The 72,089-nt window shown below is 43.5% G+C and overlaps 2 long non-coding RNA genes across 3 annotated transcripts; both read left to right on the forward strand.

Annotated features, from left to right (window-relative positions):
- Positions 1 to 22,895: 22,895 nt before the first annotated feature.
- Positions 22,896 to 39,683, forward strand: LOC148056952 (uncharacterized). Of its 2 annotated transcripts, XR_015702202.1 has the most exons (4): positions 22,896 to 23,018; positions 30,953 to 31,082; positions 37,375 to 37,470; positions 39,391 to 39,683. It is a non-coding gene; the product is annotated as an uncharacterized LOC148056952 (long non-coding RNA). The 2 variants fall into 2 exon arrangements; XR_015702201.1 differs by lacking the exons at positions 37,375 to 37,470; positions 39,391 to 39,683 and adding an exon at positions 35,864 to 37,063.
- Positions 39,684 to 43,023: 3,340 nt separating this feature from the next.
- On the forward strand, positions 43,024 to 53,457 carry LOC148056953 (uncharacterized). The gene is made up of 3 exons (XR_015702220.1): positions 43,024 to 43,320; positions 44,690 to 44,792; positions 52,496 to 53,457. It is a non-coding gene; the product is annotated as an uncharacterized LOC148056953 (long non-coding RNA).
- Positions 53,458 to 72,089: the final 18,632 nt, after the last annotated feature.

Consider the following 72,089-nt stretch of genomic DNA (forward strand, 5'->3'; position numbering starts at 1 on the left):
GGGAAGCAGCAGTGAGGGCGTCCCAGGAGGATATTCAAAGGCAAAAGGAACAGCAGCAGAACTGGCTGTTACCAAATGAAGCTGCTTTAAAGGCATGACAACAACCTCTTCTTGCAAAGGAAAGACAGGCATTCCCGAGGCTGCTTCTCGGCTCTCTGAGGATGTGGAGAAATAAAAAGAATCCTCCAGAAAACCAGAAATAAGGACAGATGACTAAGGATGAATATAAAGGAATAAACTCCCTCCTATAAGGATAAAATCGGAAAGCAGAAGGCATAAAATCGGCAAAGAACATAAAAGGCAAAAAGGCAGGAGCCTATAAATGCATCAGAAACAAGAGGAAGACAAAGGCATGTATAGCCCCAGTACTGAGCAGTGAAGGGAAACTAATGAAGGCTAAATTATTCAATGCCTTATTGTTTCAGCCTTCAGAAAAAGGTTAATTGTGACCAGACACTTACTGCAATTAATTTTAACAAGGAGATAACAGGGAAAGAAAAGATTAAAGTATACTTAGATAAATTAGATGTTTTCAAGCTATGGGGGCCTGATGAAATCCACCCTAGAATACTTGCTGAATTGCCCCAGAAAACCCCTGAATCACCAGTGATTATCCGTGGGGAGGTGGGGAGGTGAGGAATACACGGAGAGTGCTGGAGGATGGCAAACACAGCACCTCTCCCTCGAACACACTCAGAAAATTATACAGCTGGAAGCCTAAATTAAGTACCTGAGAAAGTATTAGGGCAAATGATTAAATAATCAGTTTGTGGGCACATAGAGGATATTGAGATGATAAAAAAGAGCCAACAGGGATTTTTTCAGGAAGAAATCACGACAAAGCACTGTGATTTGCTCTGACAGGATAACTGGCTCAGAGGTAGGGGAGGTGGCTGAAGACGCAGCTCCAAGTCAGCGACTTGGGAATTAAGGAGCTATGGCCTGGATGATCCTGTAGTAACACCTTTCCAAACTCCTCCTAAAGCCTTTCTGCCAAACTGAGGAGTGCTTTACTCGCTATTTTTTCACCTGGTTGTTGAGAAATGCTTTAAGTACACAACAGCTGACAGTGGTGTCCCTTCTTGAAACATTGACAGATCTCAGATAAATAACAAAAGAAAAGCAAACCTGAATATGGAGGACAGCTCACCACATGCTAGGCATCCCATCTGAAGAGTGTTGATGTATCTGATGGCTTGAGTTTTCAAATAATAAAAAACTTAAAAGCAAGTTTTAGTTAAGAACTTTTTCCTAGTCTTTCTTTGCCCTAGCTCAAGAGGAATTTACACACACACACACCCCAAGATCTCCAACAAATTTTCACATCAGTTTCTAGTAATTAATGGGGTGCTTTGCTTGAGCGTGCAATAAGCCTGAAATAGCAGCTCTGAGAGCCGAGGATTTTGATACCTCTGAGAAGCTCTAGTTTGGTTCTTGGACCCTGCTAACAGCACCCCAGTGGGATAAAAGGCTGAATCACCTGTAACAAATATATCCCTGCTTGGCCAAAGTAAATGTTAGCTCTTCTGTCACTGATCTTTAAGTGGGGGCATGGAGATGTGACATGTCAAGGGTCCTTCCTGGGCTGTATAGGGGTGTGTGTTGGTGCGCACCTGCTCTGCCATGGGTGTGTTGGGCTTAGGGATCTTCCCCTGCTGCAGATAGAAGATCTGGATCCCAGGTGGGGGTGGGACAAGGACCACAGGAACCTTGAATAATTTTGGCTGGGAGGGACCCCTGGAGGTCCCTAGTCCAACCTCTTCCTCAAATCAGCATGAGCTTCAGAGTTAGGTCAGGTTGCTCCGGGCCTTGTCTAGTTGCATAGTGAATATTTCTAGAGATGGAGGATCTACGGCTTGTCCAGGATCTTGTTCCAGTGCATTTGACAAAGCTGTAATCCCACAAGTCAGAGGATTTTCTTCTGATCTCAGCCTCTATACATTTGTAGAGCAATAGATAATCACTACATGTTTTAGTACCTTTGTATACATATAGTATACCACTGAAGATATACTTCTATTTGTACCATATATGAAAGAAATATTTTAAAATTAAAAATAGAATGCTATAAATATTTTCAATTTAAATTTTACATTTAGAATTCATGAAATCAGTTTGCAAAACCCTGTACTTCAGGTAATGGGAGCATCCTAGCTTGGGTCTATTTTGATTTATGGGATTCCTTCTAAAAACATCCTTCCATGCAAAGGCATTGTGGCACTAGAGCCAAGAAAATCTTTTGTGGTGTTGTATTTATTTGGAGCAGTTCTCAGAGAGTTTTATAAGCTCTGAATCAATGTATGCTGGAAACAGGTGAATATTCCTGTGCTTTAGTTATGTACTTTCCCATAGAACCCAAATATCAAAACCTTGAGTCCTATCTTGAATGCCTGTAACCAACAACTATACTGGGGAAGAAGATGCTTATAATGTAATTTTTTTCCCTTTTGCAGAATGCCTTTAATAGAAAAGCAAGCAAGACATCTGAATGAATTTTATATGCTCCCTGAACTGCTCAAGCCTTTGAAATAACTCAGCTTGAAGTTTTAGTCGATATGAATGAAGACATTTAAAAAATCTGTGTGCTCTTCTGTCAATAAAAGATGGCAAAAGGCTAAAGAGATGAAAATAGACTGTAGAGTCAGAGATGCAACCAGTACTGAGCAACCTCCACAGGGAACAAACCATTAGTAACTGTAATTGACAAATTTGATATGAATTTACAGCAGTGTTGATAACTAACGAAACACCTTTCTTGCATTCCTTTGAAAAAAATTAGTGGTTTAACCTCTCCAAAACCTAGTCTAATTTAATTTTTGAAATAAGCATGTGTAAAAGTTACATAATTTGAGCATTTGCCAAGTATCATTAATAGGAGTGACTTCTGTTGGCAAGTGGCTTCACTCCCTTATATGATAATTGTATGCATGTATCAACATAAGATTAAATTCTTCCTTTTAATTTAAAATTTAAGTAAAATTTTAGTTAAATTAACAAGCCTTCCATACATCAGAGCAGCTTGTACCTAGGAACTATGTTGTTCTGGGACACAAGACTGGAGGTGACCCCGGACCATGCAGCAGAAAGCAGGGTCAGCGTTGCATGGGCTTGGCTCAGACACCTCTGCTGTGCCTTCACAGCGCGGGACCACTGACCTGTTCACTTCTAGCCCAGGCACCACTTCATCACAGTCCACCATGTGATGTGGAAACGGCCCATGCCTGATGCCACTAGTAGAAATCACTGATAAAACAGCCCATTAATGCATAATTCAGTGCCTGACAAATCTTAAATTCCCTCCTCACTTTGCAAATTCTGGGTTCTCTGGAGAGCACAGAAAGGTGAGGAATTAGGCTCTGCTGTTAAATAGCAGCGAGCAGTCAGGCTTATGTGAACAACCAGGAACCACATACAGCCTTCGTGACTGGGGGAATGGAGAAATACCTCCATGGGCAGGAATTTTAGGACAGTCAGAAAGCTCCAAACCTGGAAGAGTTTTGGATGTGTTCACCAACTTTTTCTGCTGTGGGGTTGTGGTGCTTTCTAAATATCAGCCTGTGCAGCATGGCATCCCTGGTGCCAAGCAGTAAATAAGATGCCTTTTGAAAAGAAAGTCAGATCAGATGATATTGTGCTAGTCAAGTTTGATACCCCTCATGCTTTACCTAAGCATAGAGGATGCTCCAGAGGTTAGCACAATGACTTGTGCCAACATATGCATCTTGACTTGATTGGATTTGATCATTATAAGTTGTATGAGGCTGGAACACCGGAGGTCTTTGTATACAGATGTAGTAGGGAATTTTTGATGGGGAACTTCTGAGCAACCTGTGAGCATAGTCCTTAGCCCTGTCATTGTAAGTGGTACTGCAGGAGAATTTAAATCGCCCTTGGTACTTATAATTTGCACCAACATAGCAAAATAGTGGGCTTAGCTTTTGAAAACCTGTACGCTACTTAACAATTGGAGTAGGTAGATGCTAAAAGCAAGTCAGAAGCATGGGACTGTGAGATATGCAAGACAAGAAGTAAAAAAGGGTAGGGTGCATAGCAGGGGATGTCTCACATGAATAACCTTGTATCAAAGTTTAACTTCTACTTCTCATGAATGTGGATAACAAAAATGGTTTTGCTATGCGCTGTTTTTCCTGGTTCTGGAAAGGATTTTCATGCCATGGGTCAGATTCATCTCACCTAACTTACAGTCATCTAGTCTAAACTGTCAAGACTTGCACTATAACCCTACTACTTGATATATCTTATGTGCATGTTGCAGTTTGCAAGTGCCATGTGTCTGGCTACATGGGGAGTCTGCATCCCTGAATGGCTTTGAAGTACTCAGTGTTAGAAGAGATAAAATCCCTCGTTAGATTATATCATGCGTGTTACAGTAAATTGGTCAGCGTCTGAGCAGATTATAACAGATTGAGTAGCCTGGTAACATTCTCTGTTTACCAGCATCCCTGAGCCAGCTGGTAGGACAGAAACAAAAGTTCCCAGGCTGATGGCATCTATTAGAGTGCTGTGAAGTTATGTGGGTCTCCTGAGTAGCTTGGACTTAGATCAAAATCAAGAACCTTAATTGGACCCATAAACAGCAAATGTTGGTCTCAATGATTGGCTTCAACTTTTTAGTAGACTCTTCAGGCTTGTAAGGAAAAGGAAGCTTTGTTCCCCCTACCTTTCCTCATCAAAAACACTTGCCAGGTGAGGACCTGGACTGGGGAAGGCTGGAACTTTAAATATCCCCGACTTCAGGCAGTACCTGGTATATGGACGTGTGTGTCATTTACCTCACTCACACTCTTCCTGCTGTCAGCTGGGCTTCACTGCATGAAAAACAAGTTTGCGTTCAATGAAAATTGGAAGAAAACAGTTATTCATGGTAAAGAGGTTATTATGTAATGACCAGCAGTCATTCATCAGAGTATTTAGTCTTGTATATCTCAATGAGATTACCTCACTGCAATACTTTCACCTCTTGTATTCTCCTTTGTCCCTTGGGAGTCCATTCCTGTAGAAACTTGATCATCAATGCATCTCATCTCAAATAAAACTTTGGCATAAGGAGAATCTATGGAAAATACACTACTGTGTAGTTATGAGAAAAGCACCTGTGTTTCCTTCAGTGGGCAGTAGGCAGTGGATGACTCTAATAGTGCTGTTTGCAAATATCAAATAATAATGGAAAGTATGACAATAATGAAGTAAGTAATCAGATGAACTGTTGAGTACAGGTGCCTACATTTACAACTCTTTCATCAAAGAGAAAATTAAGCGCTCTCAGAATATTATGGCAAATTACTTGCTGTTATGCGACTACTAATCAGGTGGAGTACATAAATGCATCAGGAAAAATCTTCTTGAGCAATTATGGCAGTAGATGATTAAGGCACAGAGCATATCATGGGATGGTGAATGGATTCCTTTTCTCTGCCTACAGATGTAAATGCTTGTTGCAAAAAGAAGCAACAAAAGCCCAGAGTCACCAGCACCTCTGCTGAAGTTTAGCTGATGGCACAGAATATGGGAGAATGTGACTCCTGCATCCGTGCGGATGTGTCACACAGCCCTCTCAGTGCCCCGAGGCCAGCTCTCCTCTTCAGGGGCTGGAGTTCGTTCAGGGGCTTCAGGTAAATGGTCTATTAACAAGTGGGATGTGGGGTAGATGTGATATTACCTTACCTCACTGGCACCCTTCAATGCTACACCACACCTGACACTCAGATGCAGCCCAGAAGAGTTTGTGCCCTCAGCCCAAGCCCTAGAAAGCAGAACATTTGGGCCATGCTCTGGCACCATGCATGCTCTGCCTCTCCAGCCACCTTGGGGCACAGAGAGGGGACCTATTTTGTTGCTCCTAGTGCCCTACCAGTCCCCAGCTACTTCAGGGGGATCCCCAGTGGACATGGGCTACAAGCACACCCGTGCCTAGAGGTCTGTTTATCCACTTCAACAACTTCCCAGGGAAAATAGCATGCTTCTGCATCATCTCATGCCTTTCCCCGCCTCTCATGGCTTTCAGAGTAAATGTGCTCTCCTACCTACTGCATCTCAGGCAGCTGATCAAGCCCTGCATTTTTTTCTTGCTTCCTCCTTGTCTTCTGGAGCTTCTCCGAGATGCAGCAAGGCCACCTCCTGAGTCAAAACAGGGGGTCTCTTGAGCCAAACTCCTGCCTCTCAGCCTAGACTTGCCACTTACTGGGACTACTGCAGACAAGCCTCCTTCTGCGCTTGGTTCTTCTGAGTCTCTCAGCTGAGGGAAGAACATGGTAAGAATTTGAGAGAGAGCTTTGACTTGGAAAGCAAGCTGAAGACCACTCTCCTGTGCTGCAAGGCGGGGGCTCAGCGCGGGGACTGATGTGACTGTCCCTTGCGTCCTCATCTCTGAGGGCAAGCCAGGCGCCCTGGCAGCATGGAGCAGGCGGTTGCCCATCCTCCTCCTCCAAAACCTGTTCTCTAAGTACTGATAAAACATGTGATAAACCCAGTCTCTTGGCAGGGCCCCTTCTGCAAGATGGCTTTAGGGTCCCTCTCTACAAGCTAAAGAGGAAGAAATAATTTAGAGTTACAGGATGCAACTAGAGATCTTGACTACAACACAGAGCATGTGGTCATGCTGAATTAAATGACAGTTCTGGAGGTGTGCGGTGTCGTGCCAGGCTCCTGCAGGCAGCAGAGCTGGTATAAGGCTTCTGGTAAGGTGCTTTCAGCGCAGCAGGGTTGCTGTGCGGAGTTTGTGATAGCATTTCCTAAGCCCTGCCTATTAATTGCAGGGATGTGAAGTAGGAAATAGCTAACTGCTGTGTCAACACATTGTGTCATGTTTGAATCCCTGATCAACAACCAAACTCTGTTGTTTGATGTTTAGAGACTGAAAATAGCATATTCCTCCAAAGGCATGGAAAGTATCCTTTCATTTAAGCGGCACATATGCCTCCTTTCAGTTTATCATGGCACAGCTGTTACCACGTAAGCATCCTTCCGTGTTCTGCCTTAAAGGCTGAGCTTTCTGCTTCCCAAGCCCTTTCCTCACATTATACCTTGGCAAAGATCCTTGTGTTGTGTGACCACGCAAGCTCTCTGTCAGCATCAGTGATTCACAATTAGTATGGCAAGCCATACAAAAACATGAATTGAGTTTTAGATATCTCAGGATAGAATATGATATAATCCCATTATTAAAAAATGGTGTCTTCATCTGTTCTTCCCTGCTAGTTTCCAATTCTCTGTTACTGGGCTTTGCAAATCCTTCATATTTCCTTTCATTTAGTTTCTTGTGAATCTGGGATTGTGAAGCTATTCCTATGCTGACACTTGAATAGCAGATATGTTAATATCTGCATGTATCCACTTAATCCGCACAAAAAAGGCAAACTGCTGCCTTTTATTTTATTGTGTGCTAGTCCACAGTGACATATGTCCTGTCATCTTAGCCACTGCTCCACACACACAGCTCATGGTGGAAAAGAGCTGGAGCCCAGAGAGAAGGCTGCTGAGGTGGTCACAGCTTTTGTGCAGCATCTTACAAGGGATGGGGTGTGGGCATCCAGCTAGTTCCCTGGAAAAGCAGTAATGGGAGTCTGGAAAGGTGACTAAGTATGTCCTGGATGTCTGGATGGGAAAGTCACACGGAGCAAGTTCTGTTAATGCTGCCTGAAAGGTGTCTCTGCTTCCTTGTGCACAGCAATCGCTGTGTGAAAGATGCACAAGCGTGCAGACATGCTGGCCGCAGGGGCTGGCCTGGCTCTGGGTCTGCTAACAGGTACCCTGCACCTCCCCGCCACCTTCCACCACTGCTCTCCCCGAGCAGCATCACACGCCCTCGCCGCTTCCTTCCCCATCTGAAACGCAACCTGCAAAGGGGCTCTCAAAACGCAGCACACGCAGTGACCTCTCTCGCGCAAACTGCTCTCTAAATTTAGGTCCGTAGCACAAAGCTTTCCAAAACCTTGGAAAGCAATCGTTTCCCTCCCTCCCGCCCCTGTCCAGTACAAGGATCTTGCTGATGGTGCTCCTTGGGAATCAGTCTCTCTCCCCTCTGACCAGGATGAATTTCAGTAAAAGAGGCACTGATCTCTGAAGGTGCTCACGCGCTGCCTTCTCCAGGGCCCCTGGTAAGCAGGAACCAAGGCTCAGCTCTGCCGAATCACTGACTTCTAACGGTTCATGTGAGCTCCAAAATGGGGACAGAGGATCCTCGGTCAGTCCGGCACTGCAGCATGCACCCGTTCATGGTGGATACTGCAAATACCTTGGAGATGTGGAAACTAAAGCTTTGGAAATAAAGAGAAGAACCCAAATCCCTAAATGGAGCTGGTAGGCAGTACTTCCCAGTGCTGCTTCTCTAATTCTTAGGTATAAACCAACATCTGCAACACTCTGGCTGTGCTGCCAAGCGGTTACATTAGGAATACACTTATCAGTCCAATACATTTTAAGGCCGAGCACAGCAGCGTGCTGAGAGCCCAGTGCACCCCCTGCAATTTATGAGAGCACTTTCCCTGGACACATTATCTCAGACAATCCTGCCGCTGACTTTCCCCGTGGGACCACTTCTGTGCTGGAAGGTTTGCAAGTCTATATCTTAATTCGATACCAGCTGCTAACAATATAGCTTTGACACCCCTACATCATTCCTCTTCTCAGTCTACAAGCTGCATCTCATAGGCACTTAAAACTTTTTCTAAACATATTTAGGAGAAAAAAAAAAATCCGATTATATAACATTTGTTAGACCACAAGGGGTTTTTATACTCTTTAGGGTTTTGAGCCTCACAAGGAAGATGGTTACTGCTGTAATTTCTACAACTTGTATATTTAGAAATGGGAAACTAAGAACTTGTATGGCTGCGGTCGCAGAGGAGGAGCCAGGAGGCCTCCCTGGGACTCTTCTGCACTATGGGAGCAGAAGGTTCCTCTGGCTGGAGTGCACTGGTCGGGGACTCCAGTTACCCAGCACCTCCTCACTGGAGCCGGCACGTCACAGGCAGATGCAGCCAGAATTGTTAGTGAATCCTGGAGGCCTGGGAGAGTGCCCTGCTCAAGGTGACAGAGCGGGAGGGCACGGCTGCAGACACCTGATGCAGATGCATCAGGCCATACACCCAGTTACCTCTCCCATCTGATGCAGATGCATCAAGCCATGTACCCAGTTACCTCTCCCACAGAGGCTTCTCCCACCAGCTTTGCTCCATGCAACGACAAATGGGCGCCTGCAGAAGCCCAGCAACAGAAATAGAAAACTTATCCTAAGATGAGAAATTTGTAATCTGCTCACATCCTTGCAAAATTATAACACACAAATACCAGAAAACCCACTGGCTCCACAGATTAGCCTGTTTGCTTCTTGCACTAAAGCTAATAAATCAAAAGAGACAGCAAGGAAAATCTGCCTGTAATTATTCACAAGCACTACACATGTAACTCTCAATGATTTCCATTGCTAATATTTGTGCTGTTACACTTCCCCTGCATCCAGTGTTGCCCATCGTTAACACTGCCTGTGTGCACATACCTGCCCAGCTACCTGTGTCTGTGCCGGTCTGTAGCAGGAATAGTCTCTGCACATGCAAAGGGCAGGCTCACCAGAGCTGTGTCAGTACCTTTGCACAATGAAAGCTCAGAATATGTGGTTTTGGAACCAAGAAAATCTTCAAGCTCCTAAATGATTTGTGAACTGCACCTTCCCCACTCAAGTGTTGTACTGCAGAAATAGCCTCTGTCTGGTGTTTGAGAGATGTATTTGGCATACTGAAAACTTATTGTTATTAGAAAATAAGCATACCATTATATTCAGCACATAACGAAAGAATCCCTGTGCACACCAATATGGTGATATTGTGTAAAAATAGTTCATAAAGCCAACCACAGCCTTGGAGCCAGTTTGGTGTGCAGCTGCTGTAGTTACAGATCCCATACACACTTTTGAAAAGTGCATATCCTTTCCGGGGCAATATTGACAAGTTATAAACTTGCCTTACATTAGAAGACTAAACAAGCTCAAACTACTTATTTTACCTGGTGAAAAAACTGATTTCATCACTACCTAAGTATTTGCAGGGGAAAAGATTTCTGATAGCAAAGGGCTCTTTAGTTTATCAAGAAAAGGTACAACAAGGTCCAGTGCCTGGGAGCAGCAGCCAAACGAGTTTGAAATAGAAAGAAAACAACATTTTTAACACTGAGCAAATCAAACCATCATATCATCGTAAGCAAGGTGATGTGGATTTTCTATCACTTGAAATCTCCCGAAGACTGGATGCACGTCTCCAGCAGTCTGCAGCAGGGGCAGGTTCCAGCCTGCTGGCAGACTCAGCACTTACCTCTGGCTGTCCAGGAAAGAAGAAACAAAGCTGATTTTATTAACTTAAAGAAACTGGTAAATAAGAAGGTTGAGTATACTGTCAGCTGGAAACAGGTTTTAGGGATAGCAGGTACCAAAAGGATGAAGTCACTGATTTAGCTTAAATCAAAGTTATGGAATTTATGCATACGTTGTAGAGTGACTTTGTGTACATCACTTTAGACCTTGTTGTCTTTACGTCAAATCAGTATCAGAATGTGTCGGCACAGCTACTGAACTGAAACAATGGATTGCCAAACAGCCTGTTGATGTAGATCAGGAGGGTCATGTAGTAAACACACAGTTAGACCAGTTTAACGCATGATTTTTGATAACAGAATCATCACTGTGTATAAAGCTGACGTATCTGTTAGAGCTGGTTGATCCATCAAGGTATTTAATGCATTAGTACATTATTAAAGTGTAGCATTTTCCAACAAATCCTCCAACATATGTACGTGTGGGTACATATATAGATACAGCATAAGCTGTGTGTGCATAAAAACATACCCTGGGTGCTCTGCCAAAAGCTGAGCTATCCACATTAAACCGTCTCGCTGCCGAACCTCCGCAGTGCAGGTTGGCTCAGGGTGGCCTAGGGCAACGCTCCTGGCACCACGTCCCTCCGGCAAGCATCCCACGGGGATATTGCGGCTCTCGCTGCCTGCAGGACGGCGGAGGCTGGGGGAGCAGAAGCTGCGTGGAGCCACCGCTACTGCCCACCGCCCTGACCCCAGCAGGGTACCCCAGGGCAGCGTCGGCCGCAGGGCGCGCTGCCATCCCGCTTCCCAAGTAGATGGGGAGGAGCTCACGGTACGCTGCGCTCCCCTGCCCTGCAGCACGGCTGGAGCGTTGGACCTCAACGTCCTCACTGCACCCCAGGTTTGGCACATGAGTTTTCTCCTTTATACTCAAAAAATATGTATTTAAAAATATATTCTTTAATGGAACTGTCTGTGCATAATAACATTTCAAATATCCTTTTGTTTTTGCTCTTGGTAAAGTCTGAATGCAAAAACTTAATCATCTTGTGTTTATTTATTTGTTTACTTGTTTATTTATTTACTTAGTTTCCTTCTTGCTTCCCTCCAGCTCTTCGGGTTTCTGTGGAAAAACAGAGATAAGTTAATCCGAACAAAACATGGTAATACTTGAAAAAGTCCTTCCCATCAAATGATAGGGAACAACATTTAATTTTCATCTATGTTCCATATTTTTGTGTCGGCTCTAATCACAGTCTACATCAGGCAGCATATGCCATGAAGGATTTGTTGTCCTAAATCACTTGGCTGCATTTCCTCCAGAGATGACCAAATAGCAGAACCTGACAGGCTCTTAGACTTGGGGAACTGATGCTGATCAAAGGCACAATAAACAATTCATGTGAAAAAAATTAGTGGGAGGGGCTTTTTCCCCCAAGGGTCTATCTAAGTATAAAAATCTCATTGGAATATTTATACCTGGTTTTATTTTTAATTTAAAGATTTTTTTTCTCTCCTTAAAACTGTTAATGGCATCCATTTCATCATAACTTTGCATTATGTTTTAAAGACAACCTGCATTTTAATTCACCATCTTTTATAAGTAGCCTGTTTATTTATTTATTTCAAAAGAGCTCTATGAAAGTATTCATCTGCCTCTGGCAGCATCCTCCAGCGGCTGATGTTCCCCCCCAGGTGAGGAGGGCAGGGGTCCCCGGCAGCTGCCGCAGATGTCGGAGCGGAGGGAGCTGCTGCCCGGTGGCGGCGGTGGTGGCGGCGGTGGTGGTGGCGGCGGTGGTGGCGGTGGTCGTGGCAGCGGTGGCAGCGGTGGCAGTGGAGGTGCATGCCCCCGCTTCTACACCAGAGGGCAATAAAGTGAAGGTAAAATTTGTTTTTCCTCTGTATTAGTGTTTCGTAGGACGAAAGTAACTTGCGTTATTATTTATGACTTGATAATTGAATATATTATTTACCTGCCAAATCTTTTACGCATTTGAGAAGCAGAACTCTTTGTATGTTGTTAATACGTTGAACCAAGATTCTTCTTCCACACAATTGTATTTTATAAAGCTACAGTTGTACAGACCTTAAGTTTTTACTATGACAGAGATATTTATTTCTATTTTTATTTTTGAACAATAGATAACTTTATAGTATTATCTGTCATGTGTTCAAATATTTATAACCATCCATGGAAAGAAATAAAGTGATTATTTCTCTCAGGAAATTAGGATGCCAACTGCAAACCTGAAACGCTTTGGATTTTGCAGATAAATAAAACGCTCTCTTCCATTGCATGGGCTGCTCCTGGAAATGCTGTGTAGCAGCCGGGTGCTGTTTTTAAAGCTGAAAGCACTTGACTTCCCAGACTTTTAGTGCAGGTAGGAGAGAGGGAGGAATTATCTTAAACGTTCTGCCACAGACTTTACAGAAAGAGTCCCAACACCCATTACCAGTGATGGAGAAAGAAAAAGAGAATAGTAAAGAGGGAGTGTTTGGGGGCTCATGAAAAGGGTAAGCTAAAAATAATTGCAACAAAAAAGGAGATGTAGGGATCTGCTTTGTATGACAGTGATTGTGGTGCTTTCTTGTCGGGCTGTGAGAGCCGAAGGCACAGCCAGTGTTGGGGTGTCTTCAGCTCTGCCATCGCAGTGTCGGGCTCTGCCTTGGTAGGGAAATGCAGCTCCTGGTAGGGATGAATTTAACAAGGTCTGTGCTAAATATGGCTGGGAAGCAAGCAGACCTGAATCATCACAGAATACACAGATGGTTTTTAAAATGCTGATGATCAAAATATCAAGCAATGAATTTGTGGTCTTATGAACCCGATCAGCACCAGTAGCCTTGAATGGATACGCTGGTGAATCAGCGTGCCTGGTGGCATGCTCCAGGGCTGCAGCTGCTGCCTGGGATGATCCCACATCTGGGATGTGCCCGCTGTCAGCCTAAGCCTCGCATCCACCCTCCCTGCAGCTTCCCGAGCTGCACTGCTCGCATAAGCAGGGGAAGCCAGCAATGAAGGGCTGGGAACTACAGACTAGCAGAGTGGAGGCTGTTTTCTTCTGACATAGGCCTTCATTTATGCGTTGTATAACTGCACTGAGATCACGTCAAGAGATAAATAGAATTTACTTCATGGCAGGATGGATCTGGAGTGTTCGTTCTGCCCCTTTGGTTCTCACAGAGGAACTTTCCCGAGCTCTGGATCATCAGCACCCATGAACCCTTGAGGCTCATGTTTGCTTCTGTAACCACTTCTCAGAGCCAACCCTTAGTCCTGAGTCAGTCAAGCAGGACCTGCCTTTCATGAACCCATGCAGACTGGGCCTGATCCCCTGGTTGTCCCGTACGTGCCGTGTGGTGGCACTCAGGATGATCTGCTCCATAACCTTCCCCAGCACCGAGGTCAGGCTGACAGGCCTGGAGTTCCCTGGATCCTCCTTCTGGCCCTTCTTGTAGATGGGCCAGACATTTGCTAACCTCCAGTCAACTGGGACCTCCCCGGTTGGCCAGGACTGCTGATAGATGATGGAGAGTGGCTTGGTGAGCACCTCCTCCAGCTCCCTCAGTGCCCTTGGCTGGATCCCATCTGGCCCCATAGACTTGTGTGTGTCTACGTGGTGTAGCAGGTCACTGACCATTTCCCCTTGGATGATGGGGGCTTCCTTCTGCTCCCCATCTCTGTCTTCCAGCTCAGGGGGCTGGGTACCCTGAGAACAACTGGTCTAACTATTAAAGACTGAGGCAAAGAAGGCATTAAGTACCTCAGCCTTTTCCTCGTCCCTTGTCACTCTGTGTCCCCGTGCATCTAATAAAGGATGGAGATTCTCCTTAGCCCTCCTTTGGTTGCTAATGTATTCATAGAAACATTTTTATTGTCTTTTATGGCAGCAGCCAGATTAAGTTCTAGCTGGGCTTTGGGCCTTCTAATTTTCTCCCTACATAACCTCACGACATCCTTGTAGTTCTCCTGACTGGCCTGCTCCTTCTTCCAAAGGTCATAAACTCTCTTTTTTCTCCTGAGTTCCAGCCAAAGCTCTCTGTTCAGCCAGGCTTGTCTTCTTCCTCACCCACTCCTCTTTTGGCACATGGGGACGACCAGCTCCTGCACCTTTAATATCATTAATATCATCCCTATCACCTATAGTAGTGCTTTGAGCTCAGAAAAGTGTTTTAAAGAGAAAACACCAGACTGGGTGTGAACCATGGAAGCTTTGACTGGGGGGCACCTGGCAAAGGTTGTTCTTACATTGAAGTACAACCCTGCTTCATTTGGGCTAGAACAGTGGTTTGTTCATGCTGTAGAAGATGCTCCTCAGGTGGATCCTTCTGCAGCCCAGGCTGGTGTCCTCACTGCCCATGACTGTCAGACTTGTTCTCTTGCAGGAAAACGCCAAAGACAGTATAGAGCAGCAAGATACTGGAGGCATAATGAGATAAACTGATGCTGATCTTCGTGACAAAAAAGTGCTCTGGTCCTCTGTTGTTGCTGCCTTATCCTGACACATGGGAAGCAACATGACTCAGGTCTGCCTTTGGCTGCTGTAACCCTAGGACACTGTCCAGGTGACTTTTTCTGCTCCTGCTTGTATTTGTTTGTACGAAGCTGGCACACCAGAGAGCCTGGGCTGCTGGCTGCGCTCCCTGGGACTCACCTCCACCTTATCCCTTCTGGTGAAGTTCTTCTGCATTTGAACAAAAGAGTCATTTTATTCTGTGAGTCTAAACAATTCTTTTGGATCTTTTATACCTCAAAATTGTGAAGATTTACAGCATTTGCCATGCTCATCTCCCCTTCCCCCTGGAAGCTAATGACCTCAGTCCAGGAGGTTAAACTTTCTAGCCATAATGAGCTCTGAATGCAGGTGGTGGCTGCTAGAAAATGGTCCCTGAGTGGAGCTGTCGTTCACAGCTTCTCCACCATGGAGTGATATGCCTACTGACCATCCAACCTGGGTGGAGGCTGCCCAATGACTTGGGGAAGGGGGAGACTGGGCAGACCTGTCAGACACCTGACAACCTGCTGGCCTTGCTTGCTAACCCCCGTGTGTCCTGCAGCACCAAAGCACAGCCACCACCCTAAACCATCAAGGTGATAATTGGGCCAGATTGGGCTGGATGAAAGCAAAGCTGCTTTGAACAATTTTTATCTTGCCTGTGTGCAGTTTTACATGCTGTATTAAGGTGATGCAAAGAAGATACCGCACAGAAAACTCAACCACTCACAGAAAGCATGCGGTGACTGCCCTTTGCAAGCTCTTACCCAGTAGCAAGGAGGAGGAGGCAACTGGAGGGGCTGCAGAGCGGGGCACAGAGCTCGCCAGCTGCCTGCACTGTGAACCCACAGAGCGGGCACTGAGCTGCACTGTTCCCCCCAACTTGCCGTGCTTATCCCCATGGTGATAACAGCAACGGTTTGATTACTTATCACCAGCTGCAGCCAATGAGTATTCTGTAATGGGAATCTGTTAATTCATAATCTCGCCTGTGGCCCAGTTCACAGATCTACATCATCCCAGAAGAAACTTTGTCAATAAAGATGGAGTTACAAGTTGTGTAAGCTCTTAGAGAGCACAAGTGGGTTATAAAAACTTTGCTCTCTTCATAAGAGTGAGACTATTGTGAGATGTCAGAAAGGCAGGAGCCAGGCACCAGCAGCACCATGTTCACGTGATTCTCAAATGTCTCTGCAGTGGCTTTGGCTGGTGCTCTTGGAGGGAAGGACGAGATGGGACAGCTATGGGAACAAGCGTCAGAGAGCCCTCAAGCCTCGCCTGCAACACTTCCCTGGCAAATCCTGGCTGCTAGACCCCTCCTGAGAACAAGTAATAGGTGTCTGCTCCACCTTGGTTAGACCCAGACTTAACCAGTTGGCTCCCGGTCCTGCCCAGAACCTGTTTCACTCACTAAGACCCTGCATTTCCATAGGGCATGCCCCTGCGCCGCTCAACACTGGCCCCTTTAACACAAGGAAATTCTCAATGGCAAGGATAACTGAAGGTGATGATAACCTCTGCCTGCAGATTCTCAGGTTATATTTTCTATTTATCAGTATTTCCTATTTTGAAAGAAATTATAAGTCAGTGTTCAGAAAGTGCTCCCTGGTTTAAATTAAAGATTATCTGTGATGACTATAATTTGAAACTTTTAAATCAACTCAGAAGTTAAGTAATATTGACAAATCTCCAACTGATAAACTCATATTACCCTTTGTTTGATATACCTATATTTGAACTAAGTGTATACTCTTTTTTAATGCAAACTGAGACCTTGAGGATCATTTCTGCATAGCTGATGATCTTTTCTTGTTTGTGGTGCTCTGTGGCAGAGCCCACAGAGGGATGGCTGGACAAGGAGTGCTGTGCACCCGCGCTGCTTAATAGCACTTCAAATGATTTTGTCTTTTTTTTTTTTAGATTACTCAGATAATATAGTTGAGAAGGAAGGCAAAGGCCAGTGCTTAAAACTCCCTGCGCTGTGAAGCCATACTCCTACATTGCATGGCACAGCATTGCCAGCCGCAAGCATGGGATTTACGGCTGCTGTGAGGGAGCTGGAAATTAGGCGTATTTTCTGCTCAAAAGGATGAGAGGCCAGCAGAAGAAAAGTCTGCACACGTGACTTGCCACTAATAAACAGCACCTTCCCCTCCAGCCATGCTTGAGATTAGCACGTTCAGTTAAGAAGAAGCTGTAGCCTGGGTCATTAAAAAATGAAGGCAGCAAAGCTGGGCAGAGCAAGGAGTAATTGTCCTGGCATTTTAAAGATTACCTGAAAGCACCCAGGATATTATGACTGCCTGATGACAAGAGGCTTGTTTTTCTTCCATCTCCTCTGCCTTTTTGCATCCACAGGCTGGTTTGCTGCCTGCGTCCCTGCTAGCACCAATTCATCAGGTCCTTGAACATCAAAATAGCACCTTTTTATCATTATATTAATTGCAGGCACAATAAAGGAAGGCTGGATCCTAGGTGGCTAGTGTGGGGAGGAGGAGCCCAGGTTACTTTGGCAGCTTCTCTTTCCAAGTTTAGCACGAACCCTGAAAAAATTTTCATAACATTGAAATTTGGCAGGCTGCTTGTAACTGGGGAGGTATTTTTTGAGAGAGTAACTGAATAGCAGCCAAAGAAGGGTACAAGAAGATCTGAACACCATTGCTCATGAACATTTTGTAACATTGCCCTTTAAAAATTGAGGTGGACTCAATTTTGCTCTTTTATATTTCTGTCACACAAAGACATCTGGAGATCTGGGATTCTGGCTTTCATGCCTGTGATATCAAATGAAGCTGAATGTTAAAAATGAGCTTCAATAAATCAGGAACAGGTTAATAATGTCCATTTTACAGAAATCGTGGAAGTTCAGGATACCTCTACCAGTGCTAGTCACCAAAATACTAAAGTATGCTTCACAACACACTTTGGTGCTCTGCTGGCACAACCTGCAGCTGCTGTTACACGTACCTGCTGAATCCTTCATTGTACCGAGCTTCACAGTAGTGCATGACTCTGGGAAGAGGATGACCTACAGTGATATGGAAATGGAAGTTGCTGTTCTTTCCATAGTAGCTTTTTCTATACTTTGAAAAACATATTTTGTAAAAATGATTTTTTTTTGTGTAGAAAATATTGATGCTTTGAAGCTATTTCGTATCCTGAGCTGGGCAGAGAGAATCAATAACAAAACCTTCTGCCCTGGGAAATCCCACAAGGATCCGACAAGATGTGGATGTGCCATATGTACCACAAGAATCTGACTTTTCAGGAACCTTCCATTAACTGAATATGCAAAATGTTAGTGGGGAGCTTGTTAAGTTGCAAAAAAACTCATTTGCATGTACAAAGTGGCTGGCAGGTACTGCTGTACTCAGAGGTGATGGAGGGGTTGTGGGTTGGCTGTCTCTTATGTGTGAGTGCCATCAGCATGGGTGATGTTTCTGGCTCATGCTGTTTAGCACTGTGCTTCCATGCTGCAGGTAGGAGGCTAAAATTCATGCAGGGAGTCAGGGTGCTTGTAAGGAACTCACATCCCTGGAAGAGACCATCAGTGAGGTTTTTGACATGTCTTTTTCTCTTCATGATCATGTCCAGATTGCTTCAGGTCATCAGGAATGGGAGAAGCCTCCACATGACACCTGGGTCTGTCGGCACCTGTGGCCAAAAGGCAGCATGTACAAAGCTTCTTCGTTAGGGGAGCGATATGACGCTGGCAGGAAGAGCCTCTGCTTTCGCATCCTTGCTCCCGTCAGTGCTGCAGGGCAGAGCAGCCAGCCTCCAACCCACGCTCTCCATTGATCTGGGATTCGCTCAGTTCAAAGGCAAGCTGCTCGAATGAACCATCAAGTTCGTTTCTGAAACCACAGCAGCATGCAGTGCGTTGCTAGGAATTTTTAAACAAATATGCAAGTCTCCTTTTGCTTCATATCTGCTCAGCAATGAAATGAGAAATTCATTCTGAAGACAGAGTTATTCTAGAAAAAGCACTTCAAAAATCTACCTGGTGACGAATGGGGATGCATAACGTAAGCAATAAGTGTTTTTTCTGCATGTTGTTACACACAGCCTGCTGAGAGTGCCCAAGGAGAGTCTCCCACTAAAGCTGCTGTTTGCAGTTTTACATTGTTTCCCCAGAACTTTCTATAAACTGACAAAGGGACTTCATTGATAAGAAGATAAGGTCCTTCCCAGAGCCTTAGAAATGACCCAGAAACTCAGTTTTTCAATATCTGTCCACCCCGCTGTCTGCTGAGGCTGTCCTCCTTACCACCATTTTGATTCCACAGCAAATGCGAGAGAACTTGCAAACACTGTCTCTGGGCTTTTCTGATTTTCTTTCTGCTATGTTTCTTTTTCTCCCTTCCCTATCACACGTCCCATTCAATAGTCCATTATTTTCAACACAATTGGTTGAAATCTTTGTTCACTGTGGATTCAACATTTACTCCTGGGTTATTCCTGATCTGTTCTTGATTTCTTCAAATGCATTTTTCTGTCTCCTGTTAGAAAGGATGTTAAAGAACCTGTGAACTGTTTCTAGACAAGAATAATCTAATTTCTACAAGACTCTCATTTTAAATCTCTCATATTACATTTCTGATACTCTTAGTTTTAATATCAGCTTTTTCTTTTAATGCTTGAATACTCTATGGATAGAATCATTTAAAACAGTTGAAGGAAAGAGTCAAATTTTCAACATAAGCTAATGGTTTAGCTACTGAGTATTTTAAGAGCTGATAAATTTGACTGTTTATTACCACTCATGGCGTGGACAATACAGACTGGTGCTATAATCTGTCTGATACCTCGTGGGCTAAAAATCCTTTTTTTTTCACAGAAAACTAAACAGCAACAGCAACAACTTGGAAGTTCCTGGTCTTGCAAGTGAACATAGGTATTTTCATCATATGTTCATATTTTTTCAGTATCTGTGAAATCAAAATAATTTCTAAGATGCCAGCAAGAACACTTCGAAGTCATGGGAAATATCCAGTTCAGTTTGCTGGAATTAGTAGATGAAAGAAACAGTGGAAAATAATAGTTGGCCGGATTGGTCTCAGGAAAACATGATAGAAATTAATAAAGCCTTTGTGAAAACCAATTTATCTTAATAAGCCATAACTATATAGACTTTTAAAACATTATTTCTAGACTCAGAGCAATATATGATTAATGGATCAAATAGGATAAGCCAGACCTGAAATGTCTATTTGAAAATATGATATGTCAAATGCAGCTGCACATTTTCATACTGTCTGCCAATTAATAAAAGTCACAGGGGAAGAAAAACACTAGAGAGCCCTCTTCTCTGTACAAATAACACCTTGTATTATAGAAAGAGAATAATGTGCTTTGGAGGTCTCTGCTGCAGACTTAGATGACCACACTGAGGCACTGATTTCAAAGACAGCACAGATAAGCCTTCTACCAAATCTCCACTCTATAACACTAATACATAGTTCTGGACAAACCAACTAATGGTATATCTGCTTTGGTGTTGTACAACCCTTCTGAGCTCCAGCAAGGAGGGAAAAAACCTAAAGAACAGAAAAGAACAGATTTAATGAGAGTTTTTTCTTTGTAAAGGCTGTGGCACCAGATCCAAAATAATGGAGAAGGAATAGACTGTTTTGCACAAGGTAAAGTGTGCTGCAGCACCACTTTGTCCTACTAAAGCTGTAAAATAGGATTCAAATGAAACTGGGTGATGCTAAGCTCTGTTCTGGCTTCCTGCACAAACACAAATGTTGTGTTACCCTCAGCTGTGCCTGGAATGTAATTCTGCTTCCTTGCCATTCCTTTGTCGTACCTTTGTACATTTGTGCTGATGAGCTGGTTTTGGTTTGGTTTGGTATGGGTGTGTTTGCAAAAATCTGGAAAAATAAAAACAATCCAGAAAAAAAAAATAAAAGCTTAACTTGGATGACGTCCATTCTGTAAAACTAACATTTATTTAGGCTTTGGAAAGATTTACATTGTTTTGTGCTTTTTGCTTTGAAAAAACAAAGATGAATATTTCAGTAAACTGGACTGTGATCTGCTCATGGTATTGGCTGCTGAAGGGAAACAACTGCTTCTGCAGTGCTTCGGTGTGGTGAAAATCAGGGAGTGTTGGAAGCTTTTCAGGAAAGTTTATTTTCCCAAGCGATCCAATCCAGTTTTCCTGTTGCAGCTTATCTCAAAGGAAGCAGGGGTTCATCCTTTTTCCATCAGCTATGCCACTGGCTGGCTGCCTGTGCCTTCTCGTGTGGGATAAAGCGCGTCCTGCAGCGCAGTGGCTGCCGTGGTGCTCAGCAGTGGGGTGGGAGGACCCAGAGGGTGACAGTGCTCAAACGGCTGCATCCTGCACTGCTGCCAGCCCCCTCAGCCCCTCGGAGCCGTGCAGATGCCGAGTGCAACCTCTGGGTAACTCACGTCCGCTTCAGCGTTCTTCATTGATGTCCTAAATCTTCCTCCTTTCCATTTCTGAGACCAGGACTGTCTCATACATCAGCCCAGCAGAGTGGTAGCAGAAACAATCTGAGATATAAAAAAAGAATATCTTGTAGTCAGAGCTTAGAGAGTGAAAAAAAAAAAAACCATGCAAGGCTTCCTGGAGCTATACAATCTCTTGAAAATAAATGAACAGATTGCCATGAATGAATAAACTGCTTAAGACACTAATTCACATTCAGGAGGCCGTAGAGCTGGGGGTACCAGTGAAGATGACAGAAATGTTTCCCTGTGATTGTTCCTGCACCGTGCAATTTCATTTCTGAAGGTAGCAAACAGAAGGTAGCCGTGCTCTGCAAACAAACTGCTCGGCACAGATGGCACAGAGTGCTTCTGCTGGCAGTGAGATCCCGACAATGCTCCTGCCCAGGGAAATTGTCCATGTGCACACCAGCCTGGCTCGCTTGTTTTGGGAAAGAAGAAAATATGGGAAATTCAGTCCATAGCAATCACAGGACAATTAAACCTGCAGCCTGGAGGGGAATGCTGCGGGCACAGCACACGTAGGGGATGGTGATGACAGAACATATCGGTGCCCTTTTACTTATTCCAGTGTGTTTCTGTGTGACTGCAACACCTCGGGCCCCGCTGTGCTGCAGAGCCGTGGTGGGCAGCCACGGGGCTGGGGCTGCAATGGCACCTGGGCTCCGGCAGCTGGCTGCACACCAGCGCTGGGCTTACAGGCAGGGATAGCGACCGTCCCTTCGATGCTGGGTGGAAGCTTCCACAGCTGACACATTAACCAGTGTGTGGGAACCTCTGGCCAGGGACTCCCCGAGCCGGGGTATCTGCGACACGGGCAGCATCCTCCTGCATCCTGGTGTCCCCACCCTGAAACTCCCCTCCAGAGCACTGTCTCTGCATTTCACCCAATGCATTCACACTCCTCAAGGCCTGGGTAAAATTCATCATACTGCATGGATACTGCATATGTTTGGAGCTGATAATAATCTGACACCCCGTTTCAAACAGCCTCTTATTTGATCTAAAGCAGCTACCGAAATGGGGTGGTTTGGAGGGCTTTGGGGTTTTTTAGATAAGCCATTGCTAGAAACAGCTGTTTCACCACACTTACAAATGGTGATTTGATGAATTCCTTGAGATGTCAAAATGGACTGAATGTAAAAATCTGTGTGAGAGAAACAACTTGTTAGGGAAATACTAGAGTTAAATTGCATTCAGCTGCGTGAATTATGGATGTGCTATTCAGTACCTACTGGGCACATAGGTTGCTGCTTTTAGCTTTCATATGTAGACAGTCTCATTCAGCAGAACAGCATTCTGACATATAGGAAAGAAATTCCTAGATCTTACCATTTAATAATAGTTCAAGCCTAATTTTGCTATAACTTATGCCCTTGCAATATCTAACACTTTGCTTGGGGATAATCAAAGGGAGGAGAGTTGCTCCTGGGGCCATTTTGTAGTGAATGTTGATCATACATCGATTAATAACGTCTGTGTTTAGTGGCTTATTAACACCACGCAGCTGACTCTGATGGGAGTTTAGGTGGCTACAGAGGAGGTGCTCATCTCATTGTCTTTATAATGCTGGCCTTCCAGTTCAGCCTCAAAGCTGGGGTGGAGATGTTTTGGGCTGCTTTGTGTTATGAGGTATCATAGCAAAACAGCTGGACTGGAAGCAAGTGTGTGGTGATGTCCAAGTGCTCACTGTGTACAAACTTAGCGTGACTGTGGCCTGAGGTGAGACAAGTTTGCTAAAGTATGAAACTGAGATTTATATTATGTGTTCTAGCTTAACAATAACAAAGCAGTGGTGCTGCACCCAGTATGGTGTTACCAGTTGCTGCCTATGGAGGTGAATAATGCATGGCTGGTGTTCGGTGGTTTGTTGGACTCTGTCTCTGCTCTCTCACACTGTGAATGCTGTGTTGCTCCCTAGGAAAACAGTCTTGCAAAACAGGTGGTTGAGTTTTGTTGGTTTTAGCTTTTTTTGGACTGACTTGTGTTATTTAAGTACAAAACATAGGTTACTTATTCCTGTGGCTTGTATTGTGTTTCCCAGTTGCCTAAAAGATGAGCTAGCTTCTCTTTTGGGTGGGAGCTGGGTGGATTAAGTGGAACACAGCACAGTTAATGAGACCCTGCTAACAGTCATCTTGATACTGTCTGATTTGGAAAGGTCTCATCTGGCAGCAGGGTGGGGAGATTTTTCACAAGAGCTGAGTTACTTAGCTGGTTTCAGTGCCACAAGGCAGGTTGCACATGTAGGTGTGGGTTGCAGCTGGACTGCTTGGGTAATGAGGGAGGGATCCAGTTCCAGATGGAATCCTGAAAAGCCTTTGAGTTTAGCAAAAGCAAACAGGTTCTTCTCTGTGCAGCTGAGTTGCTTTACTTTGGACTGGTGGAAACTACTTCTTCTCTGCTGAAACACCAGTGTAGCTAACAAACTTTAGAGGTTGTGAAACCTTTTTTGAACACAATTTAAGAGCTGCTGCAATACATGGTGCCTCCTGTCGTGACTGAAATACATGACACCATGCTCTGGGAGTGAGATGCTGGGGCTTAGGGGCTGCCTGGTGGGTGGACAGCATGCTGAAGGGCAAAAGAACAAGGCAGATGTAATGTGTCTTCAAAAATGGGGAGAGAGTGCTGTGTGGGGACTCGGCACTAGTTCAGGAGAAAAAAAAGGGAAAGCTGTGGTGCAAGAGTTTCCCCTTTGCCTGGGCAATGCTACCATGAGCAAAGCTTTCCTCTGCCCTTACTCTTCTGGGCACTCTGGTCAGGCTCACATATGTGTTTTTAAACACCACCTGAAGACTTTTTTCCTGAGACCTCAGGACTTGGTTTCCCTTGGGGACCTAGATGCTGTAGGGCTTCTTGGGAGTTTTCTTAAATAAAAACACTATTGCATATTAAAATTAATGCCACACTAATATTAAAGACTTAGTTGAGACCAGTGACTGTTTGACAGCAGGTGACTAAGAAACAGTGTGAGAAATAGAGTTTGAATAGAGTAGTCCTTCCTCTGGTTCTTATTCCCAGCTGTCAGCAGTTACTGGTATGGGGATTTCTCGGCCATTGTATTTAATAGACACCAGTGGGCTGGCCTTACACAAATATCCTCAAATTACTTTTGAATCCATATATCTCTGTGATATCTGATGGCAGTGAGTTGCACAGGTTGTATTATGCATTAGCTGAAAATGCATTTGATTTGTGTTAAACTTCTTTGAAGATCTTTCTGCTATTTAATCTGCTCGAGAGTGGAAGACATCATGTGTAACTAGAATATTGAGGTCACTGAAGAGTAGGAGAGCAAAGAGAAACATTGTCCTGAAAGAGATGGTGGGTGGGAGTCTTTCCTTTTTTATTAAACCAAGTGCATGTGAAGCTTTCCAGCTTGACTCTGGAGGATATCCAAGCAGCAGAGTAACTATTTTTGTTAAACTGTTTTCCTGAACAGCTGCCTACTCGTGAGTGTCCCTCTGCATTTACTTTCTGTCTCGGTATTCCTTTGGTAATAGAACACAGTCATTTAGTCTCGGATAAAAAAGGAGTTGAAAACCTAGCACATACGCAGGTCTGGGTTTTCTCAGTACTTTTCTGTTGTTGCTGTGGGTAGCTGAATTTAACTCCTAATTACATGGTACAATTTTGCAGACTAGGCAATGTTGATACTTTAAGGTAAATTCTAAATGGCAATTCTTAAACAAGGCTGTAGAACCGCTTTGGATACAGAAAATGTTTGGTGTCTGTGCTGGCTGTTTTATCAGACTAGTTGTACTTGAATTTCCGCATGCTGTTCTGTGCCCAAGATGTTAATACTCCTACATACCTGACTATCTCAGTTAGATTTGTACTCGTACACAGGTGTTCCTAGAATCATAGAATCGTCAAGGTTGGAAAAGACCTTTAAGATCATCGAGTCCAACTGTTAACCTAACACTGCCAAGTCCATCTCTACCATGTCCTTGAGCATCACATCTACCTGTCTTTTAAATACCTCTAGGGATGGAGACTCGACCACTTCCCTGGGTAGCCTGTGTCAGTGCCTGACTACCCTTTTGGTGAAGAAGTTTTTCCTAATATCCAACCTAAACCTCCCCTGGCGTAGCTTGAGGCCCTTTCCTCTCATCCTATTGCTCGTTATTAGGGAGAAGAGACCAACCCCCACCGGGCTCCAGCCTCCTTTCAGGTGGTTGTGGAGAGCAATAAGGTCTCTCCTCAGCCTCCTCTTCTCCAGACTAAACAACCCCAGCTCCCTCAGCTGCTCCTCATAAAACATGTGCTCTAGACCCTTCACCAACTTTGTTGCCCTCCTCTGGCCATGCTCCAGCCCCTCGATGTCCTTCTTGTAGTGAGGGGCCCAACACTGAACACAGTACTCGAGGTGCGGCCTCACCAATGCTGAGTACAGGGGCACCATCACCTCCCTGCTCCTGCTGGTCACACTATTCTTGATACAAGCCAGGATGCCATTGGCGTTCTTGGCCGCCTGAGCACACTGCTGGCTCATGTTCAGCTGGCTGTCAACCAACACCCCCAGGTCCTTTTCTGCTGGGCAGCTCTCAGCCACTCTTCCCCACGCCTGTAGCGTTGCATGGGGTTGTTGTGACCCAAGTGCAGGACCTGGCACCGAGCCTTGTTGAACTGCATACAGTTGGCCTGGGCCCTCTGTAGGGCCTTCTTACCCTCCAGCAGATTGACACTTCCACCCAGCTTGGTGTCATCTGCAAACTTACTGAGGGTGCACTCGATCCCCTCATCCAGATCATCAACGAAGATGTTGAACAGGACTGGCCCCAGACATTAAATGCCTTTATATATCTGTTCATTATGGCAAGATTAACACATAATAAAATTCAGAATTTACCTAGTACTTACAAGCACAGTCTAATTCTCCTCATCACATAGATGCAAGTATTTCTAGTTTTCTAGTTTGAAACTTTGCTGGCTACAAAGAAGGGGCAGTTCAAGACACCCTTAAACTAAGCATAACAACTTTTCTCATTGAAGTTTATTTGGGAAGAGGCAGGTCCATTTCATAGCCTACATTGTCTTGTACCATCATATGTCCTAATCCAAGGAGAGGCCTGGATTAGGATGTATCTGGGGGATCCCTAATTGGGGAAGGCTATTTTGAATCTTAGTGAGAGCCAGAGGGATACTGATTGACTTCAGGAACCACAGCTTCAGCTGCTGAACAGACCAGACAGATTCAGAGATGCTGTTGTACAGTTGCATGCTCTGGCCAGAACCTTCAGCCCACTGGAAATAAGATTCAGGTGCAAGATTGAAAGTGCTCATAACTATGCAAAATAACCTTGAAAATTATTTAAACATAATTCCCTGTAGAAAGCTAACAGTAGTAGATGAAAATGTTGATGAAGGGCCTAGAAAATAAGCTACCGTTGCATCCTTGCAGGTGACTAGTCTTGTCTGTTGCCACAAAATGTTGATCAGTAGCCTTAAAGGAAAGTCTTTTTTTTTTTTCCTCAAAGCAGTGGGAAGGGATGGTGGTGTTACTATCACTGCACAATACTTTTATTTGGATGTACCCTGAAGCAGTATTAGCCACTGATGTGGGCTGGGGGCTGCTCCGTGTTGCCCGAGGAGGAGCAGTGCCCATGCAGCTCTGCATCCTTCAGCGGCGTTGGGAGAAGGGGATGTTTGCCAGCCTCTGGAGACAGTTCATCCCCTTTGTCTCCCTCCTTCCCTCTGTTGGAGGTGCCTCTTCTGTACCTGAAAGTGCAGAAGGACAGTTGTCTGTCCAGGCTTGTCTTGCAGCCTTCTCCCCTTTCCAGCAGTCTGTCCCTGTGCTTCCCTACATCTGCTGTTAGCAGATTTCGCATTATAGGAAACTGCTCTTGTGCAATTTTAACTCATTACTTTGTCTTATCCTCCAGGGATATCCTCCATCCTCATTCCCTTTTTCAATAGACATGCATTTTCATACCTGAATTATGTTACCAGAACAGTTCACTCTTTTTATGATTAGGCCAGAAATCTCGGATCTTTCAGTCTTCCAAATGAGTCATGGTGCATAGATATTTACTGATTCTTGTTTGTGTTTTTTTTAAAACAAACAAACAAACCACTTTTTTCTTCCCTCTTCTGCTCCCTTTCCACTAAGTGTTCTTCCCTTTTGCAACACTCTGCTCAGACTGCACACACCACTCCAGCTGAGGCCTCCCTGCTTCTCCTGGGTGTGATGCTTTCTTTCCACGCACAGCTTCTTCCTCCACTCAACATACCCAGCAGGATGAAGCTTCCCCCCCCCCCCAGCAGTGGTTTGTTGCTGATACAGGCTCTGTTTGTGATCTCCTGTACCTCCTGGATCCCTTCTGCTGGAAGAGCTGCCTTACAATTTTTCTTTCTTCCCCTGTTTCAGTGCTACTGAATTTTTATCCTACTCTTTCTTATGTGTGCAATTTTCTGACTTGTCCAGTTTCTCAAGATACTTATGCACTCTAATCTCACTCTTTCGAATAACTAGTGTCTTGATGCCATCAACAAAAATATAAGCATGCGCTCTTCCGTCATTTGCACCCATGACAGACACGTGGAGCAGACTTAAATCCAGCCTCTGCCCAACCACATACCTGACCTTGAAGCAGAAAGATCTTGCCAGTCTTTCACCCGGCCGATAGCTCAAGTTTACATGGAGGAAGTCTTGTAAGCTGGTCGCAGCCATTGCTAAAATCAAGCTATGGGGTATTTACTTCCCTTCCCAGCAGTTCTGCTGTCTTATTACGGAACATCAGGTTTGTTTGGCAGGACTTGCTCTTGACAAATCTAGTTTGGCTACTGCTCATCACCTTGATTTCCTGATGCTCGCAGGCTCTTGTTTGCGCGTCTCTTCCAAATTTCTTATGTTTGAAGCTAAGGTGATCTGTAATTATACATCCCCTTTTTTTCTTGATACTCATGTGTTAATGGGATCTCAATTACACAAACATACACCAGCTTGTAATTATTAGTCCTGGCAAATAGCCGTTAAATATGTTGGCTGCATTCTTTTCTTATTTAACAGAAGATGCAGACTCTTACAGTAATGCGAGAATAGGAATACAGCGTGTGCACAGTCAAAGAGACGCTTTGTCCCATTTCTTCATTTTATGGCCACGTGAAGCTGAGATGTGCAAGGTGTAGCTGAGGGCAGAACAGAGCCCACAGTTTATGATACAACAATCTAATCTCTCCATATAAATGGCCTGTCAAGTTAGTTACGTGATCAGCTATTCAAATATGGATGAGATGGCTTTTTCACTCCTGTTCTCAGCTAGGTAAGTGCTGAGCTTAAGCAGATCACTTTGTCATGCCACTTGGAACTGCACATTATTTTCTCACTTTCTCTTGAGTAATTTCTTATAAGTTTCCTGCTTACCTTTGAATAGAATAGCAGCTACTTTGGTCATCAATCAAAGCAGAGCTCGATGACAGTAAGTTTTACAGTAACTGGCTGATTCCTGGGCAGAATAGACATGAGCACTCCACAAAGATAAAGTTGTCACCACAGATCAAAAACCTTGGGAAAACCAAGTGATCCTTTCTCCTGCTGCCGAAGACAGTAGGAGAGACATAGCAGTATAAATAGCATACAAATACAGTGGCTTAATCTTTGGGATATTAAAGGCCTTAAAATTCAGGATGCTGCCCCCCAAAACATCTGCAAAACTAGAGCTTTCTCTGACTTGCATACAAAGGCAAAATACTTTTATCTTTTTTAAGAATTAATAATTCCACTGACTCTAATGCCAGACTAGTTTGTGGAAGAAGTTATTTTAGATTATTGACAAATATTCCAAGCAATTTTTTTGAATTCAGAAAAAAAGTGCCTAAAAGACAGAAAATGCCTATCCTTCAAACTCTTGGGTTTTGATTCTACTTATTGAACACCAACATGCGTAACTTCTCTTCCCTCTGGACATCAGCCCACTTGGAGATGAATGCTTTTATTGGGAAAGTGAAATCTGTACCCACTGCAGTGTGACACCAGCTCTCCGGCACTGCTTACACCACGGCTCTGGATTAACAGGAGTAAAACCAACTGCTGCCTCCTGCCACCCGAATGGCAGTTCTCAGCAAGCCTTCCCGAGCCCTGGCTTGCTCTACGGATAACACAAAACAATGGTTTTCCCCACTTCCATAATGAAAATATCATGCAGCTGTAAAACAAGCAGAGCAGACAGCGTGTGTTCCCTTGGGCAGAAGCAGAGGGTGCTGATGCCCTTGCTCCCCATCCCCAGTCCTCCCTGGGCCGTACCCAGTGCTTGCACAGCCGAAGGGTGCCGTTTCCGATGGGTATGGCCGCGTGCTGCTGTCAGAGTAGTGCAGCAGGTCAGAAGTATCCTGCCAAGAGAGGTTATTGTCAGAAACCTGCCACTTCATCAGCAGTGATGGGTTTAGCAGAAATCTGTCAGTTCCGAGGAATTTAAGAGGGAGCAGGCAGGATGATGGCAGGGTTTGGGGAGGGAGGAAGCGTAAGGTCACTGTGTTGAGTCTATTTTGTCACCAGCAACCTGAGTGTATATGTACAACTTAGTTCAACTCGCATCCTAAAAATAGTTTGACTGTTTGTCCCCCACATACCTGGTCATGTGTGTGTCCCAAAAGCTCACTGTATTTTGTTTTTCAGCCTTATATACTCATGCCCACTGATGCTAACCTTGCTTTTCAACCTAAACACAATTATTGTCTCCCTGATAATATCCATGATGTATTTATACAGAGACATCACATGCACTGCCAACCTTTAATTTGCTCACCCATATGATTTTCCACTTGTATGAGCAGGTCTCCATTCCCTGATCACCCCAGTAACTGTTTTCTGGCCCTGCTTCATTTTTAATTCCTCTTTCTACATGGATCCTGGTAAGCTTGATATTAAGCCTGTCTGTACACATGATGAACTACATAGCCTATCTATGAATTCAAATGCAAATGTAACACCTTTTTCCGAGGAGATTTGGGCCTTTTAGAGAATAGGATTAAAAATTACCTTGACAAATAGGATACATGCTTGGGGTAAAAGTAAGATGAAATTCAAGGTAATGTGAAACTGCATTTTGGGTAGAGCAATCAACTTCACAAACTGAGGATGGGAGTTAGATGTAAAGCACTGGATATAGGGGACGGTATGTATATTTCTCTGTATATAGTGTCTGTTGTGATTTTGGGTATCTTGGAGCTCATACGAAGTCCCGGTGAGGATCAGGTTCCCTTGTGCTGGATGATGAACCAGGTCACACGACAGCTTTCTGACAGTTGCAAAGTCAAAAGGGAGCGAGAACATCATCAGAGTTATTAAACTGAGGGTGCTCCAGGGATCATGTGCTGTCTGGAAGAGAGGCGTTATTTTTCAAGGTAAAGTTCTGCTTAGCAAGAAAGTTTCAGAGAGTCTAAAATTTCTCTAACTGTAGGGAAATGCTGAACAACTTTGCCAAAATAGCTAGTATAGCTGTAATGAATACAATTTTGGTTTCTTATACCCCAAAAGCTGAGAGTAAGAAGAAGAAATTTGCCATCTCATGGGAAACAGTTTTTTGAAGATGGGATGGAACCCAATGGGGATCCATCAAAGCACAACCTACCTGGTAATCAATCAAAAGACATCAACACATGTTATAAACTTAAATTTTCCCCACTCTTACAAGTTTTTCTGTGATTCACAGGTAGCTTTTGCAGTTCATTCCAGAGAGCCTGTGTTAAAGTGGATGTTTTCCAGCTTTGTCTAAACACACTTTTTCTAGCAGAAATAGTCAAGAATTCTGCTTGTCTGCTTCCCACTTGTATCTGCAGCAGGTAAGTGTATGCTGAGCACCTGTGGATAAATACTTGTATTGGGAGATGTAAACTGTTTTGGCAACAAATTTTCAAAGCAACATATCTTTTAATATTTTTAGCTCTAATAAACAGAGCATTCCAGACTCCAAGATGTTATTAAAAATTTATTTGCAATATGTATTTGTACCGGAACTCTTGCAACCATCCCCTAAGTATTTGACAAGGATTTTCATGGTGTATAACCTGCTTTTTCTCCAAGCAAATGAAATTCACAAACATTAGGTTGTATAATCTACTTTTTACTTAAAGAAATTGAATAATAGAAGCTGTTTTTCCATGCCTCGGCATCCTTCCTTGCAACTCACAAAAGAGAAAAGCAAATGAGGGAAATCCCAAGCAAGAAAAATGCTCAGAGCCTGAGGACTCTGGGTAATGTTTTCTCTTAGAACACCCTGTTCGCAGATACAGTTAAAATAGAAAAATCTAGCTTTTTCCAGAGACTGATTTTACATGAAACTGAAGTTTGATCTACAGTTTTCATTGTCTGTTCATGTGGGGGGAAAAAAAAGGAAATATTGCACAGGGGCTCCAGGGAATAAGGAGGAAAAAAATCAATATTAGTAGCATAAACCAGAACTATATTTAAGACAGATCTGCAGCACATTCTCACTCAGTTTTAAGCTGTGCAAAAGGATGCAAAGAGGGACTGAGGGAACTGGTGATAAGCAGTGATAATCTGTTTAAACTGTTGATAATTCAGAAATCTGTGTTGCACATTGACTAGAATCACCATCAGCAAGACTTGGGAAAAGAGGTAATTTTTAGAATGGAAAAATGAAAATTCTCATGGGAGAAAGGAAAAAAACTATTTCAAAATAATAGAAATACAGATTTTTTTTTTTTTTCAATATTATGAAACGCACTTGGCATGATCAAAGTGAAGAAGATTCCATCCTGGGAATTAGTTGGGACTGTAGCAAACCCAGGACAGGACTTGATACTGATGTCAAGAGCTGAAGATTTGTGATTCACCTGGGGACACGTGAAAACCTGACACATGTTCTTCAGTCAGGAGTTTGTAGGATTGCTCTGATGAGAAGTTATCCTCCCTATAACTCCTCCCATGGTCAGAAAACAAAGAAAAGTCCCTAATCTCTACCTGCACATAGGTGATCCACAGAACTGGTGCAGTCCAAATGAACTGCAGAAACAAGACATCACACTATAAAGTGTGATAAAGTGAGCTGGCAGAAAGCAGGTAGGTCTGAGTCTGAGAGCAAAGGGGCAAACCCAGAACAGCTAAAGGGATAGGACATGGAAGAGTTGCCACATGCAGAGCAACACTGAGAAAACTTGCAGTCTTATCTCAGCCTGTGTACGGATGGACTGGCATCCAAGGTTCAGCAGTAATGTTCACCCATGCATCTGTGAAGTGAAGTCATGGTGCTGTGTGCAAGGGGCACAGTGAGCACTGTGCTTTCAGTTCAGGAGGGGAAACTCCCGTGAGCAACTACAGGCTCAGAATTGGGTCTCAGGGGTTGCAAAGTGTTGGTGTACATTTATGCTAAAAGCTGCTACAGAAATGGGTGTATCAACAGAAAATGAAATACGGGCAAGGGCTTGTTTACCAGAGGGAATGGCGCAGAACTAACACGACATCCTTCTTTGGTCAGACAACTGCTTTTCTAGGCAAAGGATCTGTGGCTCATTCTAGGTACTGAGGTTTCAGGTACTCTTTTGATTTTGTTGCAAACTTTTAGTTCAGCTGGAGAGAAAATGGGCTAGTACAAGCATTATGCAGGGATTAGGGAAATTATGAAGGCTACCTTTAGAAATGCAGGAGGCTTCAGCGATGTCATTACATGAAAACTGGAGTGAGAGGAGGATGAGCATGTCCCAAAGGAAGGAGTTGGTCTGAATGAACAGTGCTGGTGCAGAGGAGGAAGGACTAGAGCTTGTCTGCTGAGTTTGGATAGCTTACTAATCTATGTAGAATATTTTTCTGTTTTAATTTGCTTTCATAATAATACATCTCTTAAATGTTATTATCTGTCACTGCATCACAGTAGCAGTGCAATGGAAATGACATCTGATTCCCCTCTCTTTGTGAAGAAGGGAGAGCTCTTTCTTGAATGTTACTGGTTTTTTTGTATTTTGTTATGTTTCTTCCCCCAGTTGAGGTTGCTTGAGTGTCATTAGAGCTCCTAAAGCAAAAACAGATTGGCACCACTATTTTAATAACTCTTTCCTCAAAGCCAACTGTCCTTCATTCTTCCCTGTCTTCCTTTAAAGAGAAAAAGAAATACAAACCTAAACCAGACAATTCTGGCAAACTAGAAACCTTGAAATTGTTTATTGGTATATTCTGTGTCTACATCACCCCTTGCTGACCTGCTTTTCACCCTGCTCCCAGAACAGTGGTATTTGGGAAGATGTATATACTATAATTCAGATCCTCCTCTTTGCTGTTGTTTGTTTTTCTCTCCTTTTTGTCATTCTTTTTGTTAAATAGTGCTTATTTTGTCTCAGACAGCTTATGGCATTATCATATTCAAATGGGTAACTATCAAAATTTGTTGTTGTTGTTAGTGGGTATGTTGTTGGTGATGTATGTACTAATTCAGCTGTAGGCACCTGGGTGAATACGTGTTCCACTCTAGGCTTTCTGAATATTGCAAAAGAAAGGAATAAGAAGTCACTTTATAACAATTTATCAGAACTTGTGAGTGTATTTGGGGTTTCTTAAGAGGTAGTAAGTGACTCTCCCTTGTGGGGAAAAAACTCTACAAGCCTTAATAGCAAATGCTACCTGGCTGTCACTGGTTTAGGCACTTGGAGACCTGGATTCAGCCCCTTTTTCACGGGCATTTGCCCCATTTCTGTGGAGGGGAACCTCCGTGCCAAGGAGGTGTAGAGGCCAGAGCTGGGGGTGGTGACAGCCGCCAGCCCAGCAGCAACATGTGGGTGCCAGGGAGCCGGGAGTGAGGAGCCACTTCTGTTGGGAGACTTGTGATGATGCTGGTGGGGAGGAGGTGAGAAGCTGCCCCGCTGCCTTCCCACGGTGGAAAACACCCCTCAGGTCTCACAGAACTGGAGAGGCAGAACTTCGATCTTGTATCTGAGCTGTGTGTTCAGAAATCATTACTCAATTTTTTTTATATAAAAAAGGACAACAACAAGCAGTTTTCACTGTAGAAAAAAAACCCATGCAACTTTGATCTCTCCCAGTTTCTCTCTGTTTCTAATACTATGCAAGCTGCACTTCAGTTGTGCCAGCAGTGCTGCTGTGTGGCGCCTAATTCCTCTACTCCAGAATACTTGGGTAAGCAGGCTGACGGCTGCAGGTACCCAGGAAAAGCCACTCTTGGCAATGTCATAGTAAGTATCATTCACTTTTATATTTTAAAAAAAAAAAACCTACTTAAGAAATTAATTGTTCCTGTAATACACTTATGGTATCTGTGAGAGCTAAGGATGTTCGATACAGTTGGATAGAAGAACATTTGAAACCTAAAATTGTGGTCTCCATACAGATAAGTTTTACATCTCTAATAAAAAAAAAGCTATAGACTTTATGTAGCTCCTGATGAGCCAGAAGGAAATACATATTCCAGTCAAGATAAAATTTTCCATTTTAAAATCAGTTTACAGCAATAATTGCATGTTGTCAAAGTTAATGATATTGTCACCCACACACCACTGTAACAGTGGCCGACTTCAAATGCACGTGGCTAACACCTGGGGAAGCAAAACAATAAAAAAAGCTTTAATCAAAATGTGACCCTACCACTGAAAAGGCACCAAGCTGTAACAAATGCTTGTGATTGCTACCAGTAAAAATATACTTCCAGAAACATCTTTACAACCTCTGTGCATAGAAAACTCTGGCATCCATTTCTCTTGCCTTGTTTGGCTTTGCCCACCTTAATGTTTTAGAAACTGAATTTGCTGACACCATGCTTGGGGCAGTGAGACCTCAATATCAGCAGTTTGAGTGGTCCTGCAGGTACAGGGGAGATGTTGGTCATGTTCAAGACTCTCTTGTCCAGGCTAAAGTGTAGCACTGACAGAAAATGTTCTTAAAATGATGGCTTGATGGGTTTGACCTAAGCAGGCTCCCTTCACAGAAGAACTGTTTATGTATGAACAACTGTACCAATGAAATTTTCAGGTGCAGCAAAATTTTCATTGAAAACTCTTATTTGTGCAAGATGGACTGGTTGGTGGGGTGAATAAGGAGAAGTAGAAGAGGGGACAGGGAAGCCAGGACATTGGACTGCCAAGCAGTGATGAGGGTGAAAGGGAGTCCTTCTGTTTCACAATCAACTCTCCAAATCTCCTGGATACAAAAGGAATTTTTGTTTCATGTGAAATGGAACAGCCCAGGCCCCAAGAGTTTTCTTACAGGCAATCAGGTCTGTCTGGTGTGAGAGCACTGCCTCCAGCCAGGGAACATCTGTAAACCAGAGAAGCGCCCAGTTTGGGAGTGTTGCTGCTTCTGTTTCTGTTTGTTTTTTGTGTTTTTTTTCTCCATGCTCCCTTGAAAGTCTCATTTTCATCCTCTGTGTTGGAGGGGGGGGGAGGGAGGAAGGGAACAGCAAGCTGCGAGTGTTTTTGCAAAGGAGGATTTGTTCTTTGCCTGCCAGCCCTGTCACTCGGTGCAGTCCTGGGTGTCATTGGGGTCTATGTTATGCCCAGGAACTGAATGAAGGATGAACCCAACACATTTTCATAATTTTATACAGACAGGGAGGAGGTTTTTTGCCTGTCAGACTTCCTAAATATATTTTATTTTTCAGAAAGCCTGATGTTCATGTACAAATGTTAGTGACCAGAGCAAACAACTGCCCAGCCCAGGTCCTTGGCATGGTCCGTTACCTGATGCCTAAGGAAGTGTAAGAGCCGGGGAAGCACACAGTGTTTTTCCTCCAGACTATAACCTCCAAAAGTCTGCAGTGCTGTGACTGAGGGATTCAACAGCCATCAGTTCATTTTTCTTCATTAGTGCATCCTTCTGAAAATGCCCCACACCCGGCAGCGAGGAGCCCCGTGGTGCAGCTGCATGGCATGTGAACTTCAGCGTGGTACCTCCGAGCTGGAGCGGTGCCTGCCTCCGGTGCTTGGGAAAGACGAAGGACCCTTCCTTGTTAACCTCACCAGCCCTTTGTGGTTGTATTGACCTATCTCCTATTCTCTTCTCCGTGCTGGAGAAGCATAGTTTATTTGGGTAATATAAAAAACCCTGAAAATACAGTCTATGACAATATTTCAAGCTGATGGCTCGCCTTTAATCTTACTTGGGATAAAGTAAAACCAAAATTACCAGCTGGGTGGGAAGCACTGTGATGCTGAGCTCGATACCAGAATGGGATGATTCTGGGCACGGAGGCAGGGGATGATTTGCAGCACAGAATAAAGTCCCCAAAACCTTTTAGCCTCTACCTTGCCCCCCAAATTTCTCTGTGTATAGTTTTATAGGCCTGATTTGCAAATATTTAAAATTTGGGTTAATATTAGCAAGAAAATATTACATGTTTTCTTGCTGAAAAATTAATGATATAACTGAAGAGTATTGCTTAAAATAATACTGATTACTAATAGTGATACTATTATCACTCCAATCCTTGAAAATACTTCTTAGGATAATGCTTATTTCAAAGTAGATGCTCCTATTTCAGAATTGTAAATATTAAACAGCTGCAGTTTGTGTACTACACATCCAGATGATGAGTGCAATTGCAACTGCAGCTTAGTATTGTGCTGTACCTGCTATATTAAAATGAAATTATATAGAAACAACATTAATTTGCCAAGCTTTTCTCTAAATGAGTGTTTTTCTATATCAGAATTTCAGTCATATTTACCTTCTGAGTTTTATAACACAACTTTCTATTTGCTTACAAATCAACAGAACTTTTCTATTTTCACCTTCTTAAATTGTTCACATTTCAGAATTGACAACAGCCAAAATCAAAACTGACACATTTGTGTTCAGTGTAACTCTGCTGCACCACTGAGTACCTTTATCGCTCATAAGTGAAGAATTTATATCAAATATATCTACAGTAATACTTTCTCTGTATTAACTGATTCCATGTATTTCTAATCTTGAAAGAAAATAAGGACTGATTCTTGTAAAGGAGTGACTACTTCAGCTACTCCAGATTTTGCCAGTATTGTTGTTTCTACTGTTGGATTAAAAAACCCTAAAATATTTTTTTGCATGCCACCTTGATTTTCTGTAACCTCTTTGGTTTCAGAAACTGAAATGCAAACTGTATCTGTATGTAGTGATATTTTCAATTTTTAGGCTCTCCACCTTCCCTCAAGAGATGAGCTGCAAATACTGAAGTCAGTCTGCAATCCAGGGGTCCTGAGCAGCAGCAGTTCTTGCTCTGTTTGCATGGTTAGTGAGCGGCATTGTGTCATGTGTCCCCCCCCAAAATGGGAAGTAAAGGGAACTGGAAAAGCATAGTCAGTCTGCAGTAAAGCAGGCTCTTTTGCTGTGTTCTGATTCTTCATCTGCAGTTCTTCAGGGGCTTAAATCCTGAATGGCAGGCCAGGGTAAGTACTGCTCAATTTTCAGCAGTTGTTATATAATATATCTCCTCCAAAAGAGCATGTCACCAGGAAAAAGAAATTCAGAATGATTATGCTCAATTTATAGTGTTGTTCTTGGTAGGGAGGGCAGGGGCTGTGCAGACGTGTCTCTAGGAAGAAGTGGCTAACAAACCCAAGCATCAATTAGCAGTGTGTGAGTTAAGTCCATCTCCTGGCGGCGACGAGTGCTTTGAGCTCTTGTGCTGTCTGCTGGAGCCGGGGCTGTTAATCATGGATGGTTCTGGGCACTCCTGGCCACACCACTCTGCGTGTCTCCATAAACACAGGTGGCACTGGGAACGCTGTTTGACACAGAGCATCACTCAGGCTAATTTGATATAACTTGTACTCAGAGGCCACTGAAAGTCTGTCACAAATATTTGCAGGTGAGGAAAAAAGTGTCTGAATGATGATGTGACCTGCAGCATGAATGTCACCAGACCACTAAGTTGCCTTTGCCCTCGCCATCACAAGCGTGACCTGGTGCTTGACTCTGATGCACCTTGTGGTGCCTGGGGACTGCGCCACGCTCTCATCGGGCACTGGGCCATTCCGTGAGCACACCAAGCAGTGATGGGCAGTATTTAGATGAACATAATAAGCTGCGATGAATAAAAGTTCTCCAACCATGTTACCTGTCCATTACAGGCGGTGACTGATGAGAGGACCTCATTTAAATCATTGCAAATATACATTAATCAAACTGTTGTTAGACATTTTTATTGACCTTTGCTCCAACATGTACTTCTGCCTTTTCTCTGTTCATATACAGACTGAGATACTGCAGCGACTAATTAGTAACTGAGCTGAAATGAATGAGCCAGGTGGGACTCTGCTCTTTCCTCGAGCCTTCTTGGCTGATGGTGTCATGCCTGAGTGAGATGAGCACATTTGCTCAGCACAGAACAGGCTCTTTATTTATGTGGGTATTAGCAGTCATTTTAATCACTGAGTCCCTTTTACCTACTCATGGAAAGCTTGTGAATCACTTAGGAAACCAAACATTAATTTACTAACGGGCTTCACTTGGGGACTTCCCACCCTGCTTTGCTTTCCAGGCACAGAACTTACTTTGAATCTAAATGCACAAGAGATGCAAGGCTTTGGAGGGAAGTGAATGCTGCATAAAATCCATGTCGTGCACTTCACAATCTGGTTTCAGGCTTTTGAAAGCTGCCTCCTTCATTTTTGTGCTTGTAAATCTCTTAGTCATCAATCCTTTACCTTTCTCTTACATCTTAATTTGTTAAATTAGAAACAATTTCTTACTTGAAAGTCCATTTATCTTTTGCATATTAGCTGCTTGTGCTCTAACTAGCCAAACCACAGTGTGAAGCCACCTGAGCAAGAGGCACCTTGGACCCTCCCAACTCCTGTTAGCAGGAGGATCGAACCTACAAACCCTGTCTGTAACGCTCCACTGTGGCCCCTGTACCTTTCCAGCAGTTCTGCTAAAGCACCTGTGATTGCATCCATGTGCCTTTTATCAAAAAGGTCTATCAGGAATGGAGTCGGGAGGAAAACGCGGATAAGATTTGTAGTGCCCCTGGCTACAAATTAGGGTATGAACTTCAAGTTTTGTAGAACAGTCTGAAAAGTAGTGATTTTTTTTCCCCTGTGTATCTGGAAGAAAAATTCTTTACTTTTTTCCTTGTTTTTCTGTGAGTTCACTTCACTTTCTGAGATATTTTCATCTGTTACTTATGATGCGTGGCTTTCCTTACAGCTTGCTTTCAAACCCCTGACGTCCTCCCCGTGCCTTTCCCTTGGTGTGCTGTTGGAGAGCCTTGCAGCAGCACCTGCTGATGGAGGAGACATGTACTGCTCTGGCAACGCTGGCGGGGGCTTGGATCACCTCCTGGATGGCATGTAACAGCCCGGGTAACCCAACATGCACCTTTAGCTGCTGAGTGTGCATGGGTAATCCTTCTTAATGGTTTGCCAGTGGCACGTGTGGACTCTCCTTCCCTGAGAAGGGATGTGGAGCCATGCACAACGGTATGACGGTGGTGCCATGAGCATGTTCTGCTCATGGTATCTTCAGCTTCTGTTGCAAACCCTGGCAAAGCACCAGTCCTTTGTAGGCAGCCTGCAACCCTGGTGACTGCAGTCATCATGTGGAGTATGAAATCCAGTCCTTTTCTCTTAAAAAAAAAAAAAAAAAAAAAAAAAAAAAAAAAAACACTACACTGGCTTGTTAATTTTTTCTGCCACTTCACTTCTTGGTCATTTTATTCTTCACCATTTAAATCTTTAGTGGCTGCTAAGGAAGAAAATCAGGATATAGAGCCTGAAGAATGCTTTCTATGTCCTTCCATCGCATTCAGCCCACTTGAAATATCCACTTGAATGGTTTATGCTTTAAGTGTAGTGCCTTAAGATCTCACAAATGCTGCTTTTCGGGAAGGTTTGGCTGGGAACTTAGAGACAGGCTGTGGGTATGGCAACCACACAAAATGAAAGAGGCTTTTGCTTGTGTTATGTATAATACAAGACTGAGGAAAGAAACAGTGACTCCAGATTGCAAAACTGCTTCACCATCCCAAAACTCAGGGGGATGTAATACCACTAAAGAAACTAGGGAATCATACCTAAGGAGCAAATCAAGTAAAGACGCTTTTTTAAATCATTGTTTTCATCTATTCAGATTGTACGTGGTTTTGCTCCTCAAAAAAATAGCTGCTCATACAGCTATATAGATTTACTTCCCCCTTCTCTGCATTTCAAGGTCTGGCTGCTGCCATTGGGTATGTGACCGCTTCAGCTCAGTGAAGGGGGAGTAAGGGCCTGTGGTGGCACAGATGAAAGGCTATGGCTGGAGCCTGTTAAGAAATGATGTAAATGATCACAGGGAAATAGATGCTAAATATCTCTGTGTCATGAAGCTTGATGTTAAAAATATCTATCAGTAAAGTATGTATATGAGGGTTAGGGGTTTTTAGTATTTTTTTTTTTTTTTTTACTTTAGGAGAAGTGGCTGACCCTGGGGTGGGCCTGCTCTGTGTAGAAACAGGACCCCCAGCTGGGTCTGGCAAATAAAAGTGGGGGGGGGGGGGGGGGGCAAATCTCCTGCTCCCTGGATGCAGGTGATACTTTGCTGGGCTGGACCAGATGAGCATGATCTGTGTGACTTGCAGAATAGAAACAGTAGCCAAGAAATTGCTGTCCTGGTACCCAGTTTAGTAAATAAATTTTGGGTTATATGCCAGCACAGTGTGTTTTAGCTCTTGCAGTCATTCTGCATAAATCCTCCCTGTGATGCACACTTTAAGGGAATACGTTATTTCATAAATGAAGATAAAAGGCTGTGCTACATAACATAAAGACAATCAATACTAGTAGTAGAGCAAAACATACAATTCTTGTTTCCATCTTCTGTTGGGCTATCATCAATATCAAAATACTCCATCTGTATGCACGTGTATTGAATAATTCAGAAAAAAAATAGGTTAAAAATGTTAACCAGCATTGCTCTTCAGTAGAAACGTACTTTTGGTGCTTTGCTTTTTTCTTTCTCTATTGATATTCTAACTTCACAGAGTACAGCTTCCAGGAGGCATCACAGAGTCCCTTGGGGCACTTTTTCTGGTTCGAGGGCACAGACCGTCACAGGAGGCAGCTGGGGGAGCCGCCCAGCGTCTGGGCAGCAGAGGAGACTCTGGATGCAACAGCTAAGAAGGCTTCTTTCATGGTAATAATTCAGGCAGAGAATTTCTAGATTAGCTAAATTGAATCAAAATGTTGCAATACAGTGCAATAACCACTTTTACAGGAAACATACTTTAAAATGAACAAATCATTTTGACAGAAAAATCTGAGCAGCTGAAAATGAATTCATTAAATTTTTTTTAAAAAGCTTCAATATATCTTATACTATGATTGACTTAATATAACATATACTCAAAATACTTTTACTGAACCTTTCTTTTTTTGTTTAATTCCTGTTTAAAAAAATGTTGAGGGGAGAAGAGTAATAAGTTGTCTTTGGGTATCTCAACAGTGTTCATTATTTTCCATTTAAAATTAAATTATATTTAAATTTCAATTATATACATTTTAATAGCAACAAATGTTACACCATTATCTTAATATACTGCAATTTATCACCTCTGAGAATAAAATAAATCGGCCTACTAAAGACAGGCAGTAAACTACCAGGACAGAGACCAAAGGTAAATATTGATTTGGGTGGCATTAAAGGTGCCATGCAGTTGTGTGTCACAGACCTGTCATTCCCTTTAAAAGACAAAACAACTCTGTCTTTCAGAAACCTGAAATTCTAATTAGTTTAAGAACTTCCCCACCATTTAAAATCCATCCTGGGAGTCCGGCTGCATGAGAGCAAGCTTTCTGAGTCACTGCCACTGGACTGCTACCGTTCCCGTGCTGGCTGTCCCCTCACTGTCTAGGAGAAGACCACCCATCTTTCCAGGCTTGATACCTCCTAACTTCTGCTCTGACAGAAGCAGGGGCTTCTTTTGTAGGTGGAGGAGGTTGCCTGGGCCGTACTGAAGCTGTGGGCTCCTGCAGTCCCAGCAGAGCAGTGGGATGATGAAGCCTCCTGAGAAGCAGCAGCAAGGTGATTTTGGATCCAGCAAAGCACACTCTGGTCTTTCTGCTGAAGAGTGCTGCTTGGTTACAGCTGCTGTGAAGGAGACATTTGTCTGATGAGTGTTAACCTCTGATGAAAATGATCCCAATGGCTTTCTTTTCCACTACCAACATCCCATGGATTTGGGATTGCACATGGAAAATCCCAGAGCCGGATGGTTAGAGAGCTGCCATCTGTCTCCCTGCAGTGCGGGGTGCCAGCGGGATGAGGCTCTGGTTGCACAGCTCCTCAGTGACTCAGGGAACTGAAAAGATGGTGTTTAGCTTAACACCATGGTAAGTACCATGACATGGGCCTTTTACTGACTGATGCAAAATATTTTTGGAACCCTGCCCAGAGTGATAAGCCACTGCCAGAATAATAATTTTAGGGAGGAACAGCAGGCAAAGGAAAGCGTCAGGCTGATATTTACCTCCAGAAATGCTACCGATATAAACTTTCTAAAAGCTAACTTTTAATTTAATAAAGCTGTCCCCTCAAACCAATTTTAGTTTAATCCTTGAGAGGAGAGAACCTTTTAAGTCAATGGAAAATGGTAATAAACTTTCACGTTGTGGTTCTTTTCCCTAATTCAGTAATAGCTGTCAGCACCTTTCTTTCCCCACTTTCACCTTAACAAGTTAATACGCTGCACTGCCTCCAGCCTGCACTGTGATTATTAATTAACAGACCCTTCAGAATGGATTTTTGTTCCTCTTTTTGTGCAGTGGGAACAGCCATTCACATTTCATAGAGTATGGTGGACATCTTGGGCACGACCTTCCGCAGGGGAAGCTCTGCCTCTTTCAGTACGTTTCACCAGGTGTCCTGTGCTGCGCTCACCTCCTTCCCAGGCACCGTGCAGGGATAGAGAGCTGCAGGAGCCTTTCTCATGGGTATGAGGTGACCCCTTCCTCTATTCAGAGACCAGTTCTTCCCATAGCAGCATCAAATGGTAGTTGAACATTGCCTGCTACTCTTTTTCTGGATGATTTGTGCTGCACATCAGATGCTCCTGCTGCAGCAAATGGAGCTGCCAGCCCCCGGGGGTAGCCCATGCACCAGGTGAGTAGTCCAGGTGAGGTAGGTATATGCAGCTCTGTGTTTGACTGTAGCTCCTCATATTTAGGTTATAATGCTTGGGTAAAATTCAAAGAAACTTCCTGCTGTCTTACAGCAGGCAGGGATATCACCCTGTTCACCTGGTGACTGTCCCTCTGCAATGAAATCCTGCCCCTTACATGCTGGATTACAAGACTACATGCTGTTGTACCAAGAGAGATCTATCAACTGTGCAAATCAATACATTTCTTAAATTAACTGGACTAGGGTAGTGGCAGGACTGCCTGAGCCAAACGCCATCTCATGCTGCCACAGACAAACATGAAATATAATGCTTTCCACAGGCTGATAAGCCCAGTCTTATACCATGCCTTTGTTCTGCCATTCTTCCCGTGCTGCCCCATTATTAACACGGTCTTCACTCGCCATGTTTTTGCCTTGCTTAAGTTGAGTTTTGCGTTTCTTGTAAGTGGGTAAGAGCAGCTCTGCACGGCTTTCCCCCAAGGACTCGGGGCTGCTCTATGCACGCCCCCGTGGAGATGTCGAGGCACACGCTCGCTTTTGCTCAGCTGTGGTTTATGGGCAGCTGCTGCACGCAGTTCTGCAGGACTCTTACCCTTCTGTGCATTGCGTCCACCCTCTCTTGCTGAGATGATAGACTTCCAGATCACACCCTTCACACACTTTCTTCCAAGCACACCTACCCAGTGGCATTTGCTTTGTCTGGAAAACACATTATTTTATCAAAGAATAAAGTTGCAGTATTAGAGATGAACACTCAGAGAAAGTTACAGCTTAGCTGTGCATCAGTAATGGACTGCACAGATTATTCAGCTTTTTTATCACTTAGCCATTTTCTGTGGTATTCTGTGTGTGTTAGGCACAGTACACTCTGGCTGAATGCCTGTATTTCAGCATAAGCTAACACTGTAATGATTAAAATGGGAAAGACAAGTGATTCATTTCTCAAAATTAGCCATATCCCCACACTTCAGACAACTGGCCATGATAAGATGCCTTGCACAGCACTTCAGCCATGTTCTACGTGAGACTGATTGAAAGCTGGAAATGAGCCTTAAAGAAAATGACATAAAACTATTTACCCGTATTCAGCAGCGGCCAGCAGGACTTCATGCTGATGTACTGTCAACATATCTCCTCAGCCTTATGTTTAATTCAGCACAGAGCTTGTAGTGGAATAACATCAAGTCGAGCTTTTATTAAAATTTCCTTACTTGAAGTCTCAAAGCAACCAATGTCATTAGAGTTTAAGCATGGTGGTGAATCATGAACCAGGAGAGTTGTTAGGTGGAACAAGAACATTTCAAGATTAGCACTGGATTCAATTAACTGGCTCCTACCCTTTATTCAGCAGCTCCCTCTGGTCGCCTGTTGCCATGTGGGTACGTCTGGGGAGGGATCTCCCTTCCTGGCACCCCCAGCCTGTATCCGGACAAGCCACCGCTGCTGAGCAGGTAGGATGGGCTCCTGATTCTTACCAAGTGATTAGCATTGCCCGAGACCTCCCAAGGCTCCCCCTTAGCATCTCGCAGGCTGAAGGCAGTAGTGGTCTCTCCATCCTGTTTTATCTAAATACCCGACATGCTTGGCACCACTCAGGCACGGCAAGAGGTTCCTGTCATTCTAGAAGAGAAGCAACCTATATGTCACCTAGGATGGAAAAAGATGGCTCTGCTCGTACATTTCAATCCGTATCTCTGATGGCTTTCCCTAATTTTTGTGGCTGAACATGGTCAGCTTTTCTAGTGCGAAGCAGAAGGAGCTACAGAACCAGTGATCTGGATTGTGAAGAGCCCCAAGAACCACATAGTCATTAGTTACTAGAAAATTATTAATGATGAGCTTCACTTCAGAACTGTGAGTTGCAAGGTCCGGTGTTAGATGGAAACAATTGGGGAAGAATAGTTGTGGGTTTTTTTTATAAAATAAGACTTTAAGGGGAGAAAAAAAAAAAGAGAGGGCAGACCTTAAAGTGTCCGTGTAAAGGTACATATTTGCAATGAGAACTGGAATAATCTGAGCTAGGAAGGACTCTTTAAGTCTTCGAGAAAACAGGTCCACTAAGAAGCCATGAGCCCCTGAGATGGGTAAACTGGTGCCCCAGGTGGTCAATGCCCTTGGGACAAAGCTGAGGACAACCAGGAAGGGGCTGGAAGCCTTTCATTCCCCTTCGACCTTCCCTCTGCGCTGGGGCTGGGAACCGCTCTTATCCAAACTGATAAACTGCTCAAACATTGCCATCTGGGGAGGGACTCAGGTTCTGCCTGTGCCTGAGGTTCAGGACATCCTGCTTTGCTGGGGAGAGGCAGTATCTCTGGTAGCAATTGAGAGGACTCAGGATAGCAAAGAGAAAAGGAGTTTTATTATTAAGGACAGCTCATACTATACTTTATTAAATGATTGGAAGAGGCCCTATGGAAGTGCTGGCTATATTAGAGATGTATGAACCCCTTGGGGCTGCTCGAGAGTCTTTGGGGGCTGGTGCAGCCCCAGCAGAAACCATCCCCATTATCCCCACCCCAGGGTGCAGCAGGCAGCTGCCCTCTGGCAGGGAGGTGAGTCCCAGCAGAGCCCCGCTACTGGCAGGAAGGGAAGGGCAAAGTCATTTTCTGACAGCACGTTAAATTAAAACATACTTTTTGCCTAATTCCTTGTGTACCTGTCTCTGATGCATTAGTGTAAATAGCAAAGAAAAAAAAACCAGATTGATTGTCAGGTTGGTTTTCCTCATGTGGTGACTCATAACAGCACTGCACCTCCATCATCAGCTGTGCTTGTTTCTAAATAATATTGAGGAACAGACAGTCAAGGCTCTCCTGAACTTTACAGAACTGAGCTAAGATATGCTACCACAGCCTTTGGTACCTCAAAGGCAAAAAAGATTTCTAAACATGGTGCATTTCCAGCTTTTCTGTGACTTGTGCAAAAAGCAGCAGAGTGCCTGTGTGAAAAATGGTACTTACATTTCTTGTGACACTTTAACAGGCAGGAACATTCTTGCATGACATCTGTGGGGCTGTGTGGCAGCTCAGAGGGTTGGAAGATGAGTGAGTGCCAACACTTCTATCATTCCAAGAGAAGGGTCAGGCAGGAGGAGCCCTCCTCCTCCTGTCCCCCCATGTTTAAGGGACAGAGAGGCACCTCCTTTGTGGAGGAGTCACTTCAGAGAGACCCATGCAGAAAAAGCTCCACCAAGGAGGAAGAAAGGGCGAGGGTGGGAGCCAAGTCCCCACCACTGCCGGAGTCATGTTTGTTTATTTTTCTGCTTAAGTGGATTAGACAGAGACCAAGGAGCAGCAACAGCATGAAAAGGATTAATGCGCTCATGCTCATAGTCATTTAATCTTGCGTCATGACTGCTGCCTCTGAACAAATATTTTTGTCTGTTGCGTATAGACCTCGGATACATCTTGTTCTTTCATCCTTCATGAGAAGCTGTTTTCTGGTCATCCCAAGTTTTAGCACTTGACTTCTCCTGAGCACTTAAGGATCCATGACTTGCCTGCTGCTGCAGTGCAGCAGTGCCATGGTGGCAGGGCCCAAGCGGGGGTTATTGCTCTGTTCCCTGCTTGGACTCGGGGTGGTGGGACATAAAACATCTGGGCTGCAGAACAGAAGCGATGAAAAGGGCACCGGTGTGCGTGGGAAACTGTGGCTGGGTAGAGAGCAGGTCTCATACTGTTTGTCGCTATGGTAGGTGTTTTCCATAGCAGTTCATGAAATTGCACAGAGCTCACTCAAATACCCTGCGTTCAATCAGTGCATTTCATTCCTCTTTACTTTGCCACTCACAGTACCAGCCGGTGGTTTCACTTCCAGAGTTTCCTACCCTGTTCTTTGCTATGCTCATACCGGAGAAGATCCGTGTATGCACTGAGGCCAAATGTTGCAAAACCTCCAATTTTTTATCAAGTTCATCTTTTCCTCTGCAAGTCTTAATACGTGCTGCCTTGTGCCAGTCACTCGCTCCAGCTGGAAAGCACACGGTTTCAGCCAGCACTGGCACCACTACCTAGACATGTCAGCCTATCTGCAACAAGATTTAAACAATAACTAGGTAGGTAATAAAGTTAAAAGTGTGAAAAAAAAACCAAAACCAAACAACTAACCAAACAAAAAACAAAAATAAAACCAAAACTTTTCTGGAAGGTATGACTTCTTTGAACAGAATTTCATATGTGGGAACATGAAAACTGACAAATGGGAATAATTTCATGCAGCATGTAATTAAACTGTACAACTTATTATCACTGGGAGTTGCTACAGCAAATAATTTATACAAATTCTGAAGGAAGGGAAAATATACATGGATAACAACAATACCCAGTTATGTGTCTTTGTGGTGAAAAGAACAGAATTTGTAAGTCTTGCTCACAGCACTGAGCAGCTGGGACGCTTCTGGTTTGCTTTCACTGAAACAAAACATGGCTTGCTTTTGGTTTTGTTTTCTTACGTTTGTATTTTTAATGGAAATTTGGTATGGTCTAATTTAAAATGAAGTTTCAAAACATTTTTTTATTGTTATTATTTTTGAGTAGTAGGCATGGAACATTTCTGCTATAAGATTTTCCTTTCTTCCCTCTCTTTTCCCTGGGAAGGGTCGGGAGATGTAACAAGATTCTTGAATATATTTTGACCAATCTGAAGGTGACTTTTCACCAAAAGAAGCTATTTTCAGAACAATTCTAACTCACCTCTTTGCCTTAATTTTGTGCTTTACTTATGAATGCTTAGTTACTAATGGTAACTAGTGAGTTTAGTTAATAATTACTAAGTAATTAATAATTAAAAGTACGTAGATTTATATTTATTTACTTGTTTATATATTTATGTTGTTAAAGTAATTATTATATAATTTGTTTACTGACTGGGTTTATTATTCAGTTACTTATTAAGGTTTCATTACTAATGTCCAGTTATCAAAGTCTCAGGCCGTGAGGGGGGATGACCAGCGTGCGCCTCCAGCCCTCGCCAGCCTCCCGGGACTGGGATGCCGGCAGTGGCGGCAGCGTTCCAGGGCAGACGGCGTGAGCCTGGAGCAAGGTTCACACTTCTAATTAAAGGACTGACACTAAGCATTCCTAAAAAAAGCGGCTGTATAGCAACCGCTAACGTAACAGCTAAATGGGATTTGGAGTTAAACAGCGATTCACACTTTCTGAAAGGTTTATAGCTTCAAGTATATTAATTATGACAAACTGATTACTTCCCAGCATTTTACAGCACTTGTAGGGAAAGGTATTTTGTGTCTTAAGCGCATACGTTCGTCTCGCTTCCCTAGAGCTCTTTCCCTTAATATGTTTGGCATTTTGAAAATTTATCACTTCCAGCAGAGTTAGAAAATGGTCTTTACTTTTACTTTTTCATTCTTTTCAAAAGTGCTGTTTTATATGAAAACAAATAGTCACCTACTGAATCACAGTAGCCCTCTCCGATGATAAGCTTTGCAGCCCTCTTTCCAGTTTTCACCATTTTACACTCTTACATTCAAAGAGGGTTTTCTGGCCTGCCGGTTCAGGAGACCCTATACACAGCACAGACAGCAAAGACAACGGTTTCTTTTTTTTTACATTTAGACTGAAAAATTGAAATGGAAAACTGACGGGAAAAGAAGGGCTTCAAGTGTATTTTGTTTGCATTCTGTCCATTTAATAATGAAATAATCCAATTAAACCACATTAAGAAGAGTCTGTATGGCACAGGAATAATTAAATTAGCAATTACAAAATGACAGGATAGATAGATCGCTTCTGCATTTCTTTCTCATGGTATTTTGAGTGATGGGTCAGCCATAGCCCCTGCCTGTGAGCAGTGTTGCGTATCTGAGCTGGTGAGACCGACGGCCCTGCCGGCTCTGCCCTGGGAGGGCTGCTCCTCCTGCACACACTGTGCACTTTAACGTGCCAAGTAACCACGAGCCATCAGCTGGTACATATGGCAAATAAACACCGCATTTATTTCAGTTTTGATGGTAAGTGGTTGTTGGAACTGCTCGCCAGCCATTTGCAATCTTTGTAATTTCACTTCTCTCACCTTGCTTACAGACTGTTTCACGGCTCTTTCTCACCACTCTGTGCTTTTCTCAGCCCAGCCCCGGGATCCCCCAGCAGAGGAAGCTGAGCCCCTTCAAAGGGGGGTTGCAGGGAGCAGCTCAGGCTCCTTTGTCCTTCCCTCGCTGCAGCCCAGCTCTGACCCTCCCAGGCCATGGGAGATGTCAGGGTGGCGATAGCCCCATCCCATTGATGTGTGTGCCTGTGTAAACATCCCTTTGCAAACGCTATCTGGGAAAAAAAAAAAAACCAAACCAAAACTGTTTTAGAAACTCTGGCATGCTGTGTTTCCAAAATTAAACATTATGCAGTGTGCCCATGGCAGCTGCTGTGCGATGCGGCTGCTCCTCTGTCAGCTAGAGCTGGCAGCCGGCCGGGGCACGGCGGGGACATGGAGGGGCAGAGTGGGGCTCTCACGATGCTGCAGGCTCTGGCAGCCCTTCCTCTGCATTTGTGCCCCCAGCCAGGAGCTGCGGAGCCCTGGAAGTGCTGCACTGGGGCTCATGGCTGCAGGAGTACCACCAGGGGTGCCTGGCTCATGGATGGCTCAGCTGGGGACAGAGGAAGCCTCGTGGGGAGATGTTCCGTCATGGGTGGATGGGACTGTCCATGGACGTGGGCCAGCTAGGACCGGCTGGGGCTGTGTGGAAATGGCCCGCTGCCATACCAGGTCACTCATACCAGGTCGTTTTGTCATTTGCACATCAGATACAAAAAGTGCTCCCTTGGCTCCTGCCTGAGTTGGGGACATTCTTGCGCACAGTCCCAGATACCAGCCCAGAGCATGAGGGCTCGCAGGATTACCTGAGCATCTTCACTGGGAGGGAGGTCCTTGCTCACCAGCCTGGGGGGGACTTTTTCATTTTACCAGTCCTCAGCTACCCTCCTCTCCTGCTTGCAGCAGATTTTTATTTGGGGATAAAAACATATTTCTTCTCCAAAAATTTGTAAATTTGGAGCAGACTGACTGGGTTTATTGTTGCTTTTTGTGCAGCTTTTTTTGTGCAGTATCTGCACTTGGACTTTCATAAAGCTCAAAGGACAAAAAAGACACTCCCTCCCATCCCTATCGCTGCCATCGAAGCGGCAGGACAGTGCTGGGGCTGGCAGCTCCGTCTGCCTGAACTCACATTTGGCTTCCAGCAGTTTCCGTGGTCTAGTCCAGATGTGATGCTATGAATGATACCACGCAAACATGAACACCACCACTCAGGGACACAAACCTCCCTCCCCAGCAATTGAACTGGAAGTGGGTATTTAGACCCCTGTGCACCATGCCCTGTTTCCACAGGCTGGTTTAGGATGCCATATGGCAAAATATGGCCACAGTAATCCAGGTTTCTGCTCTGTTAGAAACCAAAATACCCTCTTGCAACACAGCAGTGGCATTTCAATATTCCAGAGCCACGCTGGCACGAAATGCTCAGGAAAAGCAGCATCAGCCTCTTCGCCCAGGAGAGGGGAGCTTCTCTTTCCCACATCAAGCCAAAGCACAGCCATTGAGCCAGGAGAAGCTCTGCACCCGCTGCTCTGCTCGTTGCAGTATTTCCCTCATAATTCGGATTCTGCTTCTGGCTGTCACCTTTTTCCACGAGAAGTCTTGCCAGACATCTTCTCAGACCCCCCCCTTGCCAGGTGCAGCCGGGTTCTCCCCAGCTCCCCATCACATCTTTGGCAGCCCCCAGCTGCACCCTCCGGCCTGGCACCCACCCTGCATTGGCACAACAACACTGAAACAATAAATTGATACGGAAATGCCACTAAAAGTTCAGCTGGCTGATGCAGGATATTTTACCTCCTATCAATTAAAAAAATTAAAATTAAAATTAAAAAAAAAAAAGTAAGCACATGGATCTGGGGTAAAGAAGTCTGCAATAAAACATCTGTGTGACCTTCCTAGGGGACTAAAACCATTTGAGGTAAAATGTGAAAAACTGCACTTTCCATGGGACCATTATTCCAATGTGAAGTTTGCAGCCAGCTCCTTTAATTGATTGCAAGTGTCCATTGTTGCCAACTATCCACTAGATTATTCAAAGGAATAATTTTCAGGCTATGATTAATCATTTACTATTCATTATTTCTGAACTGTGACTGACCACCTAAATTGAGTGCACTATTTCTGTTCTTCAATTAGGTAATTGAAATGCTCTTTAAATCAGAGTAATTAGCAGTATGACTTTTCAGAGGAATTATTATTTACCCTACATTAATGGAAAATTCCGGGACTTGTGAGCTATTCTGCCCGTTATTTGGCAGTGATCTGAATTCTATCAGATAAAGAGTGGTATGAATTTGTGAATCATCTTGAACAAACTTGACAGCTTCTATTTGTAAAAATATTAACAATTCTGGTTTTTGATAATTCAGCCAACTCTAACATTTCAGAATATTTCAAACGCAATTTGTAACCAACAAGGCATATTAGTTACAGGAGCCACGAGTTTAGTGTCAGCATACTAATGTTGCCTCCTCAAGATGGTGGAAATAACTAATTTTCATGCCTTCTGAGTTCTGCTTTAGTCAGTACACCAGTAAGACAATAGCTGATCAAATGAACTGATATGTATGCTGTATGTGCTCTTCTGAATGTCTCCATGAATTTGTTTTGATAGTTTTTGCTCCTATTTTGTGTTCACATTGTGAATATTTTCCAGCAAATGATTTAACCAGCCTTAGACTATTAAGCTTCTTTACTGAAAAAGAGATCATTTAAATTCACAGTTATAAATATTCACAGTGCAAATGAGACTACATACCTTCAGCTAAAAAGGAATGTAATGTAAGGCCCACAGTGAATAGCTACAAAAATGGAGCTTTTTCTTCCTAAATTATATGCAGGTCCCGATTCAGTATATATTATAAAAAAATATTTTGCTTTAAGCATATACGTATTTCTGTTGGGCCTCAGTGGAAAGAGTCATGTATTTAAAGTAAGCACCGAGCCAAGTCCCAGTCCCCAGTCCCTCTGGCCTGCAAACACAGTCTGCAAGCTGTTTCACATTAGCGTCTTCAAATGAATTTGCTGCCTCTTGCATAGTCAGACTAAAGACTCTTATTTAATAAATTGCCTTATCTCATTTCTGTGTTTGTGCTGGCGATGGCAGTGCACTAGTCCTGTGGAGAGCAACAGGCTTGCCAGACCTCAGATCTCTCTTTGAACCCAACGGCAGCCGGGCAGCGGAGGCAAGAAGGGCGACAGACGCGGCCGGGTCGCAGGTAAGCTGAGGCAGGCAGCCTTGGCTTTGCTGCAGCGTTCTCTGCTGTAATGCTCTCTGCTGTGACCACCGGCGCTTGGAAATCTTGAATTGTTCCTTGAATCATTTCAATGCCATGTTGAAACAAAGAATACGAGTCAAAGATTTTGTTGTTGTTGTTGCTGTTACTATTACTACTATTAATTATCTATTTATGGAAATTATAGAGCCGCCTATAAAGTTTGTTTTAATCTGTGTTATGCAATAACCCAACCTCCCTCTCTCTCACTTGCTCTCTCATTTTTAGCTGCATAGCATGATAGCAAAACATTGTAGAGATCGGCTATTCCTATTTTATATTCAGAGCATGAGGCTTTACAAGAGGAAATGTCTTGATGTATCTGCTATTTTAGTTTTAATGAAAACATTTCTCGCACTGAAAAAAAGAGGTCACTGCACATCTCTTAGAGTACAAATTATTGCATATGCACAGAATATGGAAAAACACTAAGGCCGGAGTTGAAGCACTAAATTTCCCACTCAATAGCACCTTTATAACATGCAAATAAGGTAAAACCAAGCACCATATTGTGGGGTTTGGAGCACACAAAAATATCATCCCTGGAGCAATGCCACTCCCCTGAGACTGTGTACCGAAAATCATAGGAAGAGGAGTTTTCTTTTTGAGAAAGCTTTGTAGAGGAGTGAAAAAATCACTCATGGACAAAGGACCAAAGGCTCTGATGTACCAAATGTCTTCCCCATAAAGGTCTGAGTGCAATGACTGAAAAAAAGAGGTGTCTCCAGAGCAGAGAAAGAATGGTTTCTGCTCTCTCGGGAGTCCCTCAGGAGGTCATTTGCTCCTGCATTGAATTACTGCCTTTCCTTGCTGCTGCTTGGTTGAACCTCTTCCCTTTCTAAAAGAATGAAAGAACAAAAAATAGTGATATTTTTTCCTAAATTATTTGTTCAAATTTCTTTATAACTGAAGGAAAAAAAACAGCTTTATGTGCAGGGAAAATGTAATGCAATTTGCAAGTATTAATTTCGAGTTTCTCCTAGCATTTTGGTTCACAGGAGCATGCACCACAGGGCGAGTGTGCTGAATGTGCTAACGAGGGTATCCAGGCACTGTGAATAAAACGTCTGCGGAGCACGACCTTTTCTTGTTATGGTGGATTAGTATTTTCCATGTGCCTGTTGGTGTCACTCTGCATCGAATAAAGCTCTGGGTATTCCTTTAATAGCTGCATCCATTACTGCCCATTCCTTACTGCAGAAATAATGAGGTTTTATTACTCCCACACTGATGACTGCAGGAAGAAGTTTGGGGGCAGCATTGTCGTTTACACAGCTCCCATGTCCCTTCCTAAGCATCATGTCCCACAGGCTTTGCTTAAGCAGCCGGGGTGCGGGGTGGCAATAGGGTCTCAAGGCTCAGCCCTGGGCTTGGGGCTGAGCCTATGAGGCTGGTGGGGAGCGGGACCAAGAGCCACACAAGGAGGAGGGGCATTATCCCAGGAGCTATGACCAAGGAGACGTGACAGGCAATGGGCCACGTCCCATCCTGCATGGACAACAGTGGGGATGTACTGTCCCTGTGCCACCGTTCCCTGCTCTTCCTTCGACCCCTCCGAAGGCTGTGTCTGAGCATGCGTGGGACATCCAGCACTTTGCCTGTAATTCTGTAAATGTGGCCTTTTGCATAACAGGGGTATAAGAAACACTGTATTAAACTAAAATTTTTTATTTAGGTTCCTGACATGACAGATAGATGGGTAGAAAGACTTCTGGCAAGGTCCATAAATCTCCTTCCTGAGCAATTAATCAACCCCAGATTGCACTTTTAATGCTGTTCCTAAGCAAAGGTGGAAGACAGAAGATACTCTCAACCTGTGCTCTCTACAACTGTCCAGGAGCTCCCACACCCACCTGCAACTCACAGCAGTGAAGTGGCGAGCCAAGCCGAGCAGGAGTGAGGGCTGGCCAGAAGGTGAGGGATCTTGCCTGGCAGTCAGCGGGACACAGGGGATGTGCCCGAGGGCCAGGTCCCAGCTCTGGGCTCGTGCCCTGCACTCCCAGCACTACTTCTGGGGCTGTTGCACTCCTTCATTGATCAATGGCAGCAGATTTGATGGGCCTCACTAGCAATGGGGGTTACTCATGTGTTAAATGAAAGGTTGTCCTTCTATTTTTTCATGGAAATGAGAATCAGGGTGGGCCTTTCAAGGTGCAGCTCCATTGCTGAGATGCAGTGGACTCTGTTCGCTCCTGCTGGCATGCTCAGCCCGTTCTCGGGAATGGAAATCAACAGATTTGGTTTTCTGAGTTGGTAGCGCTAAAACTCAGCACTTTCTGTCTCCAGGTTGTCTGTGGCTCATCAGTAGAGATGGAGTGACTTTCATGCTGAAGTGCCTTTTCTAGTAAGTTAAGGCTCAAAAAAAAGTATAACCACCCTGTTCATGCCTGACTATGACTGCCACATTTCTTTGAAGTTGCTAGAATATTTTCATTAAATTTATTTGATTTTTCCAGATAATTTTGGGGGGAAACAAACAGACTGCAGCTTTCTATTGTAAAGATACTTTATTAAACCTTCTGTCTGTGTTTTTATAAACATGCTGTCCTTGGACGGGGTTTCTCAATGAAGTTTGCATTTAGTACATCGCATGTGATTTGGGATGATCCATCACTTTGGTCTTGCTTTGGGTGCTCTTGTCCTTTCAAAAAGTGGCTGAAGGCACAGCTGCTGTTGGCCTAATCAGGCCAGACACTTCAAACTGGGCTGGCTGGGTGAGGAGCCAGGAAAGAGCAAAGCTTGTGGTGTTGCTAAACAGATGGGCTGTTCTGCACCAGCCTGAGCTCACTCAGGACATGTGGCATCGCTCCAAACCCTGGTCCCAGGGTGGAGGAGATAACTTTAACATTAAAAAAAAATCTTGGACATCAAATACTTCACCACCAAGTCACAAATCAAATTTTAATTCACATGGTTCCCTTCAGTGCAAAAATTCTCCTGCATACTAGCTGCTGCAACACATCAACAGAAAATACTGTTCAGCTGTGGTAATTAACACTTCAGGCACAGCAAGATTTGAAATTCAGATGTTTGAAAGCATCAAGTAACAGTATCGTGTTAAATATATCCTGTGCCATATGCATGCAGCACATGCATGTGAGGGGCATGTGAGGCAATGTATAATTTTAAAGTACTGTGTCATCCTATCAGACTCTTTTTTTCTTCGCCAGAATAAATCTACATTAATGGATAAAGAACAAGATCTTGTGCCCTGTAAAAAGCAAAATCTGATTTCACTTTTTTGGGTGAAGTATTTTTCATTTTACATTTCCTAGCTCAGACTTAATTAAGTATTTTATGTGGCTTGCCCCTGCTGCTGTCCTTGTGCTCAGGATGTGACTGAAGAGGTGCGCGCCATCCTGACTCAGCTGCTCTTTGTCAATAGCGCTGTTACTCTTGTCATGCTTTTCTCTGGATCAGCCATGCACTAAAAATACCCCTCCAATTGAGCCAAATTTCCTGAAGTATCTCCTGTGTATACATAGAACATCGGATGTTACTGTATTGAAATTCCCATGAAGTGCTTGAATTTAAGGCAGCCTTTGTCTGGTGTCTAACCTGAGTATTTGGAGCCCTGAGCAGACTGCGGGGATGCTGAAAGTGAAGCTGGTTGTTAGGTGGTGCTTTTGTGATAAGACTCTCTTCAGGTTTCAACATCAGTGCGTATCCAGCCTTTTCCTTCTCCGTTGTCACTGCCAAGCCAGCCTTTTCCTCCTGGGTTTCATTGGAATTCAATCTTGTTATTGGCTCTGAAGAGCTGCTTTGACTTTTCAGGTCCCACCATTAGTGGAAGCTGCCCTGTTGTAGGACCCCTCGTCTGTTGGTACTTCTGCCTTTTAATCTCCTGTCTCTGGGTTGTCCACACACGAATAGCTCCTGAGATCCCCAGTTCCCTGTTTCTGTGGACTGGAGGGCATTTCCTTCAGGTAAAAAATCAGAAAAATCCAGGCAAGATTTTTTTAATATTTGAAAATTGTCTACTTCAATTTAACAGGTTACCATTATTGACCTATATCTCTGCCTTTTAACTTGATACATGTCTTAAGAAAGTCAGCAGCTCTGTGCAGTAAAGACCACTGAGTCCCCTGTAGCTCAGCAAACATCTGCTGATTCCTTCTGCCAAGCCCTGCTCTCTGTGATCTGCTTGTGGGCTCGACATCCATTGGCAACATTTCCTACCTACATTGCTCCACACAAAGAGCCAGACCTAGTTCTTTTTTTCCCCAGGCATTTCTTTATAGCTTTTTTTTAGATTTCTTATGGATTTAGTATACTGGTAGCATAAGGGAAATTAAAAAAAAATACCTCTATTACCAGATGTTTTCACACATGCATGCATCTTCCAGCTCCATCCACCACTGAAAAAGGCAGAGAGCACAAGGTGCACTGTTTCAGAAGTGCTTGCATGTAAGAAATTATACCCTGACTAATCTCCTAGTGCCTCTATTCTTTTTCATCAGCCATTTTACAGAGAGATACACCAGGACACAACCAAGGCCAGGCACTCCAGGTCATGACAGTGCACAGTATTTGAAAAGCCATGCCTATTTTAATGCAGCTTTGTGTCACAGAATCATAGAATCATTACGGTTGGAGAGGACCTCTGAGATCATCAAGTCCTACCTGTTAACCTGTCTGGTCCACCTCTAAACCATGTCCCTAAGCACCACATCCACACAGTTTTTGAATACTTCCAAGGACTGTGATTGCACCACTTCCCTGGGCAGGCTGTTCTAATGCCTGACCACTCTCTTCGTGAAGAAGTTTTTCCTAATATCCAACCTAAACCTCCCCTGGTGCAACTTGAGGCCGTTTCCTCTCGTCCTATCACTTGTTACTTGGCAGAAGAGACCGACTGCCACCTGGCTACAACCTCCTTTCAGGTAGTTGTAGAGAGCGAAAAGGTCTCCCCTCAGCCTCCTCTTCTCCAAACATTGTAGAAGTAATCTTAAAACAGTGACAATAAAAATTTTGAATACATGGAACAGGTATTTGCAATTACTGTCCCTATGTTATCAGGAAAAGTTAAACCAAACCACTTTAATTCCCTACAGCTCATTATGTATGCCAAGATGTGAATACATTTTACTTTCGGCAAATATTTAGGCAGAAGTTTTTCTGCAGATGCCCTTAATGAGTGGCATTGCGTAAGACCTGGGACCCCCTCCTCATTGCAGAAAAGCACATTACAGTGCATCGCCGAGCTGCCCCAGTTTCCGTGCTGTGATGCAGGCTGGGAGAAGGTGCCGCTGGAGTGGCTGCGGGAAGAGGGTGCATCACCTGGGGAGAGGCAAAGGCAGTGCCATGGGCTTCTCGCCTGCCCTGGCGAGCAGCAGAGCTGTGTTGGACCCATATTGGCAGTAGACAGGAATGGCAAGTCCTGTAGGTTTATTCTGTGGAGTTTTGCACTGTGAACAGCCTAAAATTTTAATGCCAATGTACTTTTGTGCAGAGGCAAGGTCTGCGGCTAGAGGTAATTATCATCACAGCTCCGTGTAAAACATTCCACTGAAATTTGTAAATGTAGAAAAACTCCATAAATTTAATACCTAATTTTGTTGTGATGGCCATATTTGTATATGCATTCTATTTTTCATTTAAATCGCATTTAAATGAACCACGTCACATCTGTTTTCACATATCAGTGTTTCTTTTTATTCTCCCTTGGGTAGACCCTGCTTTTGCCCAGAATTTAGCAGTGCAGCTCAGACCCCTTCTGAGACTGAAAATAACACCCCAAACTAATGTACATGTCATTCCCACGTTGGCCTGTGTGTTGCGTTTGGAAGCTATGACTTAAAGAGATAAGCTTGTTTTAAGGACTGAGAAATACAGCTTGTATAAAGGCTGACAAAATGACTACATCATTAAATTCAGTTTAGTTCCCTCATCACTGTTTTTACTTAGATTATAAAAATTTTTGAGGAAAGACATATCTTCAGTTTATGTGTGTAGTCATAAAATTCATGGTACCATAATCCTAAACCTGGGCTGACATATTCAGTTGATACCATGATCCAATTCATAAATAAAAATTATTTAATGCCTCATGTTACCTTGGACCTTTCCTCTCTGACTTCTGAAACCACAGAAAAATAAGGGTGGAAGGAAACCCAACGGATGACCTGTCTCCTCTGCTGTACCAAAACGTTCTCAGTGGTACGCACATCGTCCTGAGTGATAGAAATCTGCTGAAACCTGGCATCAAATCCTTCCAGCAAGAGGGACCTTAGGACCTCTGTCCACATCACCAGAAGGGTTTTACAATGTCTAACTTGCATCTGCCTTGTGGTAATGGAACATCTCATTGTCCTCTACGATGACACCCAGCCTAACAGATTCCCTTTCTCTTTGCACCAGGCTTTTGTTTATTTGCAAGACAGTTATTACTTTCCCTTCAGACTTTTCTTTTGGTTTAATAATCGTAATTCTGTCCATCCTTCCTCATCAATGCTAACTTTCAGAGCTCTGATGACTCTTTTTGCTCCTCCTGGCTCTTTGCAGCTGCCTCATGTCCTGCTGGAAGCCTGATGCCTAAAACAGTAGCAGAGACCTTACCCATGGCCGTAAGAGATCATCACTACTGCGGGGGAAAGTCCTCCTTGTCCCCCTCCTTGAAATATAACTTAAGCCTAATATTTTGGCTGACAGTTTCATCACTGCCAACCCCTACCACTGGAGGAAAACATTGCTAAAACCAAAGCATGTATTAGATCTTTTTCTGTTCAGTAACCTAGGTGGTTATTGCTTGGGCGCATTTCCCAGATTTGCACTTTATTTTATATTTGTACACATCAGTCTTCGTTGGCATCTACTGGCTACAGACATCATCTATAGACATAACCCGGTTCCTTTTCCACTTGTATTTTTTTTTCATTATCTTCACCTTTTTGCATTCTACTAATGATAAGAAATTGTGAGGTGAAATCATCTCTATGTACAATGTGACTTGTTTTGAAAAAGCTGAAATAAAGCTGAAAAAATGCAGTGCCCCTCTTTCTACTATGCTAAATAAAGTCACTGTGATCTCTTAAAGAAGCCCTTTGAGAACAGATGCCGATATTACAAGAGTATCACCAGGTTTGGAGGTAGCCTTGTGCAGATGGTGGATCATCCTTCCTGTGAAATACATTGCATTATGCCAAAAAACAGGTGACTTGAAGTGCATGAGAGACTGGACCCTGGGCTTACTGACCTAGTCTCTGCCTTTCATTTTACTATAACAACCACCCTTCAGCTGCACCTCTGGATCCAGAGAGTCCCAGGAATAAAGTACACTGATTTTTTTCAATTATGTTTACTGTTGTCTTGATAATAGATAAGAATATTAATAATTCCTTTTGGTTAATTGAAAAGGTTATTTTAATGAAAATAGAGGACTTTTTAAAATGTCTGTCCCATAGGGACATGTACACATTAGCTTTCTTCCCTGGAAGGCATGTGTTTGCTGTCAGGGGTTTCTTCCTCCTCAGTCTTACACTGGCTTGGCTTATTTTCATACATTTTATAAGACAATATGTTAACGTGCTCTTTCCTCACTGGGGCCCAGCTAAAGCATGACTTTCTTGCCCCATTGGCTAGTAGTCAGAGCACACAATATCCTCTCCCAGCTGGTCAGTATAAAGAGGTAATGTTTGTTAATAGTGACTGTGTAGGTTTGTAAGGCGTTGCCATGTGCAGTATTCACAGAACTAAGGTAAAATAAGTTAGGCACAGTCACCTGGCCATTACACAACCAATCACTGTCACAGCTAAAACAAGCTAAAAGCAGCTCAGGACAAGACAAGCCCAGACAAATCTTAACACCTGGCACCGTCAGGTCAGTACAAAGCCGAAGGCATTTTGTTAGCAATGGCAAAAATTATATTTACTGGGCTGTACCCCTTTGCTTCTGTGCAAGTAAAAGGCAGCCTTGCTTGCATATCCCTCTGCCATTTGAAGCTGTTGCTGCTGAAGCCTAATTTTGGCAAAGTCTTTAGGTGATCAAGGAAAGTCCAGTTTTGTGGACGACTCTCCTGATTGCAAACTCTTTCCTTCCCGCCTGCCTCCAGAGGAGCTATGGGAGGCGATGCCCTTAGGCAGCACTGAGCGGGGTTCTTGTCATGGCCAGGGAATTGCAATGGCTTAGTGAGCAACAGCAACAGCCAGAGAGGGTAAATAGGAGTGGGTTTGGAAGGATTATGTGAACTTTATCTTCAAGAAAGTGGGATTCTGCAAAGACACAACATGAGAGCTAGATGTTCATTTTAAAGGAGCGGATGAAGAAAAGAGCTGGTCAACTCTGGACATGCCAGACTTGCAGAGAAACGTTCTGCCTGAGCTGCATTTCAGGAAGAGGCCGCTTACTAGGTTGGACTGTTGGTAACCAGAGCAATGGAGAAGTGGAATAAATGTGAACACGTAATTTCCCTGCCCATGTGCTTACCTCCTATTTCTATTAGAATAAAGAGAACTACTAACGTGTTGCGAATCAAGCTGACTGTGGATTTCGACTACATAGATCATTGATATTGTAAATTAGTGACAAACTATCAAAATTAGGAAGCAAAGATAAGTTAATGGCTGGCAAATAATACTGAGAAGTGGAATTGCAAAGAAATATAAATGAATTATAGTCTTCAGATATGAAAAAGAAATACAATGGGATAAAAATCTTCCCAGACGGTGAAGCCTAGCATCACTTACTGGAGGTGTTCAAAAAAGGAATGTTTCAGGAGCATAAAGATAGTGGATAAGAATTTTAGTTGATGCTAGATGAGGATTTTTATGAGAAGTCATTATGTACCAGAGTTTGGAAGAAGCAGAAGTTTTAGTGAAAATATAAATGTAAAATGGAGCTGATTTAATTGGGGGGGGAGGGGGAAGCCAATTCAGGCTTCAGCCCAAGTTGAACTAAAACCCTAAAATGTAAAAACAATTCCTGTGTACTGGACTTTTCTAGATGGACAAACCTGTTTCAGAGCATCAAAATAAGGACCATTAAATCCAGTCCTCTGGTATTGAAGGTCTTCACACTGTACAATTGCTGTCTTTAGCTGATCAGCCCCTCTCGAAAACTACACTTTTCCCCACCATGACAAGAAGTTCTCACATCTCCCTGCCATTGCCTTGAAAACCTTCTGCTTCCAGTCCAGATTTCCTCATGGAAACACAGAGCACATCAGGGGTAAACCATGGTGGAGCTGTTGTACAGTGAAAGATTACCAGAAGTAATTTTTAGAACAAAATAGTTTGGATTCAAAAGCTTGCCATGTTTTGGCTGAACTTAGCTTCATGCGGTACTTCCCAAACACATCTACTTGAGCTATTCAATGCAGTAAGAAAATAAGAAATTTTTAAAAACGCAGTTGTTTTAGGCTTCAAATTAAGTGCCTTCAGTAGACCATAACAGTGCAAAGAAAAGGTAAAGACGTAAATTGAAACATAAAGAGTATCAACATTTTTTTCTGAGTTTCCACATCTAATAGAACTACTGGCAAAAAATCAAGCCTCTTATATTTTCACTTAAGAAACAAAACAGTGAAAATGTTCCTCTCCATTGTGCTCATGATCCTGTGGCTCAGGAGACACCGATGCAGGCAACAGATCAGGAAGGGAGGAAATATTTCCATGGCAAGTGCTGGGAAGGAATAGTCAGCTGAAAGCTCAAAACGAAATGGCACAATAAAAAAGTTTCAGAGAAGAAGATGAGTACTAGGCTCAATTCACTGCCCCACACCCCACTTGCTATGGTCTGAGAGACATTCCAAGGTGATGATGACTCTGCATACGCCTGTGCTGTGGGGTTTGGTATGCAGAGCACCCTGCTGCTCAGTCAGCACTTTCAGAGGTGCCCGTGCTGCTCTAATGCACCAAAACCAGGATGAGCGATGGGGCGGCTACACTGCAGCAGCCTGTACAGGTTGGTGGGGGTGCTTCTGGTACCACTACAACAAAGACTGACAAGAACATCTTTGTGTTCGAGCTTCCTACAAAAGAAGCCTTACTTAAGTTACAGATGTTTTTTTACAAGGGATTTAATTATATTCTACATTTTACTTCTTCCATTAAATACCACTCCTGTATAACCTCTTTAAAGTTTGATACATGCTACATTTTGACAGTTAATATATTGGCCTTATCCAGAGAGCTGTTCCTGAATGAATATCATATTGCATATTCAAGCTCAGGAGCCAACAAATACCAAAGTTAATGTCACACGGGTGCCTCAACTCTGCCTGGCTGCATATATGTCTGATGATGATGCCATCCTCTGTAAACTGCCACACGGGCCTGAAAAATTCGCTATAGATTCATGTACACAGGCAGAATAGCAGCATGGCACAATGTGCCGTGCTTCACATAGCTAGGTGTGCAACCAGCTGCCTTTATTACCTACAGATTTATAGTACAGTCTGTTATGGAGAAATGACAGAGCAGAGAGGATTTTCATTTGTACCCAACACTGGCCTGATTATCCCACAAAAGTCAGCTTAAAACCTGCTTTGTTCTGATGGAAGCACAGTTAGGGCAGCAATGCCTCTCTGGTCAACTTGTTAAGTCTAAAACAGATGCAAAAGAAGAAAAAAAGCCCTGTGCAATGGAAGTGCTGTGTTACGAGCCACATCATCGTCCTAATTCAGTCATGAACACTGAACATCATGAGTCCTTCCACCGTACGTAGCATATGGATAACGGGTCTTGTTAAAAGTATGGCTCCTTTCTGGAGGAAAAGGAGCTAGCACCATGTCAAGGTCCATTTGCATTGCAGAACTCTTTTGTAAAGGGAGCCATTGTCATGAGCTCCCATCTCAATGTATTCTGCTCAAAGTCAGGGAAATACTGTAGTTACACTCAGGATGTCTTTGTAGCACACAGCGAAGAACTGCAATGAGACAGGACTGTGGAGAAGAGAGAAAAAAATGACATACAAGAGGAATTGTAAAATGATTTCTACAATTTACAACCTGCAGAAGCAATAAGGGACCCTGTTCTGCCACCGCTTATGTAATATATGCCCTGTGTATTCTCATAAACTATGTGGCTGCAGTACTTTGCATAGCCTTTTTCTATAATTAAGATGGAAACGGGTTTTGCTGTTCCAGCACTGGTGAGCTTCCCTGGGAATGCAGAAGAAAGTGGGAGGGGAGGACGTGATGGAGATGTGCTGGGGCCTGGGAGCCAGCTCGGCGAAACGACTCACAGCACAGGGCACCTCCCGAAAGCAAAGGGGGAAGCACGGATCAGACTGCGCCTTGATCACTAACCTTGCAACGCTAACCTTGATCCACTCAATCCATGTCCATGTGCTTGCATCTCCCATGGCCCCTTCAGAGCCATGCAGGCTTTCACAAGAAATGCCAATGGCATGGAAGGGGACCCTTAACGGACTGTGGATGAATGTTTTTCTCCATGACTGGTCACGGATCCTGTATGACAAAGTCTTTCCCCAGGAAGCCATAGACTCACCCTGTCTATGGCTCTGGGGTGGCTCTCCATCCCCTCCCCACTTCTGTCCTGTAGCCACTGCAGCTTTAATTGACATGAGAAGAAGCTACTTTCACTGCAGCTCAGGATGATGGTCACTTTGGCCAGTGGCAGGTATCTTTTCAGTGCTATGACCACTGGATGTGGATGGTGAGCTTTCCTGTCCATTTGGCCCATGGAGTGGATTGTGCAGCCCTGCTTGTCACTGGTGACAGTCAAATACAGGATTTGGCATTCATGAGAAATTGATTCTTGTTTTGAAAATGTTGGCTCGAATCAAACCAAGCATCATTTACATGGCAGCATAAGAATGACCATATCAGCTCAGAACAAGGGTACATCTCCCCCTGTATTGTCTCTTAAAGGTTGGCCAAATGCAAAAGTCTAGAAAAGAGCAATAATAAAGCAAGCATATTTGACAGCATAGAGTTGTTTCCAAAATATGCTGTGAACCAGAAGTTCAAATATAATGCCCTGGAAATGCTGATGTATGAGGTTTCCTATGTGACACATGCTCCAGCTTACCCGAGCTGGAGACACCAGGCCATCTGGACTCTTAAACAACAGAGGGATACCCTGGCTCACTGAAACTACAGATCTTTTGAGATTACCTAAAGAGTTTAACTTCTACTATATCACAGGAAAAACTGTTCATAAAGGATTTTTTCCATGTATTTCTGGCCCTCTGGTCTCCTGGTTCCTTGCCAGACAACCTAAGTCCACCAGCATAGTGCCGCTCTCCTGGAACTGTGGATCTTGAAAGCACTATTGACCCCAATAATCTGACAAGCAGATGCAAAAAATATGTCCTTTCTCTTTTTTTTTCTTCTGATAAAGGTGATGATTTGGTGTTTTTCTGCAAAACTCTGGGCAGCTCCTGCCATCATGTCCATCCTGTCTAGCAAGGTACTTGAGCTGTGAGCATGCAGAAGCAGGACCTCCACCCATGCAAGCCTTGGATGCTGCCTCTGACACCGAGACAGATGAGATGCCCTCGGCCACCAGTGCCACCCTCATGTGCTCCAGCCTTGCCACCATGCAGTCCTAACTGGGATGTGGCCATTGGAAGAGCCCTGCTTCTATGAAGTTATCCTTGTGCTCTCTTTTGCCACCTTTCATCACATATCCAGGACCTGAGTATTTCCCAGGAAAAAAGGATATGATGTTTTTCAAATTCTCCAGGTACACTTTGGCTGCGGTGAAAAAACTGGACATTGTGAATACAGAAGGGAAGGCATGTACTGTCTGGATTATTAATTTCCAGAGGAAAGGAAAAGGTTAATTTAAAAGAATGAAAAAAAAAAAAAAATGACTCATCCTCAAGCTGAAAAAAGAAAGTGAACAGGAAGAATTTTGGCATTTATGACTCTTGTTGTCATAGAAACTGAACTTGATATTTCCATAGAGCAATCCATAGAGGTAACAAATACTGTACTTTATAGCAGTTATGAATTAAGATCAACTTAAGATTTCCAATACATTGTCAAGCAGATCAAACACTGGTTTATTTTGTGTTGCCAAGTTGTTATCAGAGTCCTTAAAAACCATTGCTGATATATTTAAATGAAACTTATCTTGTATTTGCAAGCTATTATTAGAATTCAGAGTGGCTGGGGGAAAGATATTACAATAGCCTAGCAAAAGTTCTCAAATTTCCATCAGAAAAAAGCATGTCTCATGGGACACATCTCTTATTTGCCATCACACAACCTCCTCTGGCACCTACAGCAATGACCTGCATAGAAAACAGTTCTGTGCGATTCAGTGGATCTTGAGGGCAGTTTCTGAGACCGACATGAAAGGGGGACCCAGCATGAGGGGGATGACCAGTTCTCTGGACACCACAGCTCAGGACCTGCTGGCTTCCCTAAGGCCTTATATATTATGTCTTTTGGCCACAGATATGACAAACAGTGCTTAGGTTCCTCAAATTCTAGTTATCTGTGTCGGCCTGTTAAAAGTATTTTGGTGTCACATCCAGGATCTGAGGATTTCAGCTAGTTTAGCTTATCCCAGTGCAGCCACTGTGTAGCTGAGACCATCAGAGTCATATACTAAAGGGCCGTTTTTTTCACCATTTTGATTACAAACCATTACCTCCTGTGTAGTTATGACTGTAGGACTTCTCTGAACATGGTTCTGCTTCAAGGTGAGCACTTCTTTTGAAGAAAAAAATCACATTTGGTTTTAAAAATTCCAGTAACAGGTAACTTACCGCAATTCTTTGTACATTATTCCTCGTTATTTTAATATATAAGCAAGCAAATCGCTTTTATCCTGCAAACTCCAAACTATTCTTAACAAGGATTTATTTAGCCTCGTTTCCCATCTGGATATTTTTTGCCCTTTATTAAGTAGGTTGGAGAATCCTCCGTCAAAGTTAGGTTCCATTTGTTGTTAAAAGTTGGAAATAATTGTGATCAAGATTGCCCTTTACCTTTCTTTTGGTAAGTAAAATGTTGACTTCCTAGACAGTCTTTCATGTCAGGTCTATTTTTCTGTCTTTTTTTGTTGTCGCTGTTCTCATGATTCTCAGAACCTTACCCTGTCTCGTTTTTTTTAAAACGATCTCATGTCAGACCTAGGCAATGCATTTTAGCACTGCTTGTATTAATGCAAAACAGGGGGAAAGAAAAATGCCTTATACCTACACAATATTTTTGAAATTATATAGTTAATGCTGCCTAGACTGGCCTATGCCTATGGTCAGTAGTGTCTGATTTGGTGTCTGCTGAATCAGTAATTCACTGTGTCTTCATCTCGCAGAAGGATTTTCCCATGATGTTGACTTTGGTGCTGCTGCTTCCTTTCCTCGTTGCTGCAGTAGCTCATCTCACTCTTTGGCAATCTCTCACTGTTTTCTGTGAGTGAGGATGCAGAAACAGCAGTAAGAAGTGGAAGTAATCTTCTCTGTGCTAATGGGGTAAGTAATCTGACAAACCAGCATCCCCTGACCTCCGGAGGCTGCGGGTATTGACAGTGCAACCACATGCCTGCTTTGCAGAGGTGCTTCTGCCGCTTGATTTCAATAGGGGTGGTAATGGGCAGTAGTTAGTCTGGCTAAAAAGAGTGAGTGGAGCCTATGTTCTTCCTGCCAACAGTTAGATCATCTGAATTATGTATGAAGATAGTTACATGCTTCCTAGGCTCTTTTATTTAGCTAATATATTAAAAGATTAGAAACAAAATTTATATGGGATATGATGAAAGGAAAAAGACCAATACAGGGAACGTGAAATGACACAGGGATGTTTTGTGGGCACTAATGAAGTCGCATAAAAGCCTTAGGGAAGATAACGCACTGTGAGAGGCAAGATAATTCTTTGTCCCAAACTAACACCGCTGAGGATGCTTTCCCTTCCCCCCCCCCCCCCCCCCCCCCCCCCCCCATTTAGGAATGCATACAAACAAAGTGAATAAGCTACGAGTCTGGGCAATAAGTCCAGAAAATGGTTCTCTTTGCCACTGAGCATTTAACAGTAGGGACACATACCTTTGGAAGTACCTGGTTCCTTTATTTTTAATTCTCACTTGGTGGAGCTTTTGCAGCGCTTTTTTACAACTTGACATTCCATATATCCTTTTGGTAGATGAGGAGAAGAAATCTCAGTATTCTCATGTGTCCTTAATAAACTTTAAGAAAAGTGTGAGAGACTTTTCAGAATTTTACCAGAAATTGTTGGAGTCAGATAACAATTGGACCCACCTTTTGTGGAAAGCCATGGTGCTGTTTCTTCGAGTGTTATGTTCCCTTCTTGTTCAGGAAGAGGTCAGTAAATCATGCCACCATCAAGAGTGAAACTAAACAGATGAGAAGCTAAAGACTGCAGTGGGCATGACAGTGCCTGTGAAATATTCCGTACATTCAGCTTTCTGGAACCTAAAAATGCCTACAGGATTTTCTTAGAGAGCTAAAGTATGTTATATGATCAGCCATCACGTTAACATTCTGCTTTGATAGCTCTATCAATTGCCATGTTGCTGCTAAGAGCCCTGTCCCAATGCACAGAACTTGTTTATAATTTATGTAAACCGCATAGATTTATACTGCTGCTAATTCTGTGGCTTACTGACCTAAGCAGCTTTTGGAAGTGGCACACCTCTGTTTCCTCCTCTGTCCTTACGGTGTGCATGTATCCTGCCCATTTACACCCTGTCCAGTTACATATTTTCTTGGAAAATTATTTATACGTTTTTCATATAACGTGAATCACAGAGCCGGAAAGAAATATGTGATGGTGAAGTGCTAACATATTTCCATGTCTCGGTTTTAAGAGTGCATTTCCCAGAGAATACAGAGGCAATTGTTAATGTCATGTCTGATTTCCTTTCTGGAGACGGAAGATGGACAAAGATTTACTAGAAGTATTCTTTTCTGTGCCAAGAGAACGGATACACATTAGTAAGTTGACAGAAAAGATGAATCCTCTTGTGCCACTGCTGCTGTCCACTCTCCAATCTTCCTTTATAATTAATTAGCTGTCAGATCTGGTAAAACTCAAATAATGGATTACTGGGATTCAAGGCAAATTGGCCCTGAAATTAAGACCCAAGTTTGAGTTGGTCTTCTTCCTGACCTTGCAACTCTTGTTATTGATTTTAGGTAATTTCCACCTGTTTAGGAAAAACAAGAATAAGGTAGAAGTAATAAAGAAGCTTTTTAAGAGTCTTTGTGTGAGGCGTTTTATGATTTCAAAGATTTGGTACTTATGGCTGTGAGCTCTCTTCACTATTTAAGTAGATTAACTTAACTGAAATATTTACTGCTCATCTGTTTCTAAGGTTCAAACTGAAAATAAGGACCTGGATTGGTTGCTTGTCCCTACAATAATTCACAGAGTAAAATATAATTTGAATAACTTAACTGAATTAATAAAACTACTGAATTGCATAGCTTTTAACTCAATTTCCAAGACCTTATTAAAACTGAAGGCAACTATGGAAAAAATACCTCAGATTTAGGTGTATGGTTGCAGTAACTGGCATAATCACCTTTATTACAGGACAAAATAATTTATTAAACTTGCATTTATTTAATTAATCTCTGTCAGTCTTTTGGTAACTATCTTAAAACTTCAATTGGATTTTAATGATCCCACAGCTCTTCTGATGCAGCACAAGCCTGATGTTTGGTCTGAGATGTACTTTTTCTGGGAGGTGTATTCCATTGAAGTTAACTTGTTCCTATGACTGATGACATTTTGAGGGAAGACGGGGGCACTGGTCCCTTTGCTCAGTTGTGCTGGGACTCACCACAGTCCCATTTGTATCCTTCGCCTGCCCCAGGCCGGCTCTAATGCCTTCATGCCTCTCCTTCTGTCCTGTTAATAGGCTGTTACTGGAAATGTTTCCTAGACAAGGGTAACATAAAACACAGTATTTTTTAGATAATAGGACATCCACCGATGGAAAAAGAAGTGCCCAGTGCTCACAGAGGAAGCCTGGCTGAAGCAGTGATGGATTTTCTGATACGAGTCTGAATCAATTGGCTTCAGCATTCTCTCAATAATTTGGAAACCTAGGCGTTATACAGAAGACCTCTGATGTAACACATCCGAAATTCATTGTACTTCATGGGCATTGCTTTTGTGGAATTGCAAAAGAACATGAATAAATCTCGATGTGGGCAAAATAACCAAAATACAGTACTTCACCTATTGATGTGGTTTATAAAGGATAACAGGAGAACCTTGTGCAGTTCCAGGTGAAGCTGAATTTTCAGAGCCTCTTAATTAGTTAGGGTGTATGATGTCAGAAACATTGTGTTGGCACGTCTTGATGAATTATTGCTTATTCACAAAAGCTTTCCATCATACATTTATACCAGAACCACCTTTCTCAGGAAAACAGTCACTGCTATGGTAACACTACACATAGTGGTTTGCATTTTTATTTTGTGGAGAACTGAATTTACCTGAATTACCTTTACCATACTGTCTCCTACAAGTGTATTCTGCTTGCATTAAAGCACAGAAAGCCAAGAGGAGCACTGGATTAACATCGGTTATCACAGGATAACTTTGATTATCCCATGTTCAGTTCGCTCAGACTGTCTGTCTCTCCAGACCCAGTCACTCCAGGGATCCGCACAGCCAGCCTGGGAGAGGGCTGGGAGTGTGGGGGGCTGCACTGTGCGATGGGCTGACCATAGCTCTCCCTTCCCCGGGGCTGGCAGAGGGGCACCCGCACGGCCGGGGCAGCCCCTGCAGCCCCCCGAGCCCGGGGGCACCCACACGAGCAGCACAAACCAGGGAAAACCCCAAACGGCACAACGGGGCAGGAAAAGGGTGCGCTGGAGACAAAGCGAGGTGGTGATAACCAGAGCATCACTGTCACCACGAACAAGGGGTGATGGCTGGAAGAGGTTTGCTGCTTGTGCTGCCAACCTGAAGAGGGCTTGCACGACTGCTTCTTGCTTCCACCATTAGCTGGGCTAATAAAAGATGCTGCATCCTGTCCAAACCCTCAAATCCATTAACAGAAGATAATGAGAGATCATTTTCCGACCAGCTCAAAGCATTCAGTGATTTAAAGAGGTGTATGCTAACTGACGTGACGGAAACTAACTGTGGCACTGTAGGACAGGAGAAGGCGCCATTTCATGAATAAATGAAATAGATGAGCGATACTGCCTTAAAAAAAAAAAAAAAAGATAAAAATAGAATCTGAGATGTGAAGTTTGAGGCATGAATCTCGCAGGCTCAGAAGATGTGTCCTGGCAAAGCGAACAGATTGTGATTTTGATCAGGATCATTTGCACAAGCATCCCTGGAAGTCAGACAATTAATTCACATGGGAGAAAAAAAAAAAAGGATCCTGAATTAACTGAGTGGGAAATAACTAGAGGTAATAAGTGTATCTAGCATCTGCATGAAAGGATATTTCAGTTGTATATTATATTTGCCTTAGGACACATCCCTGAAGAATTTTACAAATTACAATGGTCCATTTAAACTAGTTTTGTTATTTAAGGAAGATATAAACAAAGAAATAAATAAAGTTATTATTTCCTCTATTTTTTCCATGTGTCATATTCGGAAGTTTTACCAGGGGTTACAAATGTAGATCTTTTCCTGGAGAGGGATCAGACTCCTCAGCTCCTGGATGAGTCGTGAGCCCAGTTTCAGTGCTCTGTGCAGAACTAAGTAATAAATGGGCAGCTCACTGCTTCTGGGGGCTGGAGGGGATCAGCGTGGGTTGGAGGCACCCACGTGCCCCAAGGCTGGACTAGCTTGACCCCACCTGTCCTTGATGGATGCTCATGTCCCCTGGCTTTTCCCTATGAGGAGGGCGTTCATGATGTCCCTCAGGAGCCTGCTCCTGTGTTCAGCTGTTCCAGCCATTGGTAAGGGGTTGCTACCAGCTCACTCGCATCTGCTTGCTGCATCTGAGCCCACAGACCGGGAAGACAGAGCTGCCTCTCCATTTCCAGAGCACAGTGCACACTGCCAACATCCCTCCTGCCACCTTCTCTTTTCCAGCCACAACATCCACACATCTTCCATTCTTTCACCACAGCTCATGTTTCTGGGATCTCTGATTTGCCTTATCCCCTCCTCTGGTACCCTAATTGGCTTAGAAATACACAGGTGCAGGTACGGCAAGTAAATATCACAAACCAAAGAAATACTTTAAACTGAGAACATCAGGAAATGTATTCAAGGAATTGACCCAAGTCAAAGACAAACTGTCATATGAACACTGAATCTGCAATAAATCTCACTGCTTCTTTGTGTGTGCCAGGAATAACCTCTTTCCCTTCCTGAGAACAGTGCAATCTGACCTGCCTGGTGCCTGAATGGGGAATCACTTGGGCTTCCATCCAAAAACTCATTCTTTGGGGAAAATGCAGTTCGGGTAGAATGCAGGTTCTTACATGTTCAAACCACGACTCAGCAAAAGCTCCAGTTACAGCAGTCTCAAAATTCCTGCTGATATTCCAGAGAAACTCCTTTAGGT

This window comes from Nipponia nippon, unplaced genomic scaffold (assembly GCF_047370975.1).
Source record: "Nipponia nippon isolate SJK-2023a ecotype South Korea unplaced genomic scaffold, ASM4737097v1 scaffold_11, whole genome shotgun sequence".
Lineage (NCBI taxonomy): Eukaryota > Metazoa > Chordata > Aves > Pelecaniformes > Threskiornithidae > Nipponia > Nipponia nippon.